Source organism: Spermophilus citellus, assembly GCF_964194105.1.
Source record: "Spermophilus citellus genome assembly, chromosome: 6".
In the NCBI taxonomy this organism is placed as follows: domain Eukaryota; kingdom Metazoa; phylum Chordata; class Mammalia; order Rodentia; family Sciuridae; genus Spermophilus; species Spermophilus citellus.
This window is the reverse complement of record NC_138187.1, coordinates 90347078-90419166: the sequence shown is the minus strand read 5'-3', so window position 1 is coordinate 90419166 and position 72089 is coordinate 90347078. Positions and strand designations below refer to the sequence as shown.

General features: G+C 37.6%; 2 protein-coding genes and 2 pseudogenes across 4 annotated transcripts in view; 2 read left to right on the top strand and 2 right to left on the bottom strand.

Annotated features, from left to right (window-relative positions):
- The window catches only part of LOC308651000 (aldo-keto reductase family 1 member C3-like), an 11265-nt pseudogene extending 9234 nt beyond the window's left edge, over positions 1–2031 (bottom strand). Inside the window, exons 1-2 of the transcript in view lie at positions 1948–2031; positions 356–523 (exon numbers count right to left, since the gene is read on the bottom strand). The product of the transcript in view is annotated as an aldo-keto reductase family 1 member C3-like (transcript). The remainder of the gene's footprint in view (positions 1–355; positions 524–1947) is intronic.
- Positions 2032–13631: 11600 nt separating this feature from the next.
- Positions 13632–29650, bottom strand: LOC308650999 (aldo-keto reductase family 1 member C1-like). The gene is made up of 9 exons (XM_081297630.1): positions 29531–29650; positions 27686–27853; positions 26629–26745; positions 25870–25947; positions 25310–25432; positions 22666–22772; positions 21984–22149; positions 15571–15656; positions 13632–13857 (listed from the first exon to the last, which is right to left on the bottom strand). Exons 1-9 carry the CDS (start codon positions 29612–29614, stop codon positions 13815–13817), a joined length of 972 nt encoding a protein of 323 aa, XP_081153756.1. The 5' UTR covers positions 29615–29650; the 3' UTR covers positions 13632–13814.
- Positions 29651–33568: 3918 nt separating this feature from the next.
- On the top strand, positions 33569–52347 carry LOC308651269 (aldo-keto reductase family 1 member C1-like; the record flags this gene model as incomplete). Its single annotated transcript, XM_081298195.1, has 9 exons — positions 33569–33592; positions 38130–38297; positions 39238–39354; positions 40035–40112; positions 40550–40672; positions 43210–43316; positions 43833–43998; positions 50323–50408; positions 52122–52347. 9 exons carry the CDS (start codon positions 33569–33571, stop codon positions 52162–52164), a joined length of 912 nt encoding a protein of 303 aa, XP_081154321.1. The 3' UTR covers positions 52165–52347.
- A 16932-nt stretch (positions 52348–69279) lies between these two features.
- LOC308652336 (14-3-3 protein zeta/delta-like) lies at positions 69280–70253 on the top strand (annotated as a pseudogene). Its single transcript has one exon. The product of its transcript is annotated as a 14-3-3 protein zeta/delta-like (transcript).
- Positions 70254–72089: the final 1836 nt, after the last annotated feature.

Below are 72089 nucleotides of genomic sequence, written 5' to 3'. Positions count from 1 at the left end.
TGACTGACATTGTTCTCTAAAAAATCACAAATGTAAAATGTTGATATTTAGAATGATGAGAAGATTTAGCAAGTTTCCCAGGATATAATGAAACTATCATTCTTCCTAATACCACAACCAATACTAAATCACAGTGCTGATTGGAGAATCAGGAAAGTAAAGGAACTTATAATATCATAAACTTAGAGACTATGAGTAGCAATTCATAATCTTTCTCTATTATGATGCTGGATATTATATTATATGTGAACAAATATTGTAAAAATGGTCACTTCCATCAAGAATTGATCACCTAACATAATTTTCAATTCTTAATATCACATTTCATTAATTTTTTACACTGTATACACAATACCTTTGAAGTATAGAATATGTCTTCTCTCTTCACAGTGCCATCTGCAATCTTGCTTCTAATGGCCAGTCCTACCTTCTCTTCTACTTGGTATGCATAAGCACAATCAATATGGCAGAACCCAGCTTCTATAGCTATTTTGGTGGCCTCTGTGGTCTTACTCTTAGGAACCTAGAGAAACAAACAACACCAGAAATGACTTTGAGAATCATATTGTGATTCACTAAACAAGAAGGAATTTTATATTGCAATGTGTTCTTCAGACAACTTAATTGTGTGATAAGGGACTTTGAATACCCAATTTTCTCTTCTGTAAGGCTGACAGAAATTAACAAAAAGCAATATTGAATGTCATGGGCAGAAGCAGAAACTTCACAAAACTCAACTTTGTCCATGTATTGTGTTAGGTCTGTATTTGGAATAATGACCCCAAATCTACTTTGTCTGGGCATGTCCTAGAAGACAAGAATCTGGCATCCAGCAAGCCTTTTCAGACAAAATGTCCTGAGGAGGAGGAAGCCCTGCTTGGCAAAGCAATGTGAGGGAGGCAGGTGCTGTGGTTCAGCAGTCACTGCTGGATCCTCCCCATAGACATTCCTCACTAATGACTTCTGGCTTGTATGCAGTCTCCAGGGATTTTCTCTGTTCTTTTGGCAAACTATTATATTGCCCTGGAACAACAGGACTATGAACTTGACTGCAGAATACATAAATACACTCCACTGTTTGTACCCTTCGGGGAGAACCAGCATCCTTGTGTGTTGTGGAAAAAATCCAAGTAACCAGATGCCCTCTGGTTACTTGGATTTTTTCCACAACACACAAGGATGCTGGTTCTCCCCAGGGGGTACAAACTTCAGGGAATTGATCTCTTGTCACACAATTAAGTGGTCAGAGAATGATACTGGAATACAAAACTTGCTCCAGTCTAGTGAACTTAGCTTGCGCTACTTCAGAGGGTCATCTATCAATACAACACACGTGAACAATGACCAACAATTCACAAATACCCTTGTTAAGTCCAAGTTTGACTTATCCAGGATGCTATACATTCAGGTAAATTTCCCACAGTTGAGATCACATGAAAAATTCTACTAAGCCAAGGTCCAACATTTCCTGTGAAATGCCAAAGGCTATCTCACAGTGGAAAGGAAGTATTCCCCATCAATGATTCTATGCTTCTCATCTCAAGTGCCTTTTGCTGCACAAATGTCTCTGGATCTTGTCTGTTTAGAAGATGAGAAAAAAAATCCCAAAGTATAGAAATAAACAGAAACCAGTACCAGTGAAAACCAAGTGCTGACATTCATGTTTCTACTAAATTGTTTCAATACACTGACATTTGGTAAGTGGGAGGACATAAGTGCCTGGAATACTCAATGGGTGACCCCACCATCAGAAAGTGAAGTAGAGCAATGTCTGAGCACTGTCTCTCCTGCACATGGAATAGCTCTCGCCTGGAGAAATAGAGAACCACTTTAGCCCCCTCCCACTGAGTGTTATATACAAACCAAGTAACTTGACAACCGAGATTGGATTCCATTCATCCTGTGTCTACTTTCTTTTGAACCCTCAACCCAACCCCTTACTGTTACCTCTTGAGGTTTATAGGTGCCAAAGCCCAGCCTAGGAATGAAGTGACCATCATTGAGCTCCACATACTGATGTTTGGAATTCATTGCCTGTGACTCCTCAACCTGAGTAGGTTCTGCTTCTTTCTTCTGCCTTCTAGTGCACTAAATAATTGGATTTCACAACTCCATCTGTTTATCTAATGGTTGACCAATTTAGTTGCTGTCTGATGATTAGACAATATTTTATAGGAGGAGTGGGGTTAAAGCAATATTTCACATGTGAGAACACAATTAGAACCAGTTCATAATTTAATATGGAAAATATCTTAAGCAATTTACTACACAATGATAAAAAAGTGTTTGTTCTTAGTAAATTTTATGATTACCAAATTTTCATGAATAATGTAATTTTAAGAGATTGATAGCTTATTGACCAAATTTTAAGCTAAAAACCTCAGATCCCTCTTCTTTTGTTAGGTTTTGGTATTGGAATTTGTTGTTGTTGTTGTTGTTCATGATGACACCACTTCTTGATCATACACTATTAGAAATGATGAACTACCATACACCATGCACACAAACACAAACCATTTTTTAAAAAGGTTTATTAGTTTTTTTTGGGGGGGGGATCAGAAAAACAATCAAATGTTAAAATGAACAAAAGTTACCCTTTTTAATTTTCTCAGAGTTAAAATATTTTTCATAATTAGACAACCATGTCCCAAGAGGATGCAGACCTGACAAATGCACTCACTGTGACATTCTTCTCAGTGGAAGACAAATTATTACAGCCACAGAAAGTTATTTTGCAATAGGCAATCAGAGACTAAAGTTTATTATAACTTTTACCTTTAAGGTAACTTTGAGAAAACTATCAAGAAGTAACATGCAAAATTAAGACATTTTATATTTTTATGGACTTGTTCAACATTATTGGTAAAAGTAAAAAATGGATCTGTGTATGTGGTAAAAATGGGAGTTCATAACCCACTTGAATCAAATGTATGAAATATGATATGTCAAGAGCTTTGTAATGTTTTGAACAACCAATAAAAACAATTTTTTTAAAAAAGTAAAAAAATGGAAAAATCTTAAATTATTGCAAATTTTGGAATAGTGTAGACATTGATGCACTGATGAAATGGAATATTTGAAGCAATTAAAAGTCAAACATGAATATTTATTATTAAAAAATATTAAATAAAGGTATAAGGGCTTTTAATTAAGTTACAAGACAAGGGAATATATTATAATCAACAACATATTATGTTCCTAAAAGATTCATGAGATAAAAGAAAAGACTATGAACTGTATTTATTCTTTCTGAATAATGAGACTAGGATTGAACTCTTACATAGTTTTTAATCACCTAGATTTTTTGTTCATTTTATAATTTGAAAAAAGTGTTTATTATATAAATTGAAAATCTCTGCACACTACACAGATATTATTTTCTTGTGGTTTTGATTTTGTTAAGATGAAGCCCTCTCTCAATCACACAGTGTTTGAAGCAATGAACTATCTTACCCAACACACACACACACACACACACACACACACACAGAATTTTCAAGGACTGCTGAGTTTAAATTTTGACACCCTCCCACAAAAAGAATCAAATTAAAATTGAAAAAAATTAGACTTTTTATCTTTCTCATTGGCAAAATATTTTCTGAATCTTCTTATTTTGCTTTCAATGAAAATGTGCATTGTTGATAAATGTGTAATCATAAGAAGTGTGCACCAAAAAAGGTGGTAAGTCACAACTGCTTAGTGAAGGAAAAATGAATGACAGCTCAAAAAAATTATTTCACAATATGCTACTGAACCCTTAGGGTGCTTCTGAAATGTGGGACTCTGAGTTATTGCTAAATCTTCTGTATGTATTTTAGTTCCCTACAATAAATATTTCATTTTTGTAGTCTAAGTAAAGTGTTTGCTTAGATAAGGTGACAAGTTCTGACTATGAAAATTAAACAGAAAGGAATTCCTACGAGATATCCAGACCTGTAAACTCTCTCTCAAACTGCTTTTACTCAGTGCCGCAAACATCACTGAGAGCCCTAAGTCTTCTCTGCTGTTTCTCCATTTACTATTAAAATTCTGCCTACTCTTCCTGTGAATACAAACTTGGGTTATGGTGTCTCCTGACTTTATCTTGGTTGCATTTCCTGGAAATTGTCTCCATCTCTCATCTCTCTGAGATAAGAATGCTTGTCTGCCCTGATCCTGGCTCCAGATAGTCTACTTACACATGGTACCATGATCTCTCCCTGCATGTCCTGGACACAGGGCCAGCACACCTTTGGTCCACAACCAGAAACCTCACTAGCCAACAAACTCACCAAAATTCCATGGAGAACTCTGCTTCTTTATAGAGTCTTGGGGTTCATTGAAAAAGCGAAGGCTAATTTAAAACACAGAAAAAGTGAAATGATCAGATGACAACAGGAATAAAAATAATATGGCCATATATAAACATTCATATCACATCCCACAAATTCTCAGATGATAAATTCTAATGAGAACTTCAGTGTCTAAAATATATCCAAACAATCCTCCACAGCCCAAGAGTTAATAACAAGAATGAACAAATGGGACTTACTTAAACTAAAAAGTTTTTTTCTCAGCAAGAGAAACAATAAGAGAGGTAAATAGGGAACCTACAGCCTGGGAACAAATTTTTATTGCTCACACTTCAGATAGAGCCCTAATATCCAGAATATACAAAGAACTCAAAAAATTAAACAATAAGATAACAAATAACCCAATCAACAAATGGGCCAAGGACCTGAACAGACACTTCTCAGAGGAGGACATACAATCAATCAACAAGTACATGAAAAAATGCTCACCATCTCTATCAGTCAGAGAAATGCAAATCAAAACCACCCTAAGATACCATCTCACTCCAGTAAGATTGGCAGCCATTATGAAGGCAAACAACAACAAGTGCTGGTGAGGATGTGGGGAAAAGGTTACTCTTGTACATTGCTGGTGGGACTGCAAATTGGTGCGGCCAATTTGGAAAGCAGTATGGAGATTCCTGAGAAAGCTGGGAATGGAACCACCATTTGACCCAGCTATTGCCCTTCTTGGACTATTCCCTGAAGACCTTAAAAGAGTGTACTACAGGGATACTGCCACATCGATGTTCATAGCAGCACAATTCACAATAGCTAGACTGTGGAACCAACCCAGATGCCCTTCAATAGATGAATGGATAAAAAAAATGTGGCATTTACACACCATGGAGTATTACGCAACACTAAAAAATGACAAAATCATGGAATTTGCAGGGAAATGGATGGCACTAGAGCAGATTATGTTTAGTGAAGCTAGCCAATCCCTAAAAAACAAATACCAAATGTCTTCTTTGATATAATGAGAGCAACTAAGAACAGAGCAGGGAGGAAGAGCAGGAAGAAAAGATTAACATTAAACAGAGACATGAGGTGGGAGGGAAAGGGAGAGAAAAGGGAAACTGCATGGAAATGAAAGGAGACCCTACCCTCATTGTTATACAAAATTACATATAAGAGGTTGTGTAGGGAATGGGAAAATAAACAAGGAGAGAAATGAATTACAGTAGATGGGGTAGACAGAGAATATGGGAGGGGAGGGGAGGGGGGATAGTAGAGGATAGGAAAGGTAGCAGAATACAACAGTTACTAATAGGGCATTATGTAAAAATGTGGATGTGTAACCGATGTGATTCTGCAATCTGTATTTGGGGTAAAAATGGGAGTTCATAACCCACTTGAATCTAATGTATGAAATATGATATGTCAAGAGCTTTGTAATGTTTTGAACAACCAATAAAAAAATAAAAATAAAAATAAAAAAGACTGCTATCTTCTTTTTTTTTTCATTTTTTTGGGTTTTTTTTTCACTTTTTTCACCAACAGACAATAATTTTTAAGTTTACAAGAAAAATATAACTAGAGTAAAAACATACTGAGTTTGTATGATAGTTATGAACTAAAAACCATAATTTTTATAATCTCAAATCTTTACTTCAAGCTTTAGTTTGAAGAACAGAAGCTTGGTAAAATGCTCTTCTAAATTGTATATTTTGAAGTCTTGTATACTTGGAAGATGTGAATACATCTAGTATACAAAGAAGCCAGTAACAGCACCACAATTACATTGACGTTCTTATATTAACCAAGTTTAGCTTTTAAAGAGAAATTCAGAATCTGTAGTGTAGGGTCATACTCTAAAAAAGTCATTGTTTAATCAACTTTTAAGCCAAAAGTTTAATCCTCCATGTGTTAAAGTAATAAGAATTTCTTAAAATATTAATTTGCTCTTTTCTACCAAGATAATTTCTTGGGTCTGTTAAATTTTATTATTTAGAGAAACTAGTCTTGAAGGAATTAGGGTTTGTACAGCTCTGATTAAACAATAACTATTACTTTAGAATATTGTTTTACATTTCAGATTCCAATTTTTTTTTTAAACTAAACTTGATCAATAGAAGAGCACCAATGTAATTGTGGTATTGTTACTGACTTCTTTGTATACTAGATATATTCATATCTTCCAAGTATACAAGTCTTTAAATATAAGGTTTGAAAGAAGGTGTTCCTCAAACTAAAGTTTGAAGTAAAGATTTGAGATTATAAAAATCATATTTCTTGGTTCATAGCTATCATATAAACTAAATATGTTTTTACTCTTTTTAATTTAACTTTGTATTTTCCTTATAAACTTTATAACTGTTATCTATTAATGCCTTACAAAAGTACAACTTTCAATATAACAATCTAATTTAATTTGAGATATTAGGGCATCACTTATAGGACATTTCATGATCTCATTGCTCAGCTTATTAATAATGACAAGAATTGAGTCATACAATTTATGGAACTGAGCCTTCTTTCACTGTGGTACCCTTTTCAGTTCAACAACAACATTGGCTTGATGATCCTCACATGCTTGGCAGGTGGCTTTTGCTAATTTTCCCAGCCAAACAGAGAAACATTATCCTTATAATAAGCTTATTCAGTTTGCTACTATAACCTCATTTATTTTCCTAAAAATCATATGTGCTCAGCTGATACCTGAGGCAGTCACAGTACTTACTGATGGCTCCAGTACAAATAAGGCTAGTCACTATAGTCTTGCTCATACTAAAGTGGTGAAGACTCCTTACACCTCTCCACAATGAGCAGAGCTTCAAGTTCCCATTTATGCCTTATTTCATCTTGCTCATGAGCCAGTTAATATCTACAGTGATTGTATCTATACAGTAGGAGTTGTGATGTACATTGAAATAGCCACCATTGAACATACACAGTCAGAAGAGTTATTTCATTTATTCCATAGGCTACAATAAAACAATTCAAGTGTGTAAGTATCCTTGTTTTATTGGACACATCAGAGATTACTCATAACTTCCAGGCACTTTAACAACAGGCAATGCTACAGCTCATCACCTTGTTGCAGCCTGTCAACAGTTGTCTCCTTGTGACTGTGCTCAAGCCTCTCATACTTTACATCAGCAGAATGTTCTCAGCTTACACAAGGATTTTCACATTGCCTGAGAACAAGCTTATCAAACTGTTCATCAATGTCCTCACTGTGTAGTCCACACTTCAGTTTTACCTACTGAGGCTAATCACCAAGTTTTTTGACCAAACCAATTGTGACAGATGGATGTAACTCACATCCCTAAATTTGGAAAATGGTGCTATGTCCATGTTAGTATTGACACTTGTTCTTGCTTCATTTTTGCCACTGCTATAACAGGAGAAAATACTCACCAAATAATTTCCACTGTTTGGCTGCTTTGGCAGTACTGGGCTCCCCTCTACAAATTAAAAAGCATAAAACCCCAGCTTCTATCAGTTCTTCTTTTTGACAGTTTTGTAATCAATATCATATTGATCACCAAACTAGTATTCCTTACAATCCCCAAGGCCAGGCCATTGTAGAGTGGGCTCACTTGTCCCTTAAATTACAATTACATAAACAAAAAGGGGGAGATAGGACCCCACAAAATTGTTTCAGTCATGCTCTCTTTGTTTCAAATTTTTTGAATTGTGATGCTGAGCATCACACTGCTGCTGAGTGACACATGGCTCTCACTGCAGTGGACCCATCGGGCCAAGTCTGGTGGAGAGACTTACCAACAGGATAATGGAATGGACCAGATTTGGTGATAATTTGGAGTAGAGACCATGCTGATGTCTTCCCAGAAGGTGCAGCTCGTCATGTCTATATACCTGAGCATGCTGTTTACCATCATCATGGAGAATCTCAAGCTGAAGTTCAAACAACTAAAGAGCCTGACACATAAGGCTGAGCAGATGGACCACCAGCAGGAAGGTACTAAATGTCCAGCCTCCATGTTTGTGGCTATGCTGGCTTTATTGAGCTATCAGGTAAGTAGAGTTCATGGGGAAACTTATTGGACTTATTTCCCAGATCCACATTTAGTGCACCAGGCTGGGTGGACTACAGAATCCATTCCAGTATGTACACACACAATGGGAGGTTTTTCAGATAAACATGTTGCCCCTGTTCATACAATTGGTTTTAATTATACTGGAGATAGTGGGAGTCTGCCTATATATTGATCCCACAATGAGAATACTGACTGTTGGAAAGTGAAAGACAGCATATGGGGAAGCCAGGGAGCCAACATTAATGGCCCCTGGGATTTAAAAATATATGTCAGTTACAAAAATGGAACTTCCAATGACATAACAATGTTTTCTACAGAGGATCCACCAATACTTTACTGCTCTAATTATACTACAACAATATTGGGTGCCTTTTCTAAATGGGTTGACTGTGCCAATATTTTGCCAGTGTGACAGAATGTCTCTGGCAATGGTGGATATATTCTGGATTGGTCTCAAAGAGTTGATAAGAGACATCCACATCAGAAATTTATGACCCTCTGGGGACTTGCTAGTAATATTTTGACCTTCAGCAGTGGTAGCATGCAAAGAGATCTGTGGAGTTTGATAGCTGCCCGAGATTTCATCAATTATACCCCCAGCTCCCTAACTAATCTTGTAGACAAGAGCTGTAAAGTGGCTCCCTTCTATGTCCTGGGGCCTGTGTACAGACTCCTTGTGTTTTAATTTCTAGGAATATAAAAATAAATAGGACAGGAGAAGAATACTTGTCAAAAAAGTATTTGTCAATAAGAAAATCGCCAAAGTTGCAATCTGACTAATTGCATTACTAGGTATAATAGAAAACAAGGAGTGTTTATGTTAGGCCAACCTTCATTTGTTTTAATCCCAGCTAACATTTCAGAGCCCTGTTATTCTGATGCTGGGACCTCAAGTCCTACAACAAATTCACATCCAGTTGAATAGACGCCAGCGTTGTCTTCATCTCATCACATTTGGAATAGTTACTTTGATATCTGTTTAGGTCTCTGCTGTGACATCACCATAGCCTTATCCAAAAGAATTCAAAATGCAAATTTTCTTAAATAGTTGGCTTGAAATACTCCCAAAGCCTTACAAAATCAGGTGGATATGGATAACAATATAGAAACTAAATTAAATGCCCTGGAAGCTATGGTAAATAAATATAGAAATTGAGCTTGCTGCTCTTAAATTCAGACAGTGGCCTCACTGCCATGCTAGCTATAAATTTGTTTATGTTACAACATCAAGATATAATGTTTCTCAATGGGATTGGAAAAAGTAAAAAATCAATTAGTGGACATTTAGCAGAGAAATAATGACAGTCTAGACCTTATAGAGTTACATCATCACATCCAGGATATTCAGAAGAGCAGGAATGATCTTGTGGATACTGCATGGCTTGCTAAACAAATGCTTGATGACTTAAATGGTTTAAATCCCTGAAATATGTTAAAACATACAATACTGTACCATTTTGCTATATCTGCTGCCAAAGCAAGGACCAATATGGAATTATGTGTTTGCTATTAATACTATTTTGTGTTATAACAATAGGATAAGATCCCACATCTTCCAAAAAGAAATCCAACAATTCCAAATAATAGTTCATCACTTGAACTTTAACAATAAAAAATGGGGAGATGTCAGAAGTGGTGATTTGAATCAAACTTTCTGTCCTATAGCAGGAGCAGTATCTGCACTTGGAACTTCCTGTGCAAAGGTGCAGGTCAAGACTGCCCAGGTGCTATGATAACACCCTGCTTAAGGGAAGTTCTGTGCTAGGAACAGGACTATCAGTCTTGACCCTGAGTCCAGACAAAGCTGCCAAGATTACTCGGGTTAATTCCATTACTCTTGGAGGGGTCATTGTGGGAGGATTTAGTTGTGACTTATTCCTCATCAATGCCCTGAAAAATTATTTGTTTTGAGGGTCTAGGGAAGATTCCTCTCATTCTAGGAAGAATAATTTTTTAAAAAATAGTCCTCTGTTCTTGGAGTTGATATATCATGTTGTGCTGTAGGGTCGGAAATTGCTGAGGTTGTCCTCACCCAGCCTGAGAGTGAGAGTAGTTTACAGAAGAAGAAGAAGAAAGACCCAGGAAAAGATGGGAGGACATCTGGACCCTCAGTGGATGAATCTAGAGCTTCCCCTTCTTTGGAGCTTCTTGTCTTGGTAGTGACACATTTCATTCAGGTTTAAACTCATTGAGATAGTTTTTCTTTTTTCTTTTCTTTTTTTATTATTATTTCATTTTATTGGTAGTATTGAGCATCAAACCCAGGAGCATTCTGCCATGTATTTGCATCCCCAGCACCCTCCCCACTTTTTAAGGATTTTATTTTGAGACTGAGTCTCACTAAATTGCCCAGACTGCTCTTGAACTTGCCAATTCTCCTGCCCTGGCCTCCTGATTAGCTGCAATTCTAGGCATACACCATTACACCTGGCTGACAGATCGTTATCAAAAATTATATTGATAATTTTGCTGAGCTCATATTTTCAGTTCTCTGCAAATGGACAAGTCTCTTTTAGGGCAAATGAGTGAAGTAAAAATAGAAGTAATTATTTTCTTAAGGCAGATGAATGGCTATTTCTTAGGACTAAAGGATGCGCTCTCTTTTTTCCTCACCCTCTTCTCATTCCTGCTTTTCTATTTCCACCCTTCTCTCCTTCTCCATGCCCGTCTTCTCCTCCCTCTCCTGTAGGTCTCAACATTCCTCAAGTCTCTGAGATCTGTTTGTTGTTCAACCCAGTGGGAAACACACTGGGGAAAATTTGAATCCTTGCCAACTGTAAGAGATGACACTGGTTGTACCAAAGCCCCATGTATGAGCCAGTGATTTCCCTAGTAAACTCAGGAGGCTGGAGGTTTCACATCTGAACCTTGGAGAAAATATTGTGGACAGGGAGAGAAAAATAGGGTGCTCAGTATGTTGCTGAGTGAATTGTGGGAAAGAGCCACACCATCCTCATTGACACTAGGCACATGATCTAAGGATAAGAGCTGTGCCTAAGGCTCCACAGCATTTTGGTGACACTTCTCATTCCCCTTAGAACATTCAGTCTGCATCAAACTCTACCTCACCTTGGAATTTATATCCATGTGATGTGGGAACTGGGCATTAATGTGCAGTCTGTGCATAAAGAGGGAGCTTGGGTGCTATGTATGCTGGGCTAAGAGTAGGGACTTGGGTATAAATTCAGAGATCTTAATACATCCCAAGAGGATCATGCCATAAACCCTCTCTTTTATGAGTTCAGAGTATGATGTAATCAATACCCCTTCTCCTCTTTCAGTGCTATTCATCACATATTTTTATTTTTCATACTCTGAAGAATATTGACCTTGAGATATTGACATTGCTACCAGAGTTTCCTCCTTCTAGGCAGGATGGCAAGGATTTCTGAATTTGGTAGAGATGGTTTGGAAGCAGGGTCCAAAATTTCTGGTTATTTCTTGCTTTTTCTCATATTAAAATAAAACAAATGCTTCACAATAAGGAAGTTTGGTTTTTTTGAAAATGAAAAATTCCTCACAAATTCCAAAAGTTTAGAAAATAAAAAACTTGTGCATTTTCTCTGATGACTTCTCTAAGCAAACATATGGGTTGTTGTGTGTGTTTTATTTATTTATAAACTTAAAGTCATCATCACCATATAGATTGTATGTCTTTCTTTTATTAACATAATTTCTTATTCAATGATTCCAATATACTTTCCTTGTTCTAAAAATATTCACCTTTTTAACTTGTTTAGTTTCCTAATCATTAAAGCAAATTAGAGCATTTATGTTAGTTGATTGTGTCACTCATTCTTTCATTCTTCCTACAAAACTTTACCGTACATCTTTTGTATTTCAGATGCTTTTTATGGATAAATAATCCAGGGGTAATTGTGCAGTCACAGAAGAATAACATACTAAGAGGTAACATATCCTAAGGTTCCAGGGATTTGGGCATGGGATAATTAGGGACCATGATTTAGTGTATCACACTAGCTATGTGACTATTCTGAGACAGCCAGGCCTGAGTTTCCTAATCATCCTGATAGAAATAATTATATCAATAGGCCCTAGATACTTGAATCTATAAACTTTCATCTCAGAAAGGAAGGAGAAAACTACATCTATAAAAATATGTTCTTTCAAGGCTGTTGTCCCTCTCAACCCCCATAGGATTGTACTCATGCCTAGGACACACTTCTGGTGACCACTCCCATTTTTACTACCATTATGGTTTAGATATGTGGTATCCCCCAAAAGCTGATGTGTGAACAATGCAAGAAAGCTTAGAGGTGAAATGATGGGATTGTGAGCACCTTAACCTAATCAGTGCATTAATCCCCTGATAGGTATTAACTGGTGGTAACTGCAGGCAGGTGGGTGTGGCTAGATGAGTTGGTTCATTAGGCCATGCCTTTGGGGTATATATTTTCTCTGTCTCACTCCCTCTCTTTACTTCCTAGTATGATGTTCTGAGCCACTTTCCTCTACTGCAGTTTTCCACCATGATGTTCTGCCTCACCTTTACTCCCAAGGAATAGAGCCAGCTGTCTGTGGATGCAGACCTCTGAAACCATGAACCCCCCAAATAAACTCTTCCTCCTTAAAATTATTCTTGCCAGGTCTTTTGGTTAGAACAGTGAAAATGCTGATTAAAACAACTACTTAAAACACATTGCACACTAAGTAATTCTGTGACTCTTTCCTTTCTTTCCCATGCCTCTATTCAGACTCCAGTTTCAAGAGTTCCATCACTGGTGTCTATTATTTCCTCTTCCCATTCTTTCACCCCCATATAAGTTTACATATTCAAATTATGCTAAGTCATTAATTAAATGTGCATTGCTCAGATTTCCTTCTCCCTCCCCCACCCCTTTCTCTCCACATTTCACCTAGATTTGCTGCTGGGTGAGGTTGGTTTTAGTATTAAATAGGAAAACAACTTTACATTATTTTTTTTTAATATATATATTTTTTATTGATTATTTAAAGCATTACATAGTTCATGATATATCATCTTTCATACATTTGACTCAAATTGTGTTTTGAACTCCCAATTTCACCCCAAATACAGATTGCAAAATCACATTTGTTACATATTCACATTTTTACATAATGCCATATTAGTGACTGTTGTATTCTGCTACCTTTCCTATCCCCTACTATCCCCCCTCCCCTCCCATCTTCCCTCTCTACCTAGCCTACTGTTGTTCAATTCTCTCCCTCTTTTTCCCTCCCCCTTGCCCCTCTTAACCTCTTATAATTTTATGTATCATTGAAGGTCTCCTATCATTTCCATGTGTTTACATTATTTTTTAAAGGCAACAAAAATTTAGCCCCTTTTCTTCCTGATCTGTGAGCAGAGTTCCAGTGAACGTGAGTTTGACAAACAGCATGGATTAGAAATGATGTGTCCAACCACCAGAGATGTCTCCCACATCACTATTGATTAGCAGGGGTTAAAGTCAAAGTGATGACAAAGGCCTCCATGTCAACATTCATCAAAATGTGGATAATCGGGATGTCCATAAAATCTACAATGAGAAAAAAATGTGCATAATATCAGTTCAGTGTCTCCATTTCTAGAATGGTAAAGAGATTTCCAAAAGCATCCATTAGGTCATGTTTGATAATTTTGTTTCCTTAGAGCAAGGTTGTAAGCTATGCCTTTCTTAATTTCATGAGCATGACATTATATTAAGTATTTTCTGGAAATCATAATTAAATTGTTCAAATTCTATTTTCTCACCTGGAATTTAATACAGAAAATACACCACGGCAAAAATCTAAACATATTTTTATCCCCATTCACATCTGTCAGAACAGGAAAGTAGTTTCCCATCCCCTCTTATTTCCAGTTCTCAATGAAACTTCCTGTTATAAATTTCCTCAAAGAAAATTGACTCTTCCTTGTTGAACAAGGACAATTGCAGACATTGGTCAATATGAGAAAATTGTTTCAGGCTGTGTAAATTACTGCCAGCAACTTCACTTCCATTGTGCTAGTTCCTTAATTATTTACTTATTGCCCTTCACACTCAGCATGTTCTGTTAAATTCAGAAATGGAAAGAATTTCATTTATAACATAGATTTCCAAATCCTAAGAGTTTACCATATAATTCGGAGATGTGTAGACTTTACAAAGAAGGTGAAATATAAAAATCGTTATTTATTATAATATTTAAGTAGCAATTATTATTCATTGCTTGCCACTTCCTCAATCTCTGATCTCTACATAGGAAAATAACTTCATATTATAACTCATCATAACTCATAATTCATAACTCATAACTCATCATCTTTCTCTGTACTAATAAAAATATCAGTAATGACATATCTACCAATTTTTGAGTACAGACAATTTTATATTATGCTAATCTCTTTCATACAGTATCACATTTGTTTCTAATATGAATTAAATTCTCACAGGAAAGAGGAATCTGTTCTCCTGCTCACCTTCATAATATATTTTCTTTATCAGATTTTGTAACCTCAGATCATGAAGGGAGGGTAAAGATCATTTGTTAGCTGTATATTCCCTTTACTAAGGAGGTTTCACCCCATGCTGTCCTTCAGTTTCAGTCTCTATTCTCTTAACACTTCTTTATCCTCTGCATTGAGATTTCTGTATTTCAGAATATCAAAGCCCACTGTTACTATTTATCCACTGGTGACAGCTATTCTGTAGACAAAAGCAGTTTCTGGGTTCTGAGCAAATATGCAGTGGAGAGGAAAAGAGGGACTTGAAACTATCAGTCATTAAATGAAAGACTGATGAACAATTTTATATGGAGGAGATGAGACTTTCTTACTGGGAACACAGGGTTGATAGAGATGCTTTTAACCTGATAAGAAATTAAGAGATATGGGAGAAGATGATAGAAAACTGGTTTTAAAAACACTTAATAACACTATATTGGTGATAACCAAAGTGTATATCCACTACAAAGTCATAGGATAGAGAGACCTACTTACAGGTGTACATTCAGCAACGATAATGGTTTATCTGAATCATTCCATGTAATGAGAAGTGCCCAGGTGCATGTGTGGAAGTCCATGCTGATCCTGGTTCCACTCACAGAACAGAGCTCTGACAAGAATCTGAGACAAGAATTCATAAAAGCTCTTGTCTCATCCCTGACTCAAACTGGCCTCTATTCTCCATGTATTGAGGTAATTTTCAACAATGATGTTTTATTCATCCCCAGAAATAAAATGAGGCACTACATTTATGAAAGTTACTTACACATCCACAACAGGGTAGTATCGAACATTCCTATTGAGGTTATCTAAGATTTTCATGTCTTCTGGAGTCAATTGAAATTCAAAAACCTATCACAGAAGTAGATTTTCATTATTGTTATATTGCATATTGTCAATCTGAGAAATATAAATTAATCCAATTGAATGGTACAGAGGCAATTTTTAGAACAGATGAGAAGGTCTGGTGAGGTTGTTTGCTAGGCAAGCACTTGCCTGTGATGCACAGTGTCCTGGGTCTGATCATGAACACAGCTAAATAAATAAATACAATTAATGAGAAGTTACAAAAAGTTATTAAAGATATCAATAAAAACACTTCAGCTGTTAAAGAACACCATGTGAAAAAGAGAAATCCAAGTCTTTATATAATACATTGAAATCACTTTATACTACAGATGAAATATCTTAAAAGAAGATTAAATTAAGTTCTGAACAATATGATTGAGTAAGATTTGTGGATACAAATCTAAATCCTATTAGTAATCAGAATAAAAAGATTTTTCCTATAATCGAAGTCTTAAATTGTCCAAAACAAATGATGTTATCATGATCAAATAGTATCAAAGCTAGATTGAAAATTATCTCATTGTCTAAATTAGTGTTAGATTAACACAAAAAAGAAAAAAAAAGATGATCACTGCCAGGCATAGTGGCACACACCTGTAATCCCAGGGATACAGGAGGATTGCAAGTTCAATGTCAGCCTCAGTAACTTAGCAAGGCCCTAAGCATCCTAGTCAGACCCTGTCTCAAATTAAAATATAAGAAAAAAAATGGAGATGTGGCTCAGTGGCTAAGTGACCCTGGGCTCAATCCTCATTAAGAAAGAAAGAGAGACAGATAGATAGATAGATAAATAAATAAATAAATAAATAATTGCTAGCATGTTGAAACTAATGGCTCCAAAGATCTATAGGAACACTCTAAAATGGGATACACAGAAGGAGATGTCAAAATATAGGTAAGAGATGTTCATTAGATTATTCTTTGAACTTTCCTGTACACTGGGAAATTTTCAAAAGTAGAAGGAAAATTTATTAGAAAAAAATCAAAATCATTGACTTTCTGTTATTAAGACATAGACTGGAAGATTGGATTAAAAAAATAAAGACCCAACAATACGCTGTCTGCAAGAGACTCACCTCCTAGGAAAAACATCTATAGACTGAAGGATGGGAAAAACCATATCACTCATGTGAATCACAAAAACAAGATGGGTTTCCATCCTCAAATCAGATAAGTGGACTTCAAGCCAAAATTCATCAGAAGCGACAAAGAAAGACATTTCATACTGCTGAAGGGAACTATACGTCAACAAGACATAATAATCGTAAATATCTATGGCCCAAACAATGGAGCATCTACAGACATCAAACAAATTCTTCACAATTTGAAGAATCAAATAGATCACAGCACAATAATATTGAGTGACTTTAACTTTCTTCTCTGACCACCTAATAGGTCTTCCAAACAAAAACTAAGTAAAAGATATAGAACTAAAAATTCAATCAATAATTTAGACTTAACAGACAATATTTCATCCATCAATATTTCATTCATCAAAAGTGAATACACTTTTTTTCATCAGCACATGCATCCTTCTCTACAACAAACCATATATTATGCCACAAAGCAATTCTTAGCAAATACAAAACAATAGAGACACTACCCTGCATTTTATCAGATCATAATGGAATTAAATTACAATTCAATGATAAACTAAAAAACAAAAGCTACTTCAACCCCAGGAGACTAAAAAAATATGCTATTAAATGATGAATGGATAGCAGATGAAATTAAAAAAAAAAAACTTAGAGGTAAATGAGAACACCGTTACAACATATCAAAACCTCTGGGACACTAAGAATGTGGTGCTAAGAGGAAAGTTCACTGCATTGAGCTCATTCATTAAAAGAACAGAAAATCAATTAATGAATGAGCTAATATTACATCTCAAAGCCTTATGAAAAAATAAGAACAAATCAACACCAAAAGCATCAGAATAGAGGCAATATTTAAAACCAGAACTGAAATTAAAACAAAATAAACAATTCAAAAAATTGGAAAAAAAAAGTTGGTTCTTTGAAGAAATCAATAAAATTGATAAACCATTAGCCATGTTAATGAAGAGAAAGAGAGAAAAAAACTCAAATTACTAAATTCATAATAAGAAAGGAAATATCACACTGACACTACTGAAATAAAGAAGAAAATAAAAAAATTATTTGGAAAACTTATACTCCAATAAAATAGAAAATCTTGAAGACATCAACAAATTTCTAGAGTCTTATGATCTACCCAAACTGAATCAGGAGGATATACACAATTTAAAGAGATCAATTCAAGCAATGAAATAGAGTATACAATTAAAAGCCTACCAACCAAGAAAAGCCCAGGAACGGACTGATTCACAACCACATTCTCCAAGATTTTCAAAGAACTAATACCAATACTCCTCAAATTATTCCATGAAATAGTAAAAGAGGGAACCCTTCCAAATTCATTCTATGAATCTAGTATCACTGTGAGAGCAAAACTGGACAAAGTCACATAAAGGAAAGAAAACTTCAGACCAAAATCCCAGTTGAACTTAGATGCAAAACTTCTCAATAAAGTTCTGGCAAATCAAATACAAAAACATATTAAAAATATAGTGGACCACAATCAAGTGGGGTTCATCCCAGGGATGCAGGGTTGGTTCAATATACAGACATCAATAAATGTAATTCATCACATCAATAGACTGAAAGATAAGAATCACATGATCTCTCAATAGATGCATAAAGCATTTGACAAAATACAGCACACCTTCATGTTCAAAACACTAAAAAACCTAGAGATAATAGGAACATAGCTCAATATTGTAAAAGGTATCTATGCTAAGCCCAAGGCCAACATCATTCTAAATGGAGAAAAATTGAAAGCATTCCCTCTAAAAACTAGAACAAAACAGGGATGCTCTCTTTCACCACTTCTATTCAACATCCTTGAAACTCTAGCCAGAGCAATTACAGAGATTAAAGAAATTAAAGGGATATGAATAGGAAAAAAATAACTCAAATTATCACTCTTTGCTGATGACATAATTCCATACCTAGAGGATCCAAAAAATCCACCAGTAAACTTCTAAAACTAATACATGAATTCAGCAAAGTATCAGGATATAAAATCAACACTCATAAATCAAATGCATTTCTGTACATCAGTGACGAATCCTTTGAAAAGGAAATGAGGAAAGCTATCCCATTTACAAGAGTATAAAAAATAATAAAAAATACTTGGGAGTCAATTTAATGAAAGACCTCTACAATGAAAACTACAGAATATTAAGAAAGAAATTAAAGAAGACCTTAGAAGATGAAAAGATCTCCCTTGTTCTTGAATAGGTAGAATTAATATTGTCAAAATGACCCTACTATCAGAAGTGTTACACAGATTTAATGCAATTCCAATCAAAATCCCAATGACATTCCTCATAGAAATAGAAAAAGCAATCATGAAATTCATTTGGGAAAATAAGAGACCCAGAATAGCCAAAGCAATCCTTAGCAATAAAAGTGAAGTAAGGAGGCATCACAATACCAGATCTTAAACTATACTACAGAGCTGTAGAAACAAAATCAGCATGGTATTGGCACCAAAACAGACATGTTGACCAATTTTACAGAATAGAGGACACAGAAACAAATCCACATAAATACAGTTATCTCATACAAGACGAAGGTGCCAAAAACATACAATAGAGAAAAGGAACAAATGGTGAGAAATTTCAACAAAGAAAGAGAAAATTCAACAAATGGTGCTGGGGAAACTGGAATCCATATGTAGCAAAATGAAATTAAACCTCTATCTCTCACGATGCATGAAACTCAACTCAAAGCGGATCAAGGACTTAAGCACTAGAACAGAAATCCTATATCTAATAGAAGAAAAAGTAAGCCTAAATCTTTACCATGTCAGCTTAGGAACCAAATTCCTTAACTAGACTTCTAAAGCGCAAGAAGTCAAATCAAGAATCTATAAATAGGATGGATTCAGACTAAAAGGCTTCTTCCCAGCAATAGAAACATTCAATAATTGTGAAGAGAGAACCTACAGAATTGGAGAAAAATGTTTACCACATGCACCTCAGACAGAGCATTAAACTCCAGGATATATACAGAACTCAAAAAACTAACAATAAAAATTAAAACAAATAACCCAATCAATAAATGGGCTAAGGAGCTGACCAGACACTTCACAGAAAACATACAATTGACCAACAATCTAAGAAAAAAATTTTCAATACCTCTTCAAATCAGAACTACTCTAAAATTTCATCTCACTCCAGTCAGAATGGCAATCATCAAGAATACAACTACCGATAAACATTGGTGAAGATTTGGGGGAAAAGGTACACTCATACATTGCTGGAGGGACTGGAAATTAGTGTAACCATTATGCAAAGCAGCATGGAGATTCCTCAGAAAACTTGGAAGCATTTAACATTTTACAAAACAAAACATGTAACCCACTTATCCCACTCCTCAATTTATACCCAAAGGACTTAAAATCTGCTTCCTACAGTGACAAAGCCACATCAATGTTTATAGCAGCTCAATTCACAATAGCCTACCTATGGAACCAACCTAGATGCCCTTCAACAGATGAATGGATAAAGAAAATGTGGTACATATGCACAATGGAATATTATTTGGCCATAGAGAAGATGAAATTATGACATTATCCAGGAAATGAATGGAGCTGAAGAATATCATGCTAAGCAAAATAAGCCAATCACAAAGAGCCAAAAACCAAATGTTTTCTTTGGTATACAGATGCTTATTCACAGTAAGCAGGACAGGGTTTCTAGGGAAGAATACACATACTTTGGATTAGACAGAGGGGAGTGAACGGAGGGGAGGAGGCATGGGGTAAGAAAGGACAGTAAAATGAAATCAGACATTATTACCCTATGTGCATATATAATTACATGACCAGTGTAAACTGTACATCATGTACCACCAGAAGAATGAGAAGGTATACTCCATTTACATATGATGTGTCAAAATGCATCCTACCATCCTGTATAACTAATTAGAGCAAATTTTTAAGAATTGTGTTTGCTGGTAATTGAATGGAAATGGAGGATATCATGCTAAGTGAAATTAGCCAAACTCAGAAACTCAAAGGTTGAATGTTTTCTCTTATGTGCAGAAGCTAGAGTAAAATAAAGAAAAGGGGTAGGGAATAATAAGATTCCACAAAGAACCAACAAAAACAAATTAATAGATAGGGGAAAGGAAATCTAGTAGAGTAAAGGAAATGGGAGATGGGAGGGAAAAGGGGGAGATCATGAACTGAAATCGATTTCTATGCATGTATGCATATGTGAGGATGAACCCAACTACTATTTATCACCATGAAGCTCTAATAAAAAAAAAAATCCTTGGTGAAAAAGAAAACGAGGATATTTAGTAATCTTGATTTATGATAAATTCATAGCCTTTCAGAGATTAACTTTCTGCATTATACTATGATATTTGGGAGGATTTCTTTATTTCTACCATATCAGCTGATGATGTTGAATAAATTTTAAGCAAAAGTTAAAGGTAATTCCCTATTATCTATATTATATGATTTATCGACTTCTATCATTCTCATGAAAGAAAACACTGAACCCCTGAGTCAAACTTATTTAATTTAGTATAAAGTTCTCCAGCTCCAGTCATTTACATGAAAATGACATAATTCCAAGCTTAAAAAAAAAATCATCCTGAACTAGAGGAACTTCCCTGTCCTGCACATGCGTCAGAGAATATATATGAGACTGCGAATATATGAGAGAGCCCAGTCCAAAGCAAAAGAAATATTCAGGGGAGCCAAGGGTAATTGTTTCCCGTGAGCAAAATGAATATTTTTTAACTTCCATGTTGCAGAAGGTTGCTATGCAGGTATAGTTAATAGTATAATAGTGATCTCTTGAAAATAAAGAGATAACATATTTCAGTGGATAAAGACCAATGGGCACTTGATTAAAGAGAAAATTAAAAGTGAATAAATTTATGAATATTGAACTATGACTAATCAAGGAAATATAAATAAAATCATAAAAATTAGATTTAAAATCACCCAATTCAGCAACTTCATTTTAAAAAAATGTAATTTGCACAGGATTGCACAGAACACTGCTGACTTAACATTAAAACCAGAGCCTCCATTTTCTGTCCAATCCTAATAATCTCCAGTCATGTTGTCTTCCTATTGCCATGGCAGGATGAAGAAAATGGTAGAAATATATCACACATGCATCAACAAAAACAGAGAAGCTAGCTCATCATAAATATGTTGAGAGTTTAAAAGCACACATGCAAAGGATACTGCATAGTAACCCTGAACCCCAGAGCCCCTCAACACCTGCATGTTCTCTTTGATCCTCTTCTCATTGAAACTCTTGACCAGGACCACAACCCCACGCTGCAGCTGATAGCGGAGGGCAATCAAGGCTGGAGTTCGGTTGTGCTTTTTTGCCAAGGCACCAAGAACTGGATCATCCAAAAGAACAGGGGTGTTCTGGTCAGTCCTGGAAGAAAAGGCAGAGATACCGGAGTCCTGAGTCTGAGTATTTACTTTGTTAGGAGGCTCCAAAATAGACCAAGCTCTGTTTAGACTACTCTAGACCAGGGATCCTCAAATATAGTCCCTGGACTGGCAGCATCAGTGTCATAGGGGATCGACTCACAAACGCCAAGTTCTCCCCTCTCCTTGAGCCCTTCCATGGGTAACCCTACAAAACAAACTGAACATGGCGGCATGCACCTCTGATCCCAGCAACTTGGAAGACTGAGGCAGGAGCGCTGCAAGATTTAAGGTCAGCCTCAGCAATTTAACAAGACCCCATCTCAATAAAATTTTATAAAAGGGCTTGGGGTGTAGCTCAGAGGTAGAGAGTCCTTGAGTTCAATCCTCAGTACAGAAAGAAAGGGAGAGGGGTAGAAAGAAAAAGAGAAAAGAAGGAAGAAAACATTATAATAGAAATATAATGATAGAAATATTTCGTCACTGATGATGTTTTAAGTGAGCTTCTTGTCCTTATTACCAGCTGTCTCGGGGACTTCCCAAAGCACCATAAGCAACCAAAACAATGTCTTTTGATTTGCAGAAGTCCAGCAGTTTTCTCTGGTTGAGAAAAGGATGACATTCTACCTGTGGTGGACAAAACAGAAAGTATCAGATTCTATTAAATGCTAATGTAAATATGAAAACAAAATGTCAAAGTAACAGAAACTGATTTTTTTTAAAAAAAAACTATAATATAAAATTTGAGGTGAAAAAATTAACATCAAGTAGCAATGTGCTTTTAAAATATTAATTCAGTACTTCTATACTATACCCTGAATTTTTTTTTCTTTTTGAGGCATTTCTAAGAAGAAACAACTTTGTGGACCAGATCTTGGATGCTAAATACCCTTTTCAACTATAAGGAGACATGCATAATTCCAGATCTGGATTGGGGAAAGAATTCTTCCAACCTTGAACACCAAATCATGCCAAAAACAAAAATTTGGTCAAAGATTCATGAGGGCAAGTCTGAAAGACAAAGTACCATGGGTAGGGATCTCTCTAGTGATAGCTGAATAGATTTCTGCTCCAAAGCAATAAAGAACAAAATAGGATCATTTCTAACACATATTGTAAATAAACGTGTTAATGCCCATAGTAATAGAGAGAGAGAGAACAAAAATACTTGCCCCTACTGATGCTTATTATTACAGTAACTCTACACAATGTAAATAATTAAAGGCAAGCTATTAAGGATTCCACTATTTTAAAGGAAAAAGTTGCAGTTTATCTTTAAAAAAACATTTTTTAAAAATCCTATTTTTTTATTTTTTCACATGTTTATGGACCTTTATTTTATTCATGTATTTATATGTGATGCTGGGAATCAAACCCAGCGCCTCACACATGCTAGGCAAGCGATCTACCACTGAGCCACAACCCCAGCCCTGCAGTTTATCCTGATTTGATATGTTGAAATTTTGCACAAAAAGTGTCAGGTACAAAGAATAGTTACAGATGAAAATAATTGTTCACAAACCCCTATATAACAAATGAATTTAGACAGAAATGATCAATAGATATTCAATTAGTGTGTCATATCTGTCATGGAACACGATTTCCTCTGTTGACAATTTTCATTCAACAGGTCTTTACTAATTCAAGGGGGGAAACACACATTTATCAAAAAGGATATCTGGCTACCACTAGCTGAGCCAAGAAATCACAATTAGCATCACCCACAGTGGGGCGATCTGTCATTACGTGCTTCCTCCTGGGCTGAACATGATGGTGACATTTTCTTGCCGGAAATGGTTAACACCAGTGTAATAAAGCATTTGGACCTAACTTCTAATTTATAAAACTTGGAATAGAGAAACAAACTATCATTATGAGAATATAATCTAACAAATCTGAAATATTTGTCCAATCCTGTCCAGATGTCCTGGGGAAAAAGAATTGGTGGTAATTCTAGGTTAAAAAGAGCTTGAACAACAGAAGAGAGCTTGACAAAGATTACGTGTGAACCACAATGATATCCTGGTTTAAAAAGTATACAAGACATTTTGGGGAAGCCATGGGAAATGTGAAGGTGGTCCAGATATTATATGGTATAAGGGATTAATTGATAATTTCCATAGATCTAATAATGCAACGGTGACTATGGCAGAGAGGATCTTTATTCCTACCAAATGTTTTCTGAGGTCTGTAAGAGTGAACACTTGTGCATAGGTTGTATTATCAAGACATTCAGCGAAATATTCCATGCGTGTGTACAGCTGTAACCTCATCAGCTACCTACACGTGACAATGTGGCAAACCTCAACAATTTTGGATATAGTTGAATACAGATGTTCTGTGTCATCCTTTCAAATGTTCTAAAGGCTTGAGAGTGAGCATTGTCAAAAATGAGGGTGAGGTTAGTATTAAAATCACATTAGCTTTTAGCATTTACATCTGGAGATCACAAGGTTCATATCATTATATACCAAATTCATGAATTTTTTAAGCTATATTTTTCAATCAAAGACCCATACTCCATGACTGGAATTTGTTAAAAACAATAACTTAGAGCACAGAACCAGGAACAGAATAGATGTGCTTAAATAGCTGATTTGATGTCAGAAAGAAAGAAGGAGAAACTAAATGTGGTCAGGCACAGGGTCAGGTCTATGTTCTGCTCAAAATCCCTCAGGGTTGATTTCATCCACTATTACTATCCCCACAACCGCTCCTTCTAAGCCAAATGATGTAAATTACACATCTGAACCCCCTAGGAAAGAACCTTTTCCATTGCTCTGCCTTTATTTCCGGTGTCCTTGGTACTGCCCCACTCCATGTTTTCATGCCATTTCTTTCTATACATGGTGCTCTCCACAGCCCTTCTGTCTACACTGTTGTTGGTCATCCTTCATAGCTCAGGCTAAGACCACCACTCCAAGTCTGAATAACTTCTACCTCCCTTCACCTTTACCTCTCTTGACTTCATAAACACAGCTTCTCCCAAGATGTTCCCAGCGTTTCGCTAAGGTATTGTCAAGGAGAGTCATAACTAAGCATCCTGTAAGCCCATACAGACAGAGGCTCTGTCTGCAGAATCTTCTAGTCCACAAAGGTACCACGCACAGGACAGGCTGGCCAATGGAAGCCCGGCAGAAGGAGAGAAGCCGGAGGGTGCTCACCTGGTTGCAGACAGGCTTGTATTTGAGCCCTGGTTTGTTCAGGATCATCTCCAGATGCTGGCAGTTAAAATTAGACACCCCAATGGACTTTGTCAACCCTGCATCCTTACACTTCTCCATGGCCTGGGGAGGAAGGTGTCATGAAGAATAGCTCTTGAAGTTGTCAACAAATATGCCAAGAAAGAATTGCTAAGAGGAAAACTGTGAAGAAATACCAACAAAGCCACTGGTATTGATGTCTAGATGAGGAAACTTTGCCAAGAAAATGGGAGAAAAACATAATGACACAAGAGAGAATCCCTGTGTCCTCCTTAGAAAATGGGAGAGATTACTGACAATGGACAGAAAGAGATGCCTATCCCCACTCTCTCACTCCTTCCCCATTTCTCCCTATTACTCTCCAGTAATGCTTTCCTCCCAACCACTGCATCAGAACAGCCCTCATGAAGGCCGTGGATGTGGAAGTCCAGCGGTGTAGATCCCATTGTCAGAGGTGCAGGTCAGACCTGACTCTTCCTCTACCAATTTGCTCCTCCGCACTCTCTCCTCCAAGTACTCACCTCCCATGTGTCACAGAGATCCACTGCTTCAGATATTGCTTTTCCTTGTTCATCTTTGGGTAATAATGACATCCCAGACTGCAATAGAAGCCATCATTTTAGAGATTTCACCAAATTGTGTTGCAACAATTAACTGTGCTGCCAGGTACTTTTGGTGGGGGTGTGTGCATGGGACATTAAGTTTTCATAAGGTAGGTGGAGCTATATTCTAGATCCTGGTATTTGTAAAATATTTTGCATTTGAAGTGGTAAGGAATGTCCTTTGGAGACAGGTTTTCCTTTAATCCTTTAGACCTTTCATGTGTATAGTAAATACTATTTTCCCAGGTCCTGGTGGGGGTTTCATAGAACTTCTGTTAATTTTTTTCAGCCCCTATACTTTCCTTTGGAAAACACTTCTCCCTCATTGGGAAAGGCCATAAATAATTACATAGCCTTGATATCCAGTGATAAATGGCTTTGTTCATGACCCAGGTGAAAGGATCAGAAATCCTTATGCCCCTGGACATATGATGGTCCAGGAGCATGCATATGAACCAAGCAGGGTCAGTATCTTGGTGGGTTTTTTTTTTTTTTAAGATTAATATGGGTGTCAGAAAGCCAAAGTAACTCTCAAGTGTTACCGTCAATGTGTCTTAAACTGCCCCAAGGCATTATTTTTTACCAATGAAAAATGATGAGATGAAAATGAAGCCAATGTGTTGGAATGCAGGGATAAGGGAAGGTGGAAAGGAAACAAGTTACACCCAAACCCCTTACCTGCAAAGATAGAGGGAAATGAATGAGAAAGAGGTCAACATAGTCCAGCTGAAGTTTTTTCAGTGACTGTTCCAAGGATGGTCGGACTAAATCTGGCTTATGAAAAGTGGACCAAAGCTGCAGAGGTTAAAGAATGAAATTTGGAATTAATACTCTAGTCAGTTTTGTTGACAAAGTTTTCTCATCTAGACATCAATACCAGCGGGTTTGTTGGTATTTCTTTACAGTTTTCCTTTTAGCAATTCTTTATGGCATATTTGTTGACAAATGCATGAGTTTTGTTTTACCTAATGCAGAGACATTTTTCTGCTGGTTGGAGACTGATGACCATCAGGGAAATATAACTGTCTTGTTTCCTTTGTTTCTTTTCATCTGTCTTGAACATATAAACCTTACTATTTGGCTATTGTCCCTATACCTACTGAACGTGGAAGGAAGTGATCCAAGAGATAAAGTTCTTTCTCAAATAACAATGCCCATTATCTAAATTATGTTTGATTGAGTTACAAAATAGTAAACAAACATTCTAAATATCTTAGCTATTCTACCAGATGGGGAAGAATTTGTATCCTTTTTATTTATAGAGTTGAGGAAACTGTTTAGAACAGGTTAACATGTGCAGAACACAGTAGAACACAATATAGATGTGTCTTTTTGATAACTAAACATCTCTCTTATATTGCTATCTCTGATTAACAAAGTAAAAGTTGAGATTCAGAATAACAGATTTTAGAAAGTCACCCAGAAGATAAGAAAAGCCATTATCTGGTCATAATTCTATCTGATTATGTAGTCCATGATGAATCACACTGCTTTGATCTGATATTCATAAAAGTAAAACAATTTCACATTGTAGTCATAAATTTGGGCCCTCCAATGATGTGAAAGACACCATCTTTATCTGTTTTCTTTCCTAGTTTTAATACAAGAACATGTAAATAAAAGTTGTACTAATAAGCAATAACTTACCAAAAAGCTGCTGATCCAATCATATATTGTTATCTTCACACAATGGCATTAAATAAGTATGCACATATATACAGAACATACAGAATACCTTTGAAGTGTAGAATATGTCTTCTCTCTTCACAGTGCCATCTTCAATCTTGCTTCTAATGGCCAGTCCTACCTCCTCTTCTACTTGGTATACATAAGCAGAATCAATATGGCGGAACCCAGCTTCTATTGCTAATTTGGTGGCCTTTATTACCTCACTCTTAGGAACCTGGAAGAATAATCCAAAGAAGTATTTGAAGACCCATGCAATGAGAAGAATTTCAAATAGAAACAGTGGACTTCATGTGAATCAATTTCTCCTTATGTTATGGGGTAATTATGTATACGTGGTAAAAAAATAAAAAAATCTCAATTTACCTGGATCTTTCCCAGTAGAAAGAAAGTTTGGGCATCCCAAGAACACTTTCATTCCTGAGCAATCATTAATTGATATTCTTTGGCATTTGAGCTTCCAAAGAATATGTCCAGGCTCAGTTATTTGTTTAAGGATTCACATTCAGCATATTTTTAGTTAAGGCTACTATTTATATAGTTAAGTTACAAAATAAAATAATTTCAAAAAACAAAGTCATGGGAAGGAATATAGAAGAAATTTGGTACAAAATTCAATGACTTCTCCCCCAGTAAATTGACACCCAACACAATAAGTTCCTGTAGCATTCACTTTTGAGAAAGAATGGGAAATCATCTTCAAGAAAAACTGTTCAGAGACTAAATTCCTCATTTTTCTATAATAGCTGGTTTCACAGACACTTTCTATTAGCACACACAAAGCTTCCAGTTTCTCAAGAAAAACAGAGACATAAACCCTAATACTTGTATAAGTAGTTAAGATAGAATCATCTTCATCATCAGTTAGAAAATGGTGAGAAACCCAAGTTACCAGTTGCTAGACTAGTACCAATTTGAAAGTAAACACTTCTATTTATAACAGTCTCTTGTGTTATCTTTTTTCTAAATAGCCATTCTCACTAAAGAACAGGTCTACACACTAGGAATAAAGATTTGTACAATATGGATACTGACATACCTCATCTTATTGTGTCCCACTTAAGTGGCATATCCCAGACATTCCTTTCTTTTTTTTTTTTTTTGATAAAATGAAGGTTGTGGCAACCTTGGATGGAGCAAGTCTATTGGCACCATTTTAAAATGTTGCATTGTTACAAATCTCACAATATTTCAAACTCTATTCTGCGTCTTGAAAATTCTCACAAATATCTCAAACTTTTCATGTTCATTATGTGTATAATGGTAATCTTTGGTCAGTGATATTTAATATTGCTATTATAATTGTTTTGGGTGCCATGAACCAAACCCACATAAGACAATAAACTTATTTGGAAAATACCACATGGGTTCTAACTGTTCTACCAACTGTATCTTTCCCCATGCCCCTCCCCTCTCTCCCTGTCTCTCTACAATGCCCCTTAAATGTTCAACTGAAAGGAAGAGTTGCATGAATCTCATATAAAATCAAAAGCTAGAAATGTTGAAGCATAGTGAGGAAGATATGTGGAAAGCCAAGATCAGTCATAAATTAGGGTTTTTGTTCCAGTTAGCCAAGTTGTTATGCAATGGAAAAATTTTTGAAAGTCCTGCTCCAATAAACAGAGATGATAAAAAAGCAAAACAGCTTTATTGCTGATATGAAAAGCCCAGAATAATCAGTAGGTGTTCACAGGATCATACCACAATGAAGAGTAAAGTATGATATCCTTCTTTCTGGAATATGGATTAGCTCTAGCCTGGAGAACTGATGACCAGGTAATTTCCCCCTAAATCACACAGGAATACAAACTTGAAAATTCAAGTCAACATTCCCTCATCTTAAAACTTTTCTTTTTTTTTTTACAAACCCTGCAGCCCAAGACACTACTGTTACCTTATCAGGTACAGTGGTACCAAATCCTAGTACAGGAATGAAATGTCCATCATTTAGTGCCACACACTGATGTTTGTGATCCATAGCTGTCACTCCGCTGGCTAAGCACACACTGTTCTGTCTTCTGCCTTCACAGGTTATATGACCCACAAACAGGATATGTTGCGTCTTCCTGTTCAAAGTTTATGGGTGAAGTGACAAGGAGGAGGAGCAAGTTTAAAGCAGTATTCCACAGAAATAAAACAGCATTAGAGACAGTTTACTTTTTATAAAAGTGGGTTCTTATTAAATTATCAAATAGTGATAATAAAATCATTAATTTCTTGAAAAAGAAATTTTTGTAATCAGAGTCCCCACATTATTGCAAATTATTATAAGACATTTGGTGATGATTATAAGCCATGCATTAAATAAGCAAAAATTACAAGCTACCAATTTCTTTGTCTTTGATATGATGAAGTCACCTTTTTATCATGTATCATTTCAAACAATTAACTATCTGTTATGGTTTGGATATGAGGTGTCCCCCTAAAAAGCTCATGTGTTAGTGAATGTAGAAATGTTCAGAGGTGAAATTATTATATTATAAGAACTGTAACTTAAGCAGTGGGTTAATCCATTTGATGGAGTAATAATTTGAATGAATTACTGGGTGGTAACTGTAGGCAGGTGGGGTATGTCTAGAGGAAGAAGGTTACTAGGGGCATGCACTTGGGGATTATATCTTGTCCCTGGCTTTTTTCTCTCCCCCTTCATCCCTTCCCTCCCTGTCTGTCTCTTTCCTTTCTGGCTACCATACTTTCCTCCACTACATCGTTCCACCATGATGTTGTGCTTTACCTCAGGCCCAAAACAGTAGAATCAGTTGACCATGAAATGACCCTTTGAAACTGTGAGCAAAAATAAACTGTTCCTACTCTAAATGGTTCTTGTCAGGTATTTTTGTCACAGCAACAAAAAGTTGATTAGATATTAATTTTTTGTTAGCCCTTTTATTGTATGCACACAGAGACACGCAAATATGTACACAACTTAGATAAAAGATAAATGAGCATATTTCAAAAAAGTGACCTTTGATTAAAAAAAATTGAAAGTTGGGCTGGGGATGTGGCTCAAGCGGTAGCGCGCTCGCCTGGCATGCCTGCGGCCCGGGTTCAATCCTCAGCACCACATACCAACAAAGATGTTGTGTCCGCCGAGAACTAAAAAATAAATATTAAAAATTCTCTCTCTCTCTCTCTCTCTCTCTCTCTCTCCTCTCTCACTCTCTCTTAAAAAAATTGAAAGTTGATATTGAAAGAAAATGTGTCTTTTGCATTTTTCATCAGCAAATTTCTTTTGTTTCTTTATTCTTTATAATATGAATATCTAGTGCTGACGCTGGTGCTATCCTTACAATGTTGCAAAAAATTACTTTCTAACATACTTATTATAGTACTAGTTATTCAGTATTTAGATATAATTTATAATTTTCTGAGTGTTTTATCTTTCATCCAGTTTCAAAAAACTTTTTATAAAATATGGTTTATGAAAAAGTACATAAAATCCTATAATTACACTATTTAAAGACTTAGGCAAAAGGATCACAAAATTCAAAGGTGGTGACTTCATTAGACCCTGTCGAAAACTGCAAAATAAAGTGGTAGGGACAGGGGTTGGAAGTGTAGCTTGGTGGTAGAGGGTCCCTGGATTCAATCCCCAATACCAAAAAAGAAAATACACAAAAAATTGTAAAGATATTTTATATAATTTATGATGTTTCTCAACAATATTCACTCAAAAAACTTGAAATGCTCTTAATTACAATGTTTGAAAATAGTTATTTCAACTATAATGCATTAATACAAGAAAATCTAATAGTACAATTGAAAATTTACCATATAAAGTGGTATCAGCAAAATGTTGAACTAAGTAGTTCCAAATTCTCTCAAAGAAACATGAAAACACAAGGTGACATGGGTCAAATGACCTTATAGGAGATCGGGTAAATATCCAGAGGTCTATACTAAACAAAGCGAATACCCAAGCAAGAAAAATCAGATTTAATATGGCAGGAAATTTCACTGTGTTTTTACCCCTGCCTTGCCTAGCATGGTGCAATTTTGGTCTGTAGGTGACTTCAACCCTATTACCAACTTCTTCTCTGAAACCAGAGTGAAGAAAGATCTCATTTGCAACATTCCAACCTTCTGGGACTCTTTAAAGACTGTGTTATGTTCAAATTTGGGACCCCCAAAAGACCACCAGAGACCCAGATCGATGTAAGCAGCAAAGAGGTGTTTATTTCGAGCTAGCTCGGTCCTCCAAGTGCACACAGCAACTGGTGATGGTGATGCTGAGAGGCCCCCAGAGCCCAGGGTTTGCAGCAGTTTTATACATTCTTTGGGGAAGGCAGGGACCCCACATACATCATAGCATCTCTTAACAAATCATCACACACTGCGGCAAAATCAAACAACTACTCTAAAACATGATTAGCACATTCACTGGCAGGAAACATTTGGGTAGGGGTGATTGGTTAGTACAAGAGGGGGATTCGCTTGAACTGATGGGTTTAAGCCAAGAGGGGTGTAAGTGCTGAACTACATGGTTTCCCTGACACATTATCAACCACCATAAATTACTGGGAGGGTCATCTGGCATCCCAGGTATTTTTCCTATCTTATGCTGATTGGTGGCTGGTAGGGGGTTGCTATGGGTCCCCACCTAGCCTAACTGAGTCAGGAACACCTGGCACAGCAGATCTCTCCTGTTATCTGTAGATAAACAACTCAGCAGGGTGGGTATATGCATAGGAGTGCTCTGTGGGTCTCTCCAAGGATAAGGGTCATGCCCCCTTCCTTGGACAGGCTTTGCTCTGAGGTAGGGGCTGGTTTTTCATTCCCCCCTTGAAAAATCCTTTTACTAGTATGACCTCTGTGTTTAATAGAGAAACCTTTAATTCTGTTACTTAGGGCTGCATAATCATACTAGCAAACACCAAGCCTACCTGTGTAGGTTAGAAATAGCTGTAGGCCTGAAGCTAAAAACTACTCTGGCAGTTCCTCTTGATAGTTTCTTTTGATAGTTATCAGGCATTCCTGCCTAAGAATCTCTTCTGTAACTTCCACTCTTACTTATTTTGGGGGTCTAACACAAGGTGTATACCTTAAGTGACATTCAACTATTATTATTATTTAAAATGCCCAGGAATAACTGTGTTTTGGCTTTAGCTGACTTTGCTAAGTGTTTTAAGATGAAGCAGTCAAACTGACTTTTGTTTCTATCTATTGTTAACAGTCAGCTGAGTTTCCATGGAAATCCTGGGGGAACTTTACAGCAGCTTCTCAGTTCTGCTAGTGCCATTTGTGCTAGGATAGGTCCAGGTCTTGCTTGACCTTGTGGTTTCCCTTGGAAGCATCAGGGATGTCTCCCTTCTCCGATGACCCTCCTCTTCATAGCAAATGCACTGATTGGCTTTCTGTTCTCCAGTGGTCTCATTAATCTGCCTGATCAGGAGATTATGTGGCCCAGAGTTGCAAAGCTCTTTAGAGATGTCCCCTGATCCCTAGATTCAGACTGACTCAGAGGGCAAGAGCCAAACATTGGTTTTCTTGGCCCTTTTAATTTAACTTTAATTTTAAAACTTAATCTTAAACATCCAGAAAATAAATTTCAATAATAAAATTCTTATGTTAAGAGTACCGGGCTTTAATGTCTATCTCTCTATCCTGTAGGTGATAACACATTATCTTAAATTAACCCAGGTTGTGAGTTCTTAAAGCAGTACCTCTGCAAAACATTAACAGGCAATCTTTAGACCATTTGTAAGAAAACTACAAACAAAATTAACAAGAGTAAAAACATATTTAGTTCGTGTAATAGCTACCTTGAACTTTGGAAGAGTTATACATTATAATCTCCTGTTTGAGATCCTAGCAATCTTGAAAAAAAAAAAAAAAAAAAAAAAAAAAAAAAAAAAAAACAACTTTTGGACACAACTTTAAATGTACTGAAATCTAGCCTACTTCTTTCATAATCATTCTCACATGTAGTAACATGGGATACAGAGCCTTATCTCAGGTAAGGTGGGGCTCTTCATAAATCTTAAGTTATACTTAAGTGCTCTAGTTCTGAAGCTGATCTTTGTTTTTCAAACATCATTTTATAAACCTTACATAAATTGTTGCTCAAGTTCACATGAATATTGGCTAACACAATATAATATTACATCTAAAACATGAATTAAATAAAGGCTGAAAGCTTTTAACCTTTTGTAGAAAAGTAGCAAAGTACTTTTGTGTTTTACAATATTACCCTTTACACAGATTAGGCTCTCATTAACTTAAAAATACATTTAAATTGTACCCCAGTGTAAAAGGTGACATAAAGCTTTACGCATTTTATTGATAATGTTACCGCTGTTGACCGTGACGAGTTCTTGCTTCCCCAATGTTGAAGAATAACACCAGAGAAGCACCTGGAGGCAAGGTCGGAGTAGAAATTAGAAGTTTATTAAAGGACAGCAGAAAAGACTTCTCTCAGAGGAAGGGGACCCAAGAGGTGGAATCCGTGGAAGTGCGATTGTTTCCCCTTTTTATAGTCTTTTCAGTGATGGACTGTAGGTTGGAAGGCCCGAGGGGTGGGACACAAGTGGGCCAAAGAAGTAACCTGGGCAGGAAGGACTTCATTAACACTTCTTTGGGATGGGCTATCTTCAAATCTGCTGGGGCTGTTCATTAACATTTCTTTGGGATGGACTTTGGGCTTTTCTTGGGACTTCACTGACATTTCAAGAGTTGCTCAACTTTTCTGGGAATTTATTTTCATGGCCTCCATTTTAGATTTCACTCCATATTAGGCCCAATTTACCTAACTACACTGACTACCTAATTTTAAATCTGGCTTCAATAACAAGTCCGGTTATAGAACATCAAATGATATAAATAAATCTCCAACATGTTTTTCTTTTAAGCCTAAAATTACCATACAACTTTAGAACACCAGCTTGATATAATGCTCTTTTAAAGCTTCTATCTTACAGTCTTGTATACCTGGAAGACATGAACACCTTAATAGCACCACAATTACATTGATGTTTTTATATTAACCAAGTTTCTCTCTTAAAGAAATAACATAGCACAATTCTCTAAAACAACAGTTCTTGTTTAACCAGCTGTTTAATTTCTTTAAGATTACTTGCTCAAAAAACTTACACATATCATCAACTTACAGAGACCTTCTTTATCACTTAAACTCTCTTATTTACTTAATCACATAGATTCTCTTATCCAGAAACATTTTCCTGCTATTATTTTCCTGCTATTAAATCCATACCTAGAACCTTCTAATTTCTCTTTTCCATCTGTTAACCTCCTTTTCTGTTCACATTTTGGAACAATCCTTGTAAATTTCTGAATTTAGGCAGATTATTTCATAGACATCAACATTATATTAGTTTTTTGATCACTTAGGAAAAACTTATAAGCTTAATTTTAAAAGACATCTTTACTTTCATCTCTTTACCCAATTTAAATTGAACCGTTTAAATCACGTGAATCAAAGATATTTGGATTCATTTTTTTTTTATTTTTCATGAGCACTCTATATATCTGCCAATGTTAGTAAAGACATCATTATTTTCATCTGATGGAAACACATAACACAGTGTGCACACAAAACTCCATAGTAAAGGCCTTGTAGCTTTTCATAGGTGAAATCTCCATTGCAATGTTTAAAAACTCCACAGTTGATATCAACACATTATTGCCCATGTCTTAAAGGGCCAGAAACAGATACCATTAAAAAAAAAAAAAAAAAAAAAAACCAGGACAGACAGACTGAAGGGAGCTCCAGACTATGGCTGATAGACAGGGGGATCCTGGATGAGCCTCCATCTGTTATGCTCAAATTCGGGACACCCAAAAGATCACCAGAGACCCAGATAGATGTAAGCAGCAAAGAGGTGTGTATTGCAAGCTAGCTGGGTCCTCCGCACACACAACAACTGGTGACACTGAGAGGCCCCTGAGCCCAGGGTTTGCGGCAGTTTTGTACATTCTTTGGGGAAGGCAAGGACCCTACATACATCATAGCATCTCTTAGCAAATCATCACACACTGTGGGAAAATCAAACAACAACTGTAAAACATGATTAGCACATTCACTGGCAGGAAACATTTGGGTAGGGGTGATTGGTTAGTACAAGAGGGGGATTCGCTTGAACTGATGGGTTTAAGCCAAGAGGGGTGTAAGTGCTAAACTACATGGTTTTTCAACATGTTATCAACCACCATAAACTACTGGGAGGGTCATCTGGCAACCCAGGTATTTTTCCTGTCTCATGCTAATTGGTGGCTGCTAGGGGGTTGCTATGGGTCCCCACCTAGCCTGACTGAGTCAGGGACACCTGGCACAGCAGATCTCTCCTGTTATTTGTAGATAAACAACTCAGCAGGGTGGGTATATGCCTAGGAGTGCTCTGTGGGTCTCTCCAAGGACAAGTGTCATGCCCCCTTCATTGGACAGGCTTTGCTCTGAGGTAGGGGCTGGTTTTTCAACTGCTGTCTGTTTGGTCTAAATTGGAGAAAAGCAATTAGAATGTTTCCTTAGGGATATAGGGGAATTATAGAACCACAGATGCCATGGTCAAGAGATTAGGGGTAAAGACAAACAATAGACCATCAAGGGAGAAACTGAAGTGTAAACTTTAGGAATATTTGCACATTCAAAAATCATTTTGATTCAGGGAAAACAAAAAAACCTCAAATAGTTCAGGCAAGAATCATGCTCATAAAGGACTGAATAGACCTAAAGTTTTCATGTTAGGCTGATCCTAAGACCAGAATCATGAGAAGCATATTAGTTAAGAATTTTCATAATGTGAAACAAATCTGTAGATACTGAGATCAGTGGGTTTTTAAATGCTTAATTTTTTTTTAAATGCATACAATGAAACAAAAAATATGGCTCATTCACTATGAGGAAGAAAATAAACTGATCTCCTAAAGAAGTAGAGTCATCAGACTTCATACAAAGAAAAAAAGTAAAACAACTGTCTTAAACATGCTAAAATTACTAAAGCAAATGTGCACACAGGAATACTAAAGGAAATCAGGAAAATTATATATGCACAAAATATTCAAATTACACATAATAGTGGAAATCAATTATAATAGCAATATTAAATATCACTGACCAAAGATTACCATTATACACATAATGAACATGAAAAGTTTGAGATATTTGTGAGAATTTTCAAGACGCAGAATAGAGTTTGAAATATTGTGAGATTTGTAACAATGCAACATTTTAAAATGGTGCCAATAGACTTGCTCCACCCAAGGTTGCCACAACCTTCATTTTATAAAAAAAAAAAAAAAAGGAATGTCTGGGATATGCCACTTAAGTGGGACACAATAAGATGAGGTATGTCAGTATCCATATTGTACAAATCTTTATTCCTAGTGTGTAGACCTGTTCTTTAGTGAGAATGGCTATTTAGAAAAAAGATAACACAAGAGACTGTTATAAATAGAAGTGTTTACTTTCAAATTGGTACTAGTCTAGCAACTGGTAACTTGGGTTTCTCACCATTTTCTAACTGATGATGAAGATGATTCTATCTTAACTACTTATACAAGTATTAGGGTTTATGTCTCTGTTTTTCTTGGGAAACTGGAAGCTTTGTGTGTGCTAATAGAAAGTGTCTGTGAAACCAGCTATTATAGAAAAATGAGGAATTTAGTCTCTGAACAGTTTTTCTTGAAGATGATTTCCCATTCTTTCTCAAAAGTGAATGCTACAGGAACTTATTGTGTTGGGTGTCAATTTACTGGGGGAGAAGTCATTGAATTTTGTACCAAATTTCTTCTATATTCCATCCCATGACTTTGTTTTTTGAAATTATTTTATTTTGTAACTTAACTATATAAATAGTAGCATTAACTAAAAATATGCTGAATGTGAATCCTTCTAACAAATCACTGAGCCTGGACATTGTAAGGGTCAGGCGAAACGTCGAAGTAAGAGACCACAAGAAACTGTCTTATGCAACAGCAGAAGGGTGGGTTTATTTGGAGACCAGCATGATGGGGCCCAAGCTCTCTATAGCAAAGAGAGATAGAGCCCTGAGAACACCTTGAGCAGAGCTTATATACTTTCCCTGGAGAGGGCAGCGAGAGAAGTAACATTTTGTAGTTTGGCAGTTGGGGACAGCTCATTCTGGGAACAAGATTAGCAGACAGTCCACAGTTAGGGACAGCACATTCTGGGAACAAGATTAGCAGACAGTTCTTAAGATTTCAACAGTGTTTTGTTAAGCATATAGAGAAAAGGAGTGAAAAGTACCTATTTTATTAACCTTTCAACATATTCTTTGGAAGCTCAAATGCCAAAGAATATCAATTAATGATTGCTCAGGACTGAAAGTGTTCTTGGGATGCCCAAACTTTCTTTCTACTGGGAAAGATCCAGGTAAATTGAGATTTTTTTTTTTACCACGTATACATAATTACCCCATAACATAAGGAGAAATTGATTCACATGAAGTCCACTGTTTCTATTTGAAATTCTTCTCATTGCATGGGTCTTCAAATACTTCTTTGGATTATTCTTCCAGGTTCCTAAGAGTGAGGTAATAAAGGCCACCAAATTAGCAATAGAAGCTGGGTTCCGCCATATTGATTCTGCTTATGTATACCAAGTAGAAGAGGAGGTAGGACTGGCCATTAGAAGCAAGATTGAAGATGGCACTGTGAAGAGAGAAGACATATTCTACACTTCAAAGGTATTCTGTATGTTCTGTATATATGTGCATACTTATTTAATGCCATTGTGTGAAGATAACAATATATGATTGGATCAGCAGCTTTTTGGTAAGTTATTGCTTATTAGTACAACTTTTATTTACATGTTCTTGTATTAAAACTAGGAAAGAAAACAGATAAAGATGGTGTCTTTCACATCATTGGAGGGCCCAAATTTATGACTACAATGTGAAATTGTTTTACTTTTATGAATATCAGATCAAAGCAGTGTGATTCATCATGGACTACACAATCAGATAGAATTATGACCAGATAATGGCTTTTCTTATCTTCTGGGTGACTTTCTAAAATCTGTTATTCTGAATCTCAACTTTTACTTTGTTAATCAGAGATAGCAATATAAGAGAGATGTTTAGTTATCAAAAAGACACATCTATATTGTGTTCTACTGTGTTCTGCACATGTTAACCTGTTCTAAACAGTTTCCTCAACTCTATAAATAGAAAGGATACAAATTCTTCCCCATCTGGTAGAATAGCTAAGATATTTAGAATGTTTGTTTACTATTTTGTAACTCAATCAAACATAATTTAGATAATGGGCATTGTTATTTGAGAAAGAACTTTATCTCTTGGATCACTTCCTTCCACGTTCAGTAGGTATAGGGACAATAGCCAAATAGTAAGGTTTATATGTTCAAGACAGATGAAAAGAAACAAAGGAAACAAGACAGTTATATTTCCCTGATGGTCATCAGTCTCCAACCAGCAGAAAAATGTCTCTGCATTAGGTAAAACAAAACTCATGCATTTGTCAGCAAATATGCCATAAAGAATTGCTAAAAGGAAAACTGTAAAGAAATACCAACAAACCCGCTGGTATTGATGTCTAGATGAGAAAACTTTGTCAACAAAACTGACTAGAGTATTAATTCCAAATTTCATTCTTTAACCTCTGCAGCTTTGGTCCACTTTTCATAAGCCAGATTTAGTCCGACCATCCTTGGAACAGTCACTGAAAAAACTTCAGCTGGACTATGTTGACCTCTTTCTCATTCATTTCCCTCTATCTTTGCAGGTAAGGGGTTTGGGTGTAACTTGTTTCCTTTCCACCTTCCCTTATCCCTGCATTCCAACACATTGGCTTCATTTTCATCTCATCATTTTTCATTGGTAAAAAATAATGCCTTGGGGCAGTTTAAGACACATTGACGGTAACACTTGAGAGTTACTTTGGCTTTCTGACACCCATATTAATCTTAAAAAAAAAAAAACCCACCAAGATACTGACCCTGCTTGGTTCATATGCATGCTCCTGGACCATCATATGTCCAGGGGCATAAGGATTTCTGATCCTTTCACCTGGGTCATGAACAAAGCCATTTATCACTGGATATCAAGGCTATGTAATTATTTATGGCCTTTCCCAATGAGGGAGAAGTGTTTTCCAAAGGAAAGTATAGGGGCTGAAAAAAATTAACAGAAGTTCTATGAAACCCCCACCAGGACCTGGGAAAATAGTATTTACTATACACATGAAAGGTCTAAAGGATTAAAGGAAAACCTGTCTCCAAAGGACATTCCTTACCACTTCAAATGCAAAATATTTTACAAATACCAGGATCTAGAATATAGCTCCACCTACCTTATGAAAACTTAATGTCCCATGCACACACCCCCACCAAAAGTACCTGGCAGCACAGTTAATTGTTGCAACACAATTTGGTGAAATCTCTAAAATGATGGCTTCTATTGCAGTCTGGGATGTCATTATTACCCAAAGATGAACAAGGAAAAGCAATATCTGAAGCAGTGGATCTCTGTGACACATGGGAGGTGAGTACTTGGAGGAGAGAGTGCGGAGGAGCAAATTGGTAGAGGAAGAGTCAGGTCTGACCTGCACCTCTGACAATGGGATCTACACCGCTGGACTTCCACATCCACGGCCTTCATGAGGGCTGTTCTGATGCAGTGGTTGGGAGGAAAGCATTACTGGAGAGTAATAGGGAGAAATGGGGAAGGAGTGAGAGAGTGGGGATAGGCATCTCTTTCTGTCCATTGTCAGTAATCTCTCCCATTTTCTAAGGAGGACACAGGGATTCTCTCTTGTGTCATTATGTTTTTCTCCCATTTTCTTGGCAAAGTTTCCTCATCTAGACATCAATACCAGTGGCTTTGTTGGTATTTCTTCACAGTTTTCCTCTTAGCAATTCTTTCTTGGCATATTTGTTGACAACTTCAAGAGCTATTCTTCATGACACCTTCCTCCCCAGGCCATGGAGAAGTGTAAGGATGCAGGGTTGACAAAGTCCATTGGGGTGTCTAATTTTAACTGCCAGCATCTGGAGATGATCCTGAACAAACCAGGGCTCAAATACAAGCCTGTCTGCAACCAGGTGAGCACCCTCCGGCTTCTCTCCTTCTGCCGGGCTTCCATTGGCCAGCCTGTCCTGTGCGTGGTACCTTTGTGGACTAGAAGATTCTGCAGACAGAGCCTCTGTCTGTATGGGCTTACAGGATGCTTAGTTATGACTCTCCTTGACAATACCTTAGCGAAACGCTGGGAACATCTTGGGAGAAGCTGTGTTTATGAAGTCAAGAGAGGTAAAGGTGAAGGGAGGTAGAAGTTATTCAGACTTGGAGTGGTGGTCTTAGCCTGAGCTATGAAGGATGACCAACAACAGTGTAGACAGAAGGGCTGTGGAGAGCACCATGTATAGAAAGAAATGGCATGAAAACATGGAGTGGGGCAGTACCAAGGACACCGGAAATAAAGGCAGAGCAATGGAAAAGGTTCTTTCCTAGGGGGTTCAGATGTGTAATTTACATCATTTGGCTTAGAAGGAGCGGTTGTGGGGATAGTAATAGTGGATGAAATCAACCCTGAGGGATTTTGAGCAGAACATAGACCTGACCCTGTGCCTGACCACATTTAGTTTCTCCTTCTTTCTTTCTGACATCAAATCAGCTATTTAAGCACATCTATTCTGTTCCTGGTTCTGTGCTCTAAGTTATTGTTTTTAACAAATTCCAGTCATGGAGTATGGGTCTTTGATTGAAAAATATAGCTTAAAAAATTCATGAATTTGGTATATAATGATATGAACCTTGTGATCTCCAGATGTAAATGCTAAAAGCTAATGTGATTTTAATACTAACCTCACCCTCATTTTTGACAATGCTCACTCTCAAGCCTTTAGAACATTTGAAAGGATGACACAGAACATCTGTATTCAACTATATCCAAAATTGTTGAGGTTTGCCACATTGTCACGTGTAGGTAGCTGATGAGGTTACAGCTGTACACACGCATGGAATATTTCGCTGAATGTCTTGATAATACAACCTATGCACAAGTGTTCACTCTTACAGACCTCAGAAAACATTTGGTAGGAATAAAGATCCTCTCTGCCATAGTCACCGTTGCATTATTAGATCTATGGAAATTATCAATTAATCCCTTATACCATATAATATCTGGACCACCTTCACATTTCCCATGGCTTCCCCAAAATGTCTTGTATACTTTTTAAACCAGGATATCATTGTGGTTCACACGTAATCTTTGTCAAGCTCTCTTCTGTTGTTCAAGCTCTTTTTAACCTAGAATTACCACCAATTCTTTTTCCCCAGGACATCTGGACAGGATTGGACAAATATTTCAGATTTGTTAGATTATATTCTCATAATGATAGTTTGTTTCTCTATTCCAAGTTTTATAAATTAGAAGTTAGGTCCAAATGCTTTATTACACTGGTGTTAACCATTTCCGGCAAGAAAATGTCACCATCATGTTCAGCCCAGGAGGAAGCACGTAATGACAGATCGCCCCACTGTGGGTGATGCTAATTGTGATTTCTTGGCTCAGCTAGTGGTAGCCAGATATCCTTTTTGATAAATGTGTGTTTCCCCCCTTGAATTAGTAAAGACCTGTTGAATGAAAATTGTCAACAGAGGAAATCGTGTTCCATGACAGATATGACACACTAATTGAATATCTATTGATCATTTCTGTCTAAATTCATTTGTTATATAGGGGTTTGTGAACAATTATTTTCATTTGTAACTATTCTTTGTACCTGACACTTTTTGTGCAAAATTTCAACATATCAAATCAGGATAAACTGCAGGGCTGGGGTTGTGGCTCAGTGGTAGAGCGCTTGCCTAGCATGTGTGAGGCGCTGGGTTTGATTCCCAGCATCACATATAAATACATGAATAAAATAAAGGTCCATAAACATGTGAAAAAATAAAAAATTAGGATTTTTAAAAAATGTTTTTTAAAGATAAACTGCAACTTTTTCCTTTAAAATAGTGGAATCCTTAATAGCTTGCCTTTAATTATTTACATTGTGTAGAGTTACTGTAATAATAAGCATCAGTAGGGGCAAGTATTTTTGTTCTCTCTCTCTCTATTACTATGGGCATTAACACGTTTATTTACAATATGTGTTAGAAATGATCCTATTTTGTTCTTTATTGCTTTGGAGCAGAAATCTATTCAGCTATCACTAGAGAGATCCCTACCCATGGTACTTTGTCTTTCAGACTTGCCCTCATGAATCTTTGACCAAATTTTTGTTTTTGGCATGATTTGGTGTTCAAGGTTGGAAGAATTCTTTCCCCAATCCAGATCTGGAATTATGCATGTCTCCTTATAGTTGAAAAGGGTATTTAGCATCCAAGATCTGGTCCACAAAGTTGTTTCTTCTTAGAAATGCCTCAAAAAGAAAAAAAAAAATTCAGGGTATAGTATAGAAGTACTGAATTAATATTTTAAAAGCACATTGCTACTTGATGTTAATTTTTTCACCTCAAATTTTATATTATAGTTTTTTTTAAAAAAAATCAGTTTCTGTTACTTTGACATTTTGTTTTCATATTTACATTAGCATTTAATAGAATCTGATACTTTCTGTTTTGTCCACCACAGGTAGAATGTCATCCTTTTCTCAACCAGAGAAAACTGCTGGACTTCTGCAAATCAAAAGACATTGTTTTGGTTGCTTATGGTGCTTTGGGAAGTCCCCGAGACAGCTGGTAATAAGGACAAGAAGCTCACTTAAAACATCATCAGTGACGAAATATTTCTATCATTATATTTCTATTATAATGTTTTCTTCCTTCTTTTCTCTTTTTCTTTCTACCCCTCTCCCTTTCTTTCTGTACTGAGGATTGAACTCAAGGACTCTCTACCTCTGAGCTACACCCCAAGCCCTTTTATAAAATTTTATTGAGATGGGGTCTTGTTAAATTGCTGAGGCTGACCTTAAATCTTGCAGCGCTCCTGCCTCAGTCTTCCAAGTTGCTGGGATCAGAGGTGCATGCCGCCATGTTCAGTTTGTTTTGTAGGGTTACCCATGGAAGGGCTCAAGGAGAGGGGAGAACTTGGCGTTTGTGAGTCGATCCCCTATGACACTGATGCTGCCAGTCCAGGGACTATATTTGAGGATCCCTGGTCTAGAGTAGTCTAAACAGAGCTTGGTCTATTTTGGAGCCTCCTAACAAAGTAAATACTCAGACTCAGGACTCCGGTATCTCTGCCTTTTCTTCCAGGACTGACCAGAACACCCCTGTTCTTTTGGATGATCCAGTTCTTGGTGCCTTGGCAAAAAAGCACAACCGAACTCCAGCCTTGATTGCCCTCCGCTATCAGCTGCAGCGTGGGGTTGTGGTCCTGGTCAAGAGTTTCAATGAGAAGAGGATCAAAGAGAACATGCAGGTGTTGAGGGGCTCTGGGGTTCAGGGTTACTATGCAGTATCCTTTGCATGTGTGCTTTTAAACTCTCAACATATTTATGATGAGCTAGCTTCTCTGTTTTTGTTGATGCATGTGTGATATATTTCTACCATTTTCTTCATCCTGCCATGGCAATAGGAAGACAACATGACTGGAGATTATTAGGATTGGACAGAAAATGGAGGCTCTGGTTTTAATGTTAAGTCAGCAGTGTTCTGTGCAATCCTGTGCAAATTACATTTTTTTAAAATGAAGTTGCTGAATTGGGTGATTTTAAATCTAATTTTTATGATTTTATTTATATTTCCTTGATTAGTCATAGTTCAATATTCATAAATTTATTCACTTTTAATTTTCTCTTTAATCAAGTGCCCATTGGTCTTTATCCACTGAAATATGTTATCTCTTTATTTTCAAGAGATCACTATTATACTATTAACTATACCTGCATAGCAACCTTCTGCAACATGGAAGTTAAAAAATATTCATTTTGCTCACGGGAAACAATTACCCTTGGCTCCCCTGAATATTTCTTTTGCTTTGGACTGGGCTCTCTCATATATTCGCAGTCTCATATATATTCTCTGACGCATGTGCAGGACAGGGAAGTTCCTCTAGTTCAGGATGATTTTTTTTTTAAGCTTGGAATTATGTCATTTTCATGTAAATGACTGGAGCTGGAGAACTTTATACTAAATTAAATAAGTTTGACTCAGGGGTTCAGTGTTTTCTTTCATGAGAATGATAGAAGTCGATAAATCATATAATATAGATAATAGGGAATTACCTTTAACTTTTGCTTAAAATTTATTCAACATCATCAGCTGATATGGTAGAAATAAAGAAATCCTCCCAAATATCATAGTATAATGCAGAAAGTTAATCTCTGAAAGGCTATGAATTTATCATAAATCAAGATTACTAAATATCCTCGTTTTCTTTTTCACCAAGGATTTTTTTTTTTTTATTAGAGCTTCATGGTGATAAATAGTAGTTGGGTTCATCCCCACATATGCATACATGCATAGAAATCGATTTCAGTTCATGATCTCCCCCTTTTCCCTCCCATCTCCCATTTCCTTTACTCTACTAGATTTCCTTTCCCCTATCTATTAATTTGTTTTTGTTGGTTCTTTGTGGAATCTTATTATTCCCTACCCCTTTTCTTTATTTTACTCTAGCTTCTGCACATAAGAGAAAACATTCAACCTTTGAGTTTCTGAGTTTGGCTAATTTCACTTAGCATGATATCCTCCATTTCCATTCAATTACCAGCAAACACAATTCTTAAAAATTTGCTCTAATTAGTTATACAGGATGGTAGGATGCATTTTGACACATCATATGTAAATGGAGTATACCTTCTCATTCTTCTGGTGGTACATGATGTACAGTTTACACTGGTCATGTAATTATATATGCACATAGGGTAATAATGTCTGATTTCATTTTACTGTCCTTTCTTACCCCATGCCTCCTCCCCTCCGTTCACTCCCCTCTGTCTAATCCAAAGTATGTGTATTCTTCCCTAGAAACCCTGTCCTGCTTACTGTGAATAAGCATCTGTATACCAAAGAAAACATTTGGTTTTTGGCTCTTTGTGATTGGCTTATTTTGCTTAGCATGATATTCTTCAGCTCCATTCATTTCCTGGATAATGTCATAATTTCATCTTCTCTATGGCCAAATAATATTCCATTGTGCATATGTACCACATTTTCTTTATCCATTCATCTGTTGAAGGGCATCTAGGTTGGTTCCATAGGTAGGCTATTGTGAATTGAGCTGCTATAAACATTGATGTGGCTTTGTCACTGTAGGAAGCAGATTTTAAGTCCTTTGGGTATAAATTGAGGAGTGGGATAAGTGGGTTACATGTTTTGTTTTGTAAAATGTTAAATGCTTCCAAGTTTTCTGAGGAATCTCCATGCTGCTTTGCATAATGGTTACACTAATTTCCAGTCCCTCCAGCAATGTATGAGTGTACCTTTTCCCCCAAATCTTCACCAATGTTTATTGGTAGTTGTATTCTTGATGATTGCCATTCTGACTGGAGTGAGATGAAATTTTAGAGTAGTTCTGATTTGAAGAGGTATTGAAAATTTTTTTCTTAGATTGTTGGTCAATTGTATGTCTTCTGTGAAGTGTCTGGTCAGCTCCTTAGCCCATTTATTGATTGGGTTATTTGTTTTAATTTTTATTGTTAGTTTTTTGAGTTCTGTATATATCCTGGAGTTTAATGCTCTGTCTGAGGTGCATGTGGTAAACATTTTTCTCCAATTCTGTAGGTTCTCTCTTCACAATTATTGAATGTTTCTATTGCTGGGAAGAAGCCTTTTAGTCTGAATCCATCCCATTTATAGATTCTTGATTTGACTTCTTGCGCTTTAGAAGTCTAGTTAAGGAATTTGGTTCCTAAGCTGACATGGTAAAGATTTAGGCTTACTTTTTCTTCTATTAGATATAGGATTTCTGTTCTAGTGCTTAAGTCCTTGATCCGCTTTGAGTTGAGTTTCATGCATCGTGAGAGATAGAGGTTTAATTTCATTTTGCTACATATGGATTCCAGTTTCCCCAGCACCATTTGTTGAATTTTCTCTTTCTTTGTTGAAATTTCTCACCATTTGTTCCTTTTCTCTATTGTATGTTTTTGGCACCTTCGTCTTGTATGAGATAACTGTATTTATGTGGATTTGTTTCTGTGTCCTCTATTCTGTAAAATTGGTCAACATGTCTGTTTTGGTGCCAATACCATGCTGATTTTGTTTCTACAGCTCTGTAGTATAGTTTAAGATCTGGTATTGTGATGCCTCCTTACTTCACTTTTATTGCTAAGGATTGCTTTGGCTATTCTGGGTCTCTTATTTTCCCAAATGAATTTCATGATTGCTTTTTCTATTTCTATGAGGAATGTCATTGGGATTTTGATTGGAATTGCATTAAATCTGTGTAACACTTCTGATAGTAGGGTCATTTTGACAATATTAATTCTACCTATTCAAGAACAAGGGAGATCTTTTCATCTTCTAAGGTCTTCTTTAATTTCTTTCTTAATATTCTGTAGTTTTCATTGTAGAGGTCTTTCATTAAATTGACTCCCAAGTATTTTTTATTATTTTTTATACTCTTGTAAATGGGATAGCTTTCCTCATTTCCTTTTCAAAGGATTCGTCACTGATGTACAGAAATGCATTTGATTTATGAGTGTTGATTTTATATCCTGATACTTTGCTGAATTCATGTATTAGTTTTAGAAGTTTACTGGTGGATTTTTTGGATCCTCTAGGTATGGAATTATGTCATCAGCAAAGAGTGATAATTTGAGTTATTTTTTTCCTATTCATATCCCTTTAATTTCTTTAATCTCTGTAATTGCTCTGGCTAGAGTTTCAAGGATGTTGAATAGAAGTGGTGAAAGAGAGCATCCCTGTTTTGTTCTAGTTTTTAGAGGGAATGCTTTCAATTTTTCTCCATTTAGAATGATGTTGGCCTTGGGCTTAGCATAGATACCTTTTACAATATTGAGCTATGTTCCTATTATCTCTAGGTTTTTTAGTGTTTTGAACATGAAGGTGTGCTGTATTTTGTCAAATGCTTTATGCATCTATTGAGAGATCATGTGATTCTTATCTTTCAGTCTATTGATGTGATGAATTACATTTATTGATGTCTGTATATTGAACCAACCCTGCATCCCTGGGATGAACCCCACTTGATTGTGGTCCACTATATTTTTAATATGTTTTTGTATTTGATTTGCCAGAACTTTATTGAGAAGTTTTGCATCTAAGTTCAACTGGGATTTTGGTCTGAAGTTTTCTTTCCTTTATGTGACTTTGTCCAGTTTTGCTCTCACAGTGATACTAGATTCATAGAATGAATTTGGAAGGGTTCCCTCTTTTACTATTTCATGGAATAATTTGAGGAGTATTGGTATTAGTTCTTTGAAAATCTTGGAGAATGTGGTTGTGAATCAGTCCGTTCCTGGGCTTTTCTTGGTTGGTAGGCTTTTAATTGTATACTCTATTTCATTGCTTGAATTGATCTCTTTAAATTGTGTATATCCTCCTGATTCAGTTTGGGTAGATCATAAGACTCTAGAAATTTGTTGATGTCTTCAAGATTTTCTATTTTATTGGAGTATAAGTTTTCCAAATAATTTTTTTATTTTCTTCTTTATTTCAGTAGTGTCAGTGTGATATTTCCTTTCTTATTATGAATTTAGTAATTTGAGTTTTTTTCTCTCTTTCTCTTCATTAACATGGCTAATGGTTTATCAATTTTATTGATTTCTTCAAAGAACCAACTTTTTTTTTCCAATTTTTTGAATTGTTTATTTTGTTTTAATTTCAGTTCTGGTTTTAAATATTGCCTCTATTCTGATGCTTTTGGTGTTGATTTGTTCTTATTTTTTCATAAGGCTTTGAGATGTAATATTAGCTCATTCATTAATTGATTTTCTGTTCTTTTAATGAATGAGCTCAATGCAGTGAACTTTCCTCTTAGCACCACATTCTTAGTGTCCCAGAGGTTTTGATATGTTGTAACGGTGTTCTCATTTACCTCTAAGTTTTTTTTTTTAATTTCATCTGCTATCCATTCATCATTTAATAGCATATTTTTTTAGTCTCCTGGGGTTGAAGTAGCTTTTGTTTTTTAGTTTATCATTGAATTGTAATTTAATTCCATTATGATCTGATAAAATGCAGGGTAGTGTCTCTATTGTTTTGTATTTGCTAAGAATTGCTTTGTGGCATAATATATGGTTTGTTGTAGAGAAGGATGCATGTGCTGATGAAAAAAAGTGTATTCACTTTTGATGAATGAAATATTGATGGATGAAATATTGTCTGTTAAGTCTAAATTATTGATTGAATTTTTAGTTCTATATCTTTTACTTAGTTTTTGTTTGGAAGACCTATTAGGTGGTCAGAGAAGAAAGTTAAAGTCACTCAATATTATTGTGCTGTGATCTATTTGATTCTTCAAATTGTGAAGAATTTGTTTGATGTCTGTAGATGCTCCATTGTTTGGGCCATAGATATTTACGATTATTATGTCTTGTTGACGTATAGTTCCCTTCAGCAGTATGAAATGTCTTTCTTTGTCGCTTCTGATGAATTTTGGCTTGAAGTCCACTTATCTGATTTGAGGATGGAAACCCATCTTGTTTTTGTGATTCACATGAGTGATATGGTTTTTCCCATCCTTCAGTCTATGGATGTTTTTCCTAGGAGGTGAGTCTCTTGCAGACAGCGTATTGTTGGGTCTTTATTTTTTTAATCCAATCTTCCAGTCTTAATAACAGAAAACCAATGATTTTGATTTTTTTCTAATAAATTTTCCTTCTACTTTTGAAAATTTCCCAGTGTACAGGAAAGCTCAAAGAATAATCTAATGAACATCTCTTACCTATATTTTTGACATCTCCTTCTGTGTATCCCATTTTAGAGTGTTCCTATAGATCTTTGGATCCATTAGTTTCAACATGCTAGCAATTATTTATTTATTTATTTATTTATCTATCTATCTATCTGTCTCTCTTTCTTTCTTAATGAGGATTGAGCCCAGGGTCACTTAGCCACTGAGCCACATCTCCATTTTTTTTCTTATATTTTAATTTGAGACAGGGTCTGACTAGGATGCTTAGGGCCTTGCTAAGTTACTGAGGCTGACATTGAACTTGCAATCCTCCTGTATCCCTGGGATTACAGGTGTGTGCCACTATGCCTGGCAGTGATCATCTTTTTTTTTTCTTTTTTGTGTTAATCTAACACTAATTTAGACAATGAGATAATTTTCAATCTAGCTTTGATACTATTTGATCATGATAACATCATTTGTTTTGGACAATTTAAGACTTCGATTATAGGAAAAATCTTTTTATTCTGATTACTAATAGGATTTAGATTTGTATCCACAAATCTTACTCAATCATATTGTTCAGAACTTAATTTAATCTTCTTTTAAGATATTTCATCTGTAGTATAAAGTGATTTCAATGTATTATATAAAGACTTGGATTTCTCTTTTTCACATGGTGTTCTTTAACAGCTGAAGTGTTTTTATTGATATCTTTAATAACTTTTTGTAACTTCTCATTAATTGTATTTATTTATTTAGCTGTGTTCATGATCAGACCCAGGACACTGTGCATCACAGGCAAGTGCTTGCCTAGCAAACAACCTCACCAGACCTTCTCATCTGTTCTAAAAATTGCCTCTGTACCATTCAATTGGATTAATTTATATTTCTCAGATTGACAATATGCAATATAACAATAATGAAAATCTACTTCTGTGATAGGTTTTTGAATTTCAATTGACTCCAGAAGACATGAAAATCTTAGATAACCTCAATAGGAATGTTCGATACTACCCTGTTGTGGATGTGTAAGTAACTTTCATAAATGTAGTGCCTCATTTTATTTCTGGGGATGAATAAAACATCATTGTTGAAAATTACCTCAATACATGGAGAATAGAGGCCAGTTTGAGTCAGGGATGAGACAAGAGCTTTTATGAATTCTTGTCTCAGATTCTTGTCAGAGCTCTGTTCTGTGAGTGGAACCAGGATCAGCATGGACTTCCACACATGCACCTGGGCACTTCTCATTACATGGAATGATTCAGATAAACCATTATCGTTGCTGAATGTACACCTGTAAGTAGGTCTCTCTATCCTATGACTTTGTAGTGGATATACACTTTGGTTATCACCAATATAGTGTTATTAAGTGTTTTTAAAACCAGTTTTCTATCATCTTCTCCCATATCTCTTAATTTCTTATCAGGTTAAAAGCATCTCTATCAACCCTGTGTTCCCAGTAAGAAAGTCTCATCTCCTCCATATAAAATTGTTCATCAGTCTTTCATTTAATGACTGATAGTTTCAAGTCCCTCTTTTCCTCTCCACTGCATATTTGCTCAGAACCCAGAAACTGCTTTTGTCTACAGAATAGCTGTCACCAGTGGATAAATAGTAACAGTGGGCTTTGATATTCTGAAATACAGAAATCTCAATGCAGAGGATAAAGAAGTGTTAAGAGAATAGAGACTGAAACTGAAGGACAGCATGGGGTGAAACCTCCTTAGTAAAGGGAATATACAGCTAACAAATGATCTTTACCCTCCCTTCATGATCTGAGGTTACAAAATCTGATAAAGAAAATATATTATGAAGGTGAGCAGGAGAACAGATTCCTCTTTCCTGTGAGAATTTAATTCATATTAGAAACAAATGTGATACTGTATGAAAGAGATTAGCATAATATAAAATTGTCTGTACTCAAAAATTGGTAGATATGTCATTACTGATATTTTTATTAGTACAGAGAAAGATGATGAGTTATGAGTTATGAATTATGAGTTATGATGAGTTATAATATAAAGTTATTTTTCCTATGTAGAGATCAGAGATTGAGGAAGTGGCAAGCAATGAATAATAATTGCTACTTAAGTATTATAATAAATAACGATTTTTATATTTTACCTTCTTTGTAAAGTCTACACATCTCCGAATTATATGGTAAACTCTTAGGATTTGGAAATCTATGTTATAAATGAAATTCTTTCCACTTCTAAATTTAACAGAACATGTTGAGTGTGAAGGGCAATAAGTAAATAATTAAGGAACTAGCACAATGGAAGTGAAGTTGCTGGCAGTAATTTACACAGCCTGAAATAATGTTCTCATATTGACCAATGTCTGCAATTGTCCTTGTTCAACAAGGAAGAGTCAATTTTCTTTGAGGAAATTTATAACAGGATGTTTCATTGAGAACTGGAAATAAGAGGGGATGAGAAACTACTTTCCTGTTCTGACAGATGTGAATGGGGATAAAAATATGTTTAGATTTTTGCCGTGGTGTATTCTCGGTATTAAATTTCAGGTGAGAAAATAGAATTTGAACAATTTAATTATGATTTCCAGAAAATACTTAATATAATGTCATGCTCATGAAATTAAGAAAGGCATAGCTTACAACCTTGCTCCAAGGAAACAAAATTATCAAACATGACCTAATGGATGCTTTTGGAAATCTCTTTACATTCTAGAAATGGAGACACTGAACTGATATTATGCACATTTTTTTCTCATTGTAGATTTTATGGACATCCCGATTATCCACATTTTGATGAATGTTGACATGGAGGCCTTTGTCATCACTTTGACTTTAACCCCTGCTAATCAATAGTGATGTGGGAGACATCTCTGGTGGTTGGACACATCATTTCTAATCCATGCTGTTTGTCAAACTCACGTTCACTGGAACTCTGCTCACAGATCAGGAAGAAAAGGGGCTAAATTTTTGTTGCCTTTAAAAAATAATGTAAACACATGGAAATGATAGGAGACCTTCAATGATACATAAAATTATAAGAGGTTAAGAGGGGCAAGGGGGAGGGAAAAAGAGGGAGAGAATTGAACAACAGTAGGCTAGGTAGAGAGGGAAGATGGGAGGGGAGGGGGGATAGTAGGGGATAGGAAAGGTAGCAGAATACAACAGTCACTAATATGGCATTATGTAAAAATGTGAATATGTAACAAATGTGATTTTGCAATCTGTATTTGGGGTGAAATTGGGAGTTCAAAACACAATTTGAGTCAAATGTATGAAAGATGATATATCATGAACTATGTAATGCTTTAAATAATCAATAAAAAATATATATATTAAAAAAAATAATGTAAAGTTGTTTTCCTATTTAATACTAAAACCAACCTCACCCAGCAGCAAATCTAGGTGAAATGTGGAGAGAAAGGGGTGGGGGAGGGAGAAGGAAATCTGAGCAATGCACATTTAATTAATGACTTAGCATAATTTGAATATGTAAACTTATATGGGGGTGAAAGAATGGGAAGAGGAAATAATAGACACCAGTGATGGAACTCTTGAAACTGGAGTCTGAATAGAGGCATGGGAAAGAAAGGAAAGAGTCACAGAATTACTTAGTGTGCAATGTGTTTTAAGTAGTTGTTTTAATCAGCATTTTCACTGTTCTAACCAAAAGACCAGGCAAGAATAATTTTAAGGAGGAAGAGTTTATTTGGGGGGTTCATGGTTTCAGAGGTCTGCATCCACAGACAGCTGGCTCTATTCCTTGGGAATAAAGGTGAGGCAGAACATCATGGTGGAAAACTGCAGTAGAGGAAAGTGGCTCAGAACATCATACTAGGAAGTAAAGAGAGGGAGTGAGACAGAGAAAATATATACCCCAAAGGCATGGCCTAATGACCCAACTCATCTAGCCACACCCACTTGCCTGCAGTTACCACCAGTTAATACCTATCAGGGGATTAATGCACTGATTAGGTTAAGGTGCTCACAATCCCATCATTTCACCTCTAAGCTTTCTTGCATTGTTCACACATCAGCTTTTGGGGGATACCACATATCTAAACCATAATGGTAGTAAAAATGGGAGTGGTCACCAGAAGTGTGTCCTAGGCATGAGTACAATCCTATGGGGGTTGAGAGGGACAACAGCCTTGAAAGAACATATTTTTATAGATGTAGTTTTCTCCTTCCTTTCTGAGATGAAAGTTTATAGATTCAAGTATCTAGGGCCTATTGATATAATTATTTCTATCAGGATGATTAGGAAACTCAGGCCTAGCTGTCTCAGAATAGTCACATAGCTAGTGTGATACACTAAATCATGGTCCCTAATTATCCCATGCCCAAATCCCTGGAACCTTAGGATATGTTACCTCTTAGTATGTTATTCTTCTGTGACTGCACAATTACCCCTGGATTATTTATCCATAAAAAACATCTGAAATTGAAAGAATGAGTGACACAATCAACTAATATAAATGCTCTAATTTGCTTTAATGATTAGGAAATTAAACAAGTTAAAAAGGTGAATATTTTTAGAACAAGCAAAGTATATTGGAATCATTGAATAAGTAATTATGTTAATAAAAGAAAGACATATAATCTATATGGTGATGATGACTTTAAGTTTATAAATAAATAAAACACACATAACAACCCATATGTTTGCTTAGAGAAGTCATCAGAGAAAATGCACAACTGTTTTTTATTTTCTAAACTTTTGGAATTTGTGAGGATTTTTTCATTTTCAAAAAAACCAAACTTCCTTATTGTGAAGCATTTGTTTTATTTTAATATGAGAAAAAGCAAGAAATAACCAGAAATTTTGGACCCTGCTTCCAAACCATCTCTACCAAATTCAGAAATCCTTGCCATCCTGCCTAGAAGGAGGAAACTCTGGTAGCAATGTCAATATCTCAAGGTCAATATTCTTCAGAGTATGAAAAATAAAGATAAGTGATGTATAGCACTGAAAGAGGAGAAGGGGTATTGATTACATCATACTCTGAACTCATAAAAGAGAGTGCTTATGGGATGATCCTCTTGGGATGTATTAAGATCTCTGAATTTATACCCAAGTCCCTACTCTTAGCCCAGCATACATAACACCCAAGCTCCCTCTTTATGCACAGACTGCACATTAATGCCCAGTTCCCACATCACATGGATATAAACTCCAAGGTGAGGTAGAGTTTAATGCAGACTGAATGTTCTAAGGGGAATGAGAAGTGTCACCAAAATGCTGTGGTCAGTGGAGCCTTAGGCACAGCTCTTATCCTTAGTTCATGTGCCTAGTGTCAATGAGGATGGTGTGGCTCTTTCCCACAATTCACTCAGCAACATACTGAGCACCCTATTTTTCTCTTCCTGTCCACAATATTTTCCCCAAGGTTCAGATGTGAAACCTCCAGCCTCCTGAGTTTACTAGGGAAATCACTGGCTCATACATGGGGCTTTGGTACAACCAGTGTCATCTCTTACAGTTGGCAAGGATTCAAAGTTTCCCCAGTGTGTTTCCCACTGGGTTGAACAACAAACAGATCTCAGAGACTTGAGGAATGTTGAGACCTACAGGAGAGGGAGGAGAAGACGGGCATGGAGAAGGAGAGAAGGGTGGAAATAGAAAAGCAGGAATGAGAAGAGGGTGAGGAAAAAAGAGAGTGCATCCTTTAGTCCTAAGAAATAGCCATTCATCTGCCTTAAGAAAATAATTACTTCTATTTTTACTTCACTCATTTGCCCTAAAAGAGACTTGTCCATTTGCAGAGAACTGAAAATATGAGCTCAACAAAATTATCAATATAATTTTTGATAACGATCTGTCAGCCAGGTGTAATGGTGTATGCCTAGAATTGCAGCTAATCAGGAGGCCAGGGCAGGAGAATTGGCAAGTTCAAGAGCAGTCTGGGCAATTTAGTGAGACTCAGTCTCAAAATAAAATCCTTAAAAAGTGGGGAGGGTGCTGGGGATGCAAATACATGGCAGAATGCTCCTGGGTTTGATGCTCAATACTACCAATAAAATGAAATAAAATAAAAATAAAAAAAGAAAGAATATTGTGTGCTAGCTTCAACATTTTCCCTAGGAGAAGATACTGTTTTGAATTCTCTAGGAAGAGTTTACCACATATACCAGAAAAAGCATACACTTGACCTCACTGAGAAGGCTGTTAGGAATAGGGGGGCTGAGGGGTGACATGGGTCAAGGATTAGAACTGGAATGCTTTAGAAAACAGGGGAATTGGGGGAAGCAGAGAAAGGATTAATATCTTTCTGTAGGGAAGCTGAAACACTGCTTTACCCTGGATGTAAAATTGGGCAAAAAACAAAGCCAGAGGTGTTTAAGGGAATCCATGTGGATTTTTAATTATGATATTTGATGGAATTCATAACCCATGGAATTTCAAGTCAAATCCAACTCCTACACTCTTGATTCACGGAATGAGTGATATGTAAGAAACTGCCCTGATGTGGCTTCTCCATGAGTAAAGTGAAAACTGGGGCCATTTTTAACATGACTTTTTTTCTGCATTATTTTTTTTTAAATGCTAGTGGGTACTGTATTAGTTCCTAGAATCGATTGGGCACATGCTCTGGGCGGGGGCAAGGTGGGGGGGTGACTGTGCAAATTCCTGAACTGTGTCAATATACAAGGGTAGAGATTGTGAAAAGGAAATCATTAACTTTGAAAATTGTTTGATTAGATTAAAGCTAGTTTAAATTGAAAAAAGAAAAACTATCTCAATGAGTTTAAACCTGAATGAAATGTGTCACTACCAAGACAAGAAGCTCCAAAGAAGGGGAAGCTCTAGATTCATCCACTGAGGGTCCAGATGTCCTCCCATCTTTTCCTGGGTCTTTCTTCTTCTTCTTCTGTAAACTACTCTCACTCTCAGGCTGGGTGAGGACAACCTCAGCAATTTCCGACCCTACAGCACAACATGATATATCAACTCCAAGAACAGAGGGCTATTTTTTAAAAAATTATTCTTCTTAGAATGAGAGGAATCTTCCCTAGACCCTCAAAACAAATAATTTCTCATGGCATTGATGAGGAATAAGTCACAACTAAATCCTCCCACAATGACCCCCCCAAGAGCAATGGAATTAACCCGAGTGACCTAACCAATCAAGTGGAGTACAATAGACAGTGGGGGTGGGGTGGGGATGGAGAACCTTCTCAAGTGTTGAAATAGCAGTGAGAAAGTGATGACTTTCTTCACCCGAGTTTCCAGAGTCACTGGGATTCCAGGCCTTTGCCACCATGCCTGGAGTGTCACCTTTGGATGAAGTGGTACATGTAAATAAAAGTGAACAGTTTGCCCTGGAGCAGACATATTGGTGCTATATGGTTGGTAAAAGGACAGACCAAGAGGAGAAGGTGACAGGAAGCCACACCCAGTAGCAAATCCATACAAGAGATGTTGAGAGAGAGGGTGGGCTGTAATCAATGTTCATGTAACTGATGATTCAACCTAATTTTAATATGGAAACTTCTATGTGGGATGAAAGAATGGGAAGAGGAAACACAAGACACCTGTGATGGCCAGGCTTGATGAACAGGGACCTTGATGAGTGCTGGTTTGGGAGAAACCAGAGTCACAGGATTGCTTCACATACAACACGTCACAGTCACAATTTCCCAGAAGAAGCCGTACAAGTAGTAAACATGGAAGAAGTCACCAGAGTGTGTCCCAGGCATGAGTACACCCCTTTGAGAGTTGAGAGTGTCAGTATGATTGTCTATTACCTCAGACTAGCTTTTGTCCAAAGGTCATGCCTGTGATTCTGGGCTGTGCAGAAAAGGAAATGCTAGCTCCTCTCCCTCCTTCCATCACTCCTGGGTCTTTCCAGATAGGTCCATCCAGAGACAGCTCCCCTCTGACAGAATAGTGAAGAGCTCACTTTTTAAATATATCACGTAAAATTATACAAGAAATGTCCAGTGTTAAAGACATCTGGCTTACTGAATCAGCATCTCTAGGATCATAGACATACATATCTCCTAACCATAGACATTACATTTCTTAAAAGCTCCCCAAGGGATTTTGATGAGTCAGGAACCCTTAAGATGCCCCCTTCTGGCCACAAGGATATTCATTCCTTCTATTCAGACCTTCCTGCAACATCTTCCTGAACCAGCTACTGTTATGCATTCATGATGTTATTCATTACCCAGGCTACATCCAAGAGCACAAGGGGCAGCTCCCTATAGAACCTGTGTTCTGCACCCTCCTCTGATGCCCTGGATGGAATCAGGCACCTTCCCCACTACTCACATCACCTCTTGATTGCTCCTCATTGCACTGGCTCTTATACTAAAGCTACAATTAATTTCAATTTATATGGTCCTCCATAGTCCTCTCACTTACCTGGTTTAAATTCCTTTCAAATCCCACTTAAAACTCTGTTCTGAATCTGAGTTTCTGTTTCAGGGGCCAATTGTCCACCCTCTTTACTACCCCCACACCCAGTCACATGTTTCACATGTTTCACAGTACTAGAGTGAGCGGCCTGGCTCAGAGGAACATTTATGAAGCAGAAGATTCCAAAGGCTCTGATCTGAATCGTGGAAGCAGCTCAGACTTGAGCATCCTCTCCCTTCTCCTCAATGTGTCACCAAAGCTGCTTCCTCAGCACTTGCTCTTTGTATGACTGGAAGCTTGCTCCATTTCTCTCCCTGGGTCGGGCTCACTATCTCTGGTACCAGGCTTGTAACTTGGTATGTCTTTCTATCTTTAAGAGAGAGAGAGAGAGAGAGAGAGAGAGAGAGAGAGAGAGAGAGAGAGAGAGACTGCCTTTGGGGTTAACACTTATTTTGGTCTACCTTGTTCCACCTGAGGATTCTCTAGAGAACAAAGCTCATTTGCAGAGGTTGCTGCTGCTTTGCAGCGCTGGGAATTGAGTTCAGGACCTGTGCATACTAGGTAAGTGCTCTGTACTGACTATATTCCTCTAATCCCCATTTTTTGGTTTTTTTTGGTCTTAGTACTGGGGATTGAACCCAGGAGTGCTTCACCACTTAGATACTTCCCCAGCCCTTTTTTTTTTTACTTGAAAACAGGATCTCAGTAAGTTGCTTAAGGCCCAAGGGTCCAAGGCTGGCCTTGAAATTATGATTCTCCTGCCTCAGTCTCCCAAGCCACTGGGATTACAAGCGTGTGCCACTGTGCCCAGAGCGCACAGTTTACTTTGTAATCCCACTCTGTCGCTAAATAAGTGTGACATTGGGATGTATTATTTGTGCATGAGTTTGTCATTTTGTTGATGGCAACCAGTTAGCTCAAGCCATTCTCATGGGTCTAAAGAAGGTGACCTTCCAGATCTTCACTAGAGTATGAGGGTTTGATGGGACAGCTCTTACCTGCTGATCTGGGTGGGTATAGTTTGTCCCCCAAGGGTCCATTTGTTAGGAGCTTGGTCTTCAATATGAAGGAGTTGGGAAGTGGCAACTAAAAGTGGAAAATTTGGGGGCCTGAGTGCCCCAGACATCCAGGAGAGATCAGCACCTGGCCAGCAAGATGGAGATGTGGACCAATTCTCAAATACTCACCGACAGAGCTCCCAGGGTCAGTCAAGACCAAACTCTAGCTTCTGAAGCTTCTGATTATAACTGTGCCAGCCCCACTATGGGCAAACACCAGTGGTGAATGCTCCCCAGGCTGCCCCATCCTATCCTGGGGCACAAGAAGCTGAGGCTACTCCAACCAGCTGGCAGCTTGCAGAGAAGCACAAAGAGTAGGACTTGAAAACTCTCGAGTTCTTGACCCAAGTGTTACAGGGCCACCAAAAATAAATACAGAGAACGGCACAACAGCATAGGCAATGACCATCCATCTTTGCCAACAGCCTTGCACCTCAGTGGAAATAAGACCCACCCCCTGTTTTTTCATTAAGAATTTTTCTCTCTCCCCCAACTTTTTTTCACCTTTTTTAGTTTTCATTTTACTTTTTATTATTTTTCTCTATTTTTAATTTTTTAATTTATTTTAATATTTTAATAACTTTTTCCATTTGGCATGATGTCGTGTGTATACATGGGTATGTCTGTGTGTGAATTCTCACTGCATGGATAGGTTTGAAATATATATATATGCAAATAATTTTTCTTTCATTTTAATTGCTCTCTTCTTCACCCATTTATTATTTAGCCCTGGCTTGATTTTGGTGGCATAAAATTTTATGTTGATTTGTTTTGATCTTTTATTTGTTTATTATTCATACCTTGGGTTTTGTTCCTTGTTACCCCTTCTTCACTCTTTTCCCCCCACCAATAACAAATTTTTCTGTTCCTTCTTCCTCTCTTTATTTTATTACTCCTGGTTATTTTGTACTCCTCCATCTTTATAGCCATAATCTGCTACCTATATCCTGCTTCTCTCTGTTCACTTTTTTTCTATGAATTTAATATTTTATTATTTTTGCATTTTTTATTTGTTCTTTTTAGATATACATGACAGTAGAGTGTATTTTGACATATTATACATACATGGAATATAAGTTATTCTAATTAGGATTCCATGCTTGTGGTTGTACATGATGCAGAGTTACACTGGTCATGTGTTCGTATATAAGAATAGGAAAGTTATGTCAAATTTATTCTACTATCTTTCCTATTCCCATTCCCTCTCCCTTTCTCTGTTCACTTTTTAAGTATTTCAATCTTTCTCTTTCCTTTCTACCATATTTTCTTTTCATTTAAGGAGTGTAATTCCACTGTCTTACAGAATGATATAATTTATGGAATTCTTAGCCAATACATTGTTGTTGTGATTTTTAACATAGTATACAACATTGTAGACACCTGATGGTTAATGGCTGATCTAGACATTGGTTTACGGTCGATGACAATGTTAAATGCTGATCCCATTATTCCTCTACAAGTGGTAATTAGTGTTATAGGTGTCAAAGTAGACACCAAACATTTATTTTAAGACTGTACATTAGTTGTTAACATTATAGCTAGTCCTTACTCCCTCTTTATCTAAGAAAAGCTGGGAAGTGATTGGGATACTTCAAGCTCACACAGTAGAAATCCTGCTGATGAGCAACACTCACAGCTCAGCCAAAACAATGAACTCTACTCCACACACAATCTAGCCTCACTGGAGCCTTATCAATACTTCAACACATAGAATAAAGAAGAGAAAAAGCTAAGACCAACTACCAGGCCCCAAGGAGGAACAACTACAGGAGGACCTCAGGTCCCACTTCTGGACATCTACTCATACAACAAAAACAGAGAAGTCTACAGAACAAACATGATAACAAGACACAAAAGCACATGTGTATAAAAGATGTGGGCAGAACTCAGAATTCCATGAAGATAAAGGAATTTGAGTGAGCTGAAATTTTTCAGGCTAATGTAAACAAATATTAAATAATGAAAATGTTTTAAATATTTGAATTTTTCTTTTATGGTCCCCAGTCAACTACTGTTCTTTACTCTGAAGGAGCTTTTTTAAAAAAAAAAAAAAAAAAAAGGCTGTTGTAGCAGGTAAGATTTCTGCTGGCCAAAGATTGTGAAAAAACCTTCAGTGCCCTCCCCTGAAGGGTTAGTGGACTGGCTGAATACTGAGGGATCTTTCTCACCCAAGGGCATAATGACAGTGAGCAACTCTAAGCCCAGAAAAAGTATTCCATTGAGAGAATAATCTGCACTCACTCTGCCACGATTATCATCACCCAAAGAAAAACCAGCTTCCAATACGTGGTCCAGTGTTCCTGGGCTTCTAAGCGAATTTTAGTCGACTCTGCCCTCTAGTGTGTGCATTTGATATTACATCAGTTCAGGATTTTGACCCTTAAAGGGACAAGAGTTTGAGGAGCCTTTTCTCACAAACGTTTTCCAGATTCCCTTTGACCAACTTACTTCACCGATGAGGAAACTGAAAGTCCCAAAGCCATGTGTTTCACTCAAGGTCACACAGCCAGTGATTCATGGAGATAATCAGAATACAGTGAGCCTGTCTTCCACTTTTGACTGCTTCCCTGTGGGACAGATGGCTTCATGGAGGGTGTATCCCCTGTCGCTCTTTGTGAAATTCATCGAACTGTAAAGCACGGTACTTACCCATTACCTAACAAGCCAAACTCACATAGGCCTTATAAATCATAGAATTAAATCCCAGTCCCTGCAACTCAACAACAGAATGAGCAGATATTTTCCCACCACGTGAGAGTTGTTACATGACTGCTGAATGCTATCACCATTGTAGCTCTTCTAAATGCTCATCAGACCTGCACCAGATTCTGTTGTTTCATTCATTAATAAAGCAGCTCAGGTATTACTATATTGTGACAGGCAGTGCATTCCTCACCCTAGATGTCTACATCAGAACCCCAGAAACCTGTGAATATGTTTCTTTACATGGCAAATAAAGGATTTTTGAAGATGTAAATTAAAGATCTTGAGATGGGAGATTCTGGCAGAGTGCTATGGCACACGCCTGTAATTCCAGCGACTCGGAAGGCAGAGGCAGGAGAATCACAAGTTTGATGCCAGCCTCTTCAACTTAGTGAGGCCCCAAGCAACTTAGAAAGACCCTGTCTCAAAATTTAAAAATAAAAAGAGTTGGGGGTGTGGCTGGAGACATGCTTCAGTTGTTAAGTGCCCCTGGGTTCAATCACCAGTACCAGAGACAGAGAGGGAAATAGGAGATTCTCCTGGATTACCTAGGAAGGTCTGATGTAATCACAAGGGTCCTTGTAAGAGGGAAGCAGGAAGCCAGAGCCAAACAGAAGGAGTTGGAGTGATGCAACTCTGACTTTGACAACAGAAGGAGAGGCTGTGAGTAAGGAACTCAGGTGGCCTAATAGATGCTAGAACAACGAGAAGACAGATTCTCCCAAGAAGCTACAGAAATAGTGCACCCCTGCCAACCATTCTGACCTCCACTACTATAGATCATGAATTTTTGTTATTTTAAACCACCAGGTTTGGTGGTAATTTGTTATAGCGCAATGGGAGACTAACGCAACTTCTCTTCAAAGCAATACGTTTCTTTTGCCATTGGATGCATTTTATATTCTGAATTTTAAAACATCAATATGAGAAGCATTCATAGACTTCATCAAACTACCAGAGGGACCCATGACACACCGAGAAATTATTAACTCTTACCCTAGAAGGTGGTGAACAGGATGGAATTCAGGATAGGTTGGAAATCCAGGAAGGCGTGGGCATATCAAATGCAGCACGGATTTATTGTGTCAACTAAATTAACAACAGAGAACATGACCAGTGAAACTCCACATCATGTACGACCACAAGAATGGGAAGTCATATTCCATGTATGTATGATATGTCAAGATACATACTACTGTCATGTATATCTAAAAAGAACCAAAAATTAAAAAGAAAAAGAAAAGGCTTCTCCCCCCCAAAAAAAAAAAATAATAATAATAAATAACAACAAGAGAGTAGTTCTCCAAAGAAGTGAAGTTCAGAATAAACAGAACTGTCACCCAGAGTACAAATTCTGAGACAAGTCACAGGCACATTCAGGGAGGTAAAGGAAAACAAGGGTTTTCAAAGGTAAAATGAGGACGGTGACGAAGCTGATTTGAAACAATGACCCTTGGTGACCGGACCCATGGCAAGGTGGCATCAGTCCAAGGCAGGACAGGAGCCACTAGGTGAAAGTTCTTGCTGAAAGATTGTCTGTGCACCATTATAGCAGCTTTTCTGAAAAGTCATGGGCCCTGGGACAATTTTTATCATGTATAGGCACAAGAAATCCTTCTCTAGGACTGCCTGACTCTATTTTTGCTAGGGTTTGGCCTAGCTCCTCCATTTTGATTCTGACACCTGCGTATACTCTGTGTGAGTTTTTTTTTTTTTTCCAGTTGGAAGGTGTACCAATTTCTTTTTAGACCACAAACAGGCCTATTTATCTGTGTTACTACTTTACTGCATTCAATTCTGGCAAAACCTAGGATGTAGACATTTCAGGCCTCTGGAATAAATGATAAAAATGGAGAGTCTGGGATCTGAAAGGATTTTCCTGAGACCTAATTTTCCAAAGAGCTGCTCTAGAGATGTGAACCCAGGTCTCCCTGGCTCCAAAGCCTCTGGGCTTCACCACAACCACACACAACTTCCTTTCCCTGTCATCTCCAGTGCCAGCTGCCTAATGCTGGTGGCTGCTTCCCGTTCCCTGCCCTCCCTCACACTTGGCAAGACAGTATTCCAAGTTTCTCATGTCTTATAAAATATACAAGATGTCAGTCAGCAAATCTGAAACCCTGACTCAGGATGAACAGACAGAAGAGGATAAAGAGGCTCCCGCCACAGAGTCCCTTTCCACATGTGCAGCCAAGCACCATTCTGCTCTCCTACCTAACCTGTCTGAGCCTCCACCTCCTCTCCTAAACACTCACCTCCTGGCTTCTTCGAGTGTTTCTTGAAATGTGACCCTTGGTCCCCTTCCCGCCCCCCTGTACTCTCTTGTGTTCTTCACACAACATTGTAGCTTTGATCCTAGTGGGATAGGCAATGAGGCATAAGAAAGATGGACTTTGGGACCAAACAGGTTTAAATGTTGCAGGAGTGACTATCAGTGTAACCTGTTTATTACTTGGATTGCTTAATCCATAGGAGCCACAAATATGTTTTCCTTAATGCGAGTCTGTGGACATTACAAGAGGCCATAGTCAGGCTGACCTGACTGGTCAGTGATCAATAAATGTGAGCCATCATTTTAACCATGAAAATGTGCATGATAATGTTGGGGTATTTGTTGATAATTAATAGTCAAGGCTAACCTGGACTGGTCACTCTGAGGTTTAAGAATTGAGAATGATCACCTCTGGGGCATACACTATTGGGAGAGGCCATCCGCCCTGGCCTTGAGTGTCCCTGTAGGTGTAGCAACCCTTGGTACTGCCTAATCTTTTCTGAGCCTTTCTCAGAATTGTACTTACAGGAAGTAGCAAGTTGAAATAATGTCCCTCCCAAGCAAAAGGTCATGCTTGTTCCCATTTGCTCTAAAAGTGGCACCTCCTCCAAGCACAGTGATCTCTCACATACCACCCACTGTGTGGGGGACTTAGTAGGTGCCCTAGTGTGTCGCTGGTGCTGACTGGTCAAGTAAAACAAGAAGAGAGAATGGGTCACTGGATTTGACAATGCAGGTATCGCTGGTGTCATTGAGAAGAACAAATCCATGGGGGGGGGAGAGAGAGAAGAGGAGAGGAGAGGAGAGGAGAGGAGAGGAGAGGAGAGGAGAGGAGACAGAGAGAGCACCCCATGGGAGTGAATTCAAAAGCAGGTGAAAGGAAAAAGGAGCAAAGATAATGGACATAGAACTTTGCAACCACTTTTACCAAAAAGAGAACTGAGAAATTCTCTGGTTTCTGCTAAGAAAACCCATCTGACTGCCTACAAAGGATGGTGTAACTCTATCCTCTAAGGGTTAAGGAGCAAATGACTGGTACCATCTGAGTGTGTTTCTCTTCCCATAAAGTATTTATGGTTTAAAAGAGAGAGCAACATCTTTGGCCAAAGCTGTCATCACTCCCTGTGTGACAGCCCAGCTGAGACAGAGGCTGGAGGCCGGAGGACGCTGCCTGTTCCCCCATAACACTGCAGTCTTCTGGCCATCCCAGTGTCCAGGCCTCATTCCACAGGCAACAAGCTGCAGCTGCAGCCCTCTTAATTTTATTGCCCTTTAAAGGAAATGTTTAGGACAGTCACAGACTTAGGATGGACATTCTAGTTAATGTCACCTGACATCAGGAAGAGTCATTAAAAGAGCAACAGCTGTCTTGACCTTAGAGGGTCTGGGGGACGATGTCCATGCCTTACTTCCTTGCAATATGGCAGGAGAGGATGGTATGTAAGAACCCACCTTAAATACAAACCAGGACTAGAGATCTGGTCAGTGGTTGAGTGACCCTGAGTTTAATCCCTGGTACCAAATTTTTGTTTTGTTTTGTTTTGTTTTCGCTTGCTGGAATTTTAGAGCAATGTGCTGACTTGAAGCAATCCTACCTGAAATAAATGTATTTCACAAGCTAGCACCAACCACAGCCATCTTCCTTCCTTTCTCTAAACTAGAGGAGTTCTTAACGTTTTTCTTATAACAAGAAACATTACCTCTTGGTGCTCAAACACCACCAGTGTCGTCAAGAGTGGGAAGATGGGGAAAGAGAGGCAGGTGGACTTGTAGAGAAGACAACCAAGAGGGCTTCTAGAATCCTCCAGCTGGAAGGAATCCCAGAGGCCATCTGGACAAATGCCCTTCTTTTCATGCAGGCCAAGAGGAGTTGGGCAACTCTCCTGAGCATGCCCAGAACTGGGTGGCAGAGTTGAGGTTATAGCCAGATCGCCCAGTGCCTTTTGCAGCATGTCACACTACTCTCCAGGGGGCAATATCATTTAGTCACCAGAGGGTGGACTCCAGCCAGGTGGTTCACACACCACCCCTGCCACTTGCTGTATTATCTTGGGCCACTTCCTCAACCTTGCTGGGCCTTCTACTTCTTTATTCTCAATAAGTACTTGAGCTTCCTCGATGTCAGTATCCTCCACTGCAGAATGGGCCTTGGTAATGCCTCCAGGGAGTGCTGGAATGATTAAATAACTAAAGACCAAAAAGCACTTCATCCACTATATAAACAACACTCAACAAATGTTTTCACTTTATTGTCATTTCCTCTGAGAGACTCTGGAGCTCAGGAATCAGACAGATATTCCACCTGAAAAGAGTCTGGAGTTGTTTAAGAAAAAATAAAAGACTTAATGAGACATTTTGTGGCTGTGGAAACTAAAGGTGTAAAAAGGTGTGGGGGAAAAAGATAAACAAAAGGTGTGAAGGTCAGAAATCATTCTTCTCCCCTGAAGGACAGTGGCAGCCCTGATAGGACCCTCCAAGGATCCCTATTTTCTCTCCCAGGGGCGGCCCTGAGCCTGCCACACTCTGGATTCTTGGAAGATGTGAGTGGGCCACCTCTTTAGTGTTGATTCATGTTGAAGGAAGAAGGGCCAAGCTCAAAGCCCCCAGGAGCTTTGGCCAGTACCTGGCAGGGCAGCAGCCCACCATGAGGAAGCCATCAAGGTGGTGGTATTAGCAGACCTCAGGGCTTTGCAGGAGGGAGGAGGAAGATTCAGAGGAATGTAAATCTGTCCAAGAACAATCCTGAACAACCCTGCAGTCCAGCTCCTGAAACTGGAATGGGTTCCTGGGCGAGAAACCAGCAAAAGCTAAGGGAACATCCGCACCCCGTGGGTCAGAGGTCATCTCCCAAGTCTGGCCCAACAAATCACAAGCATTCCAGGCAACATCATAAGAAGCGTCTGTATCATCCTAACCTTACCGTCCCCAAAGTCATTTTCCACACTGGCCCAGTAATTGCCTTAACATTGAGTTTATGGGGCTTTCCACTCCACTTTGAGATGACTGAGAAGTGCTGGAACAAAACACAGTTCTGAACTTCTCCCTTATCATTACCCAATTTTTGTCTTCATTCACTTATTCACTCCATAAATGGTTAAGTGTGTGCTCTGTATCCGACACTACATCAAGGTCCAGAGATGGGAGCTGCTGTTAGTGATAATGCAGTGTGTGATTCTCAAATTAGGGTCCCTAGAATAATTCTGAGACAGTCACATGCAGAAGGTCTTGGGGGGGCTGTTCCTTGGAGGAGTACCTGTAAGGAAATGAGAAGACAAGATTGGGCTGAGGGAGAAGCTGACCTAAAACAGCTGCAAATAGGCCTCTGCTCACCCTACAGAGAGCTCTACATTATGGACATTTCTCCTGAGTTGCCCCAGATTGAGGCAAAGGGCTACACTTTCAGATACCCATATCAGCAATCATTGGCTATGAGCCACACGGGTAGTTTGTGCAGTGACCTTGGCTGTTTCCTGCTCTCAGGAGCAATGCCCAGTAAGGCCTAGTTGTGAGCCATCCTGCCATCCTGGAAATTTCTAGAACCTGAACAAAACCTATGAAGCCACACAGGCCACATCAAGTATAGCACAAAACCTCCCCAGAGCCAAATCCTTTCTCGCAGGGCCTTGGTAAATTCAAATGAGGGAGGGAAAGGGACTTCCTATTAGCATATCCCTCTAGACAAATGAGCAGAGACCATCTGATCCAACACTTCCACTGAGTTTAATTGCCCGGAAGAGTATCTATTGCCTCATTAGCCCTCTAACTGTGCCCATTAGCAGTTAAGAAAGCAAGCCCAGCAGCTGGACAAGGCAAATACACCCTCGCCATTTGCTTCGGTTTCACATGGAGGCCTCGTGCTGACAGGTGGTAGTTACCTGGGCAGTAAGTTGTCAGCTAATCCCACTGGAGAGCAGAGCAGATAGGCCCTCTGTGCCTGCAGCAGGACTCTGCCAAGGGCAGCAGCAGATCCACCTGTTGGAACAATTAACTCTCACCACTGCAGCCACCAGAGGCTCCCTGGGCCTGTTCGGTTGAGCAGCCTGGAAACGTGGAGTCCAGGTGTCTTCTGCCAGCCAAGTAGCTGCAGCCCCTGGTCAGCATGGTTGGGAGGGGGAAGGGGTGGGCAGGGATGGAGAGGTTTGTTTTTTTTATGACTTGTGAATGGATGAGTTTAAGGAGGTGGAAGAAGAGGAGGATGAAGACTGAAAGAAGAGGGAAAGGTAGAAGGGATGTCGAAGTGTGTCTGTCCCATCCTTTCATTTCAGAGAAAAAGAAACTAAAACCCACAGAGGAGAGAGCAGCACCAGCTTCACACAGCTAGATGGTGACACAGCTCAGACTGAAACTTCGATTTTCTGATTTCCAATCTAGGCCTCTGCCCACTTCCCCCAAGAAAACTAATGAAAACGAAAACAAGATGGCAATGTCCATAAGGAGATAAACTTAAAAAGGGAAGAGAAAGGAAAATAAAGATTAAACTGGGAAGAGGATGGAGGCAAGGAAACAGCAGCGGGCACAGTGGCCCTCTCCTGGGCAGCAAATCACCAGCCAATCCCACTGGTGAGTCTCTTTAAAAGAGTAGCGCTGGAGGCTGAGGCAGGAGAATCACAGTTCGAGGCCAGCCTCAGCAACTTAAGATAACTCATCTCAAAATAAAAAATAAAAAGGGCTGGGGATGGAGCTCAGTGGTAGAGCTCCCCTGGGTTTAATCCCCAGAACCACAAAAATTTTAAAAAAGAAAATGTAAAAAAAAAAAAACAATCATCAAAATTGATGCTCATTCTAAAATTTATGGACACAAGAAGAGCTAAGAAAAGTCTGAAAAAGAATAAGACATGTGGAACTGGCCCTACAGATCTCAAATATTCTAGAGCTTTTGCGATCAAAAGAGCACTTCCTAGAAAATCAATCACAAATATATAAATGAAAGCGAATGCAAAGTCCAGAAACAGGACAAGGTTTCCATGGCATTTAGTATATGGTAGACATTTCAGTTAATGGCAGGACGGGGTGGGAGGGAACTAGTCTTAACTGGTCTGGGCAAGTGTTGCCTGGACATCTCAGGAGAGATTAATTTAAATTCCTACTTCACACCACTTCAGGAAAAAAAAAAATAACCTGAGAGATGGATAACCTCAATAAAATGGCAATATTTTTAAAGTATTGCAAGAAAATATAAAAGAATGTCTCTAGGAATCTGAGAGGCCTTCAAATCCAAGCCACAAAAAGCCAAAGCCAAAAGGGAAAGACTGATATATATATATATATATTTGTTGTTGTTGTTGTTATAGGTGGACACAATACCTTTATTTTATTTTTATGTGGTGCTGAGGATTAAACCCAGGGCCTGACACAAGCTAGGTGAGTGCTCTACCACTGATCCACAACCCCAGCCCAAACTGATAAATTTGACTTGATTAGAATTTAAAACTGTTTTAGAATAGAGACCACAGACAGAGTATCAGCTGCCACCACAGCCCAGAGACTACTGAGCCCTGTCCTTCCGCCGCCACCCACTCCAGACACAGAACATCCAGTCATGGATAAAAATGAGCTGGTGCAGAAGGCCAAACTGGCCTAACAGACTGAGCGATATGATGACATGGCAGCCTGCATGAAGTCTGTAACTGAGCAAGGAGCTGAATTGTCTAATGAGGAGACCAATCTTCTTTCAGTTGCTTATAAAAATGTTGTAGGAGCCCGTAGGTATCTTGGAGAGTCGTCTCAAGTATTGAGCAAAAGACGGAAGGTGCTGAGAAAAAGCAGCAGATGGCTCGAGAATACAGAGAGAAAATGGAGACTGAGCTAAGAGATATCTGCAATGATGTACTTTCTCTTTTGGAAAAATTCTTGATTCCCCAATGCTTCACAAGCAGAGACCAAAGTCTTCTATTTGAAAATGAAAAGAGACTATTACCGTTACTTGGCTGAGGTTGCTGCTAGTGATAATAAGAAAGGGATTGCGGATCAGTCACAACAAACATACCAAGAAGCTTTTGAAATCAGCAAAAAGGAAATGCAGCCAATACATCCTATCAGATTGGGTCTGGCCCTTAACTTCTCTGTGTTCTACTATGAGATTCTGAACTCCCCAGAGAAAGCTTGCTCTCTTGCAAAGACAGCTTTTGATGAAGCCATTGCTGAACTTGATACATTAAGTGAAGAATTATACAAAGACAGCACGCTAATAATGCAATTACTGAGAGACAACTTGACATTGTGGACATCAGATACCCAAGGAGATAAAGCTGAAGCAGGAGAAGGAGGGGAAAATTAACCGCCCTTCCAACTTTTGTCTGCCTCTATTCTAAAATTTACACAGTAGACCATTTGTCATCCATGCTGTCCCACAAATAGTTTTTTGTTTACGATTTATGACAGGTTTATGTTACTTCTATTTGAATTTCTATATTTCCCATGCGGTTTTTATGTTTAATATTAGGGGAGTAGAGCCAGTTAACATTTAGGGAGTTATCTGTTTTCATCTTGAGGTGGCCAATATGGAGATGTGGAATTTTTATACGAGTTATAAATGTTTGTCATAGTACTTTAGGTACATTGTGGCTTCACAAGGGCCAGTGTTAAAACTGCTTCCAGGGCTGGGGATGTGGCTCAAGTGGTAGCGCGCTCGCCTGGCATGCGTGCGGCCCGGGTTCGATCCTCAGCACCACGTACAAACAGAGATGTTGTGTCCGCCGAAAAAAAAACTAAAATAAATAAATAAATTCTCTCTCTCTCTCTCTCTCTCTCTCTCTCTCTCTCTCTCTCTCTCCCCCCTCCCCCCTCTAAAAAAAATAAAATAAAATAAAAAACTGCTTCCATGTCTAAGCAAAGAAAACTGCCTACATATTGGTTTGTCCTGGTGGGGAATAAAAGGATCATTGGTTCCAGTCACAGGTGTAGTTATTGTGGGTACTTTAACGCTTGGAGCACTTACAAGGCTGTAGTAGAAACAGATATCCCATGGATCCTACATGTATGAATCATGTGTTTCCTATAGTCAATCTCAGTGTGCACAACTTTGACTACAGCTGCAGAAGTGCTCCTTTAGATAAAGTTTTGACCCAATTTACTCTGGATAAGGGCAGAAATGGTTCACATTCCATTATTTGTAAAGTTACCTGCTGTTTGCTTTCATTATTTTTGCTACACATTTTATTTGTATTTAAATGTTTTAGGCAACCTAAGAACAAATATAAAAGTAAAGATGCAGTAAAAATGAATTGCTTGATACCCATTACTTCATGTATATCAAGCACAGCAGTAAACAAAACAAACCCCTTGTATTTATACTTTCTTTTAATTTGTTTTTTGCTTTTGTGATTTTTTTATATTTTCCTAATATGCATGTGCTGTAAAAATAGTTAACAGAAATAACTTGAGATGATGGTTAGCTTTGTTTAATGTCTTATGGAATTTTCATAAACAATCCAAGCATAATTGTTAAAAATCCATGTATTAAGTTCATGTAAGTGGACGTTTCAACTACTTTCTCTACAGCTTTTCATGTAAATCATAGTCTTTTGGTTTTGAAACTTCTCTAAAGTAAATTGTAATTCTTGGAAATGTATTCCTTATTCCCTCTTGGCAGCTAAGGGGCTTTTACCAAGTTTAAATGCAAAATTTATAACAACAAGAATACTACTAATATAATTACCATTCTCAACCGTGTCCCATGTTCCCTTTCCTCCCTCCTCCCCCCCCAAAAAAATGGGAAAAAAATTTGTTTTCTGGGGGAGGGTGAGATTGATTGGAAAAAAGTATTGTGTTCCATTCAAAATTTTGGTATATGGCATTTTCTAACTTGGGAAGCCACAATGTTCTTGACCCATCATGACATTGGGTAACATTAACTGAAAGTTTTGTGCTTCCAAATCATTTTGGTTTTTAAGAATTTCTTGATATTCTATGGCTTGCCTTCAATTTTGATCTTCTGTCAGGTGCACAAGATTACCTTTCTTTTTTAGCCTTCTGTCTTGTCACCAACCGTTCCTATTTGGTGGCTGTGTACTTGGGAAAAGGCTGCATGATCTTTCTGGCTCCACTCAATGTCTAAGATACCCACCCTGCTTCCTGAGCTTGCATCCCACCAACTATTTCCCACATCCTTTTTACTGCAGCACATTTCTCTTTAGTTGATGAGATTCTGTTTATCTCCCTGTAAACCCTACCAATCCTGAATGGTTTGTCATTGTCTGCCTTTAAAATCTTTCCTCTTCCTCTCTTTAAATAATGATGGGGCTAACTTATACCCAAAGCTCACCCTGCAGAATATTTCCTCAGTACTTTACAGAAAACACCAAACAAAAATTCCATTTTAAAAGAGTTGTATTT

Coding starts and splice junctions, on each gene's coding strand:
- LOC308650999 (XM_081297630.1), bottom strand. CDS start 29,614: ATGGATCACAAACATCAGTGTGTGGCACTAAATGATGGACATTTCATT. Junction 22,773..25,309: donor ACAAGCCTGTCTGCAACCAG/GTGAGCACCCTC, acceptor TGTCCACCACAG/GTAGAATGTCATCCTTTTCT. Junction 13,858..15,570: donor TACTACCCTGTTGTGGATGT/GTAAGTAACTTT, acceptor TTCTCATTGTAG/ATTTTATGGACATCCCGATT.